This window comes from Chlamydotis macqueenii, chromosome 1, assembly GCF_036417535.1.
Source record: "Chlamydotis macqueenii isolate bChlMac1 chromosome 1, bChlMac1.mat, whole genome shotgun sequence".
In the NCBI taxonomy this organism is placed as follows: Eukaryota; Metazoa; Chordata; class Aves; order Otidiformes; family Otididae; genus Chlamydotis; species Chlamydotis macqueenii.
The window spans coordinates 101656720-101727288 of NC_141556.1; the positions used below are offsets into that span (position 1 = coordinate 101656720).

Genomic DNA, 70569 nt, shown 5'->3' on the forward strand with positions numbered 1-70569 from the left:
AGATGTATAACTGTTTTCACACAGATACAATGCTTTATGCCAGACATCATGGCACTTAACACCATTTGTCCTAAGCTTGAATGCTGGTGTTCGCTTACATGGGTCTTAAACTCTACAAGCTGCAGGGTCATAGGAAGGATACCTCTCCTACCTGAGTTTGAACTGCTCTCCTTATGAAAAAAAATGAATATAGCTACAGGGAACCAACAGGACTTTTACTGAGAAATATTAAGGAGCAGCATCATAAAATGTGTCTCAGTTATTCTTTATCATCATCTCTCTCATTCAGTTTAAAGATCAATTGTGTCAGTTCAAGCCACCATGATCAATCTGATGAAATTTGCATCACAATGAGAGAGGAGCATGACCTCTGGCAGTGAAGACACTAACAAGTATTACACTTTTTATGGAGCTCCTCTTTCCTGCCCCTTCATAACCATGACAACATGAAAATAGTTCAAGAGACTTGTTAGGTAAAAGGCTTGAACTGAGACTTAATCACACAGCAGATACAGCGTCTGTTAACTGGCTGCTTGACTTACCTTGTAGACACTACCTTTTATCATTTTTCAGAATAATGTAATATTCATTGGGGAAAAGATTACAGATGTGTTCATTACTCAGTTGTAACCAAAACATCCATTTGAAAAGGCGGTACAGATAAGAAAGGTTTAGTTTTCAAGAGTTCTTTCAATAAGGAAGGAAGCCAAGATATTATAAAAGCACTGATGAAGTATACATCCCCTCTTTTGTTCTCCCAAAGAGGCCAGGTCTTCGTTTTATTTAACGCCTCTCCTATACAAATTTTGAACTTTGATATCTAACAACTCTTCACCCTTTAAAATTGGTACAAGTATTCTTTTATGCTGAACTTGGATTAGGCTCCCATCAAGCTAAAAAAACAGAGCATACAATTATTTTGGGGGTGGGGAGGAAGGGACATTTGCATCACCTTCCCTACAAACTACAAAAGACCTTTTTACAGCAGTAGACCATTGGTTTAAAACAAACAAACAGTTGACAGGGATGGCTATTAGCAAAATGTAAACAGCCTTTGTATAGGTACCACTGAGACTATCTACAAAGGGCAAGCTTTTATCTACCAGGATCAACCGCTTTAAGATTACAATACCCTGATCATTCTTCCAAGACATAGCAGAAGCATCTGGAATAGAAGTAACACTAGGCATCTTTGTCGTCAGACAAGCAGGAATTGGATGAGCCAGATTACATGTCTGGAAAAGATGAGAAAGTTAAAAAAAATCAGAAGAGTCTACGAACCTCCAGTAAAGTCCTTCAGCTCTTTTGTCATGGACATCATGACATGGACATCTATCATATGATATCCAGTAACAGTTACAGTCAGGTAGAACAAGTCTGCAGTTTATGTGCAAGTGCTTGTGTACTGGCAGACCGGGAAGGCACGATTTTTCTTCTAAAAGAGGAGAGATAGGTACTTTAGTACCTTGGTCAACTCACTACAACTGGAAAGAACTACAGCTAAATTTAAGAAATGTAATTTAAAAAAAAAAAAAAATTAAAAAAATTGTTAGGTTCAACCACTTGCCACAGTCAAGGAAGTTTTCAAATTGGAATTTCAAAATTTATTTCCATAAACTTTTTCATAAAGTTTGGCACATGTCTTAGTTGCCTTTGACTAGGAATGGAATTGATGAAAAGCTGAAAGCCTCAAGGAAGTAATCAGATTGATCTGGCACAGAGCAAGTGAGAGGGGCATATATACCCATTAAGGACTGTAAATCCATGCATGAACAACAGGCTTTTAAGAGGACAGGAAAAGAAACCTGGCAGGTTTACAGAATTCAATCATTCAAGACTCAAATTTGGAATAACATCCACACCTAGGTACGCCAATTCCAGATGACCATCTTAGCAAGAGTTTGTTGATTATCAGCTTGAACTATTTAAAATAAAATGAATTAGTCCCATGCAATTAAGCTTAGGTCATCTCCAAAACATGATTAAGACCTTTGACTACACAAAGTAACTGTGGTTGTCTGTGTACAGGGGTGTGATTAATAAATTGAGATCACATATAATCTCATACATACACATTTCCCTATTTCCATCGATGGGCAATAAGTATGATGTTCTTTATTTTGGTAAAGCAATCATTCCTTTCCCTGAGTACAGCTTTCTAAAATGCTATTGCTTGTGGACAGAAATATAGAAGCCTCCATTTATGACTTAGTTGTCATTTTATGTAGCTCTCCATTATATATGAAAATAGAGCTTCATTAATTACATCATACCTCTAGCCTAGACATTTTAAACAGCTCTTTTCCATACAAACAGGCCCTCAAATCAGAAAACACTACCTAACATCTCCCTACTAGTCCAGATTGACTAACTTAACTAATCCAGATTTAGTAGCCACTCCAAACTATGATCATCCTGTCATCCTCTCTGGTATAATCTAAATGTTTTAAAGTCTTAAAATTTACCCTCATCAGTAATTCGTACTTCACAGGCAATATCTAGTAATGTGGGATGAAGAATGCAGTATTATCCATTTACTCAACCAGGCTCTTTGCTTTGACACACAAGTTTTCACACTGCCAACGAGACTGGAATAAAATAAGCTTTCTGACGCCTCCTGTAATTCAAAGTCCAAACCCAACTATGCTTCAGGGAACTGCTGGAACCGGGAGAGAGACAGAAGGAAAAACAAAACAAAGCAAAACAAAACAAAAAAAAAAAAAACAGGACACACAAACACCTTTCCAAGGCAGTAAATAGTAAAGGTGATCTGTTTAGTACTATTTCTGACCACAGTCACATTCAGCTTAAGGTAACTGCTTACTTCTACATTGTGGGATTTTGTCCTCCACCATAGCATTACTATTCTCTCTATAATCAAACCAATCTAAAAAATAATGGCAAGGTATAATTATTCTTTTTGTGCGTAGGGTAAAAGATCCCAAAGGAACAAGCTGTACTAGTTTAAAATGGTATACTGAAGAACAATTTTCTGTTTAACTTTCCTAATGGTACAGACTACCACAGCGGCCATAACCTCCAAAGTTTGGAGGCTACAGAGAGCAGGTGATCTTCCATAGTGTCATAGCTGACCAAACCCCAACACCACCTACCCCCTCTTATTTAGCTACATTGAAAGGCATTATTTTCTCAGCATTTACCTCTTTCACCATCTTCCGAGAGCATCTCTTTTCATTCCACTTACGAGCCTTCTCTGCATATACCATCTTTTCTTCCTTAGTCAGCAGCTTGAAGGAAAGCGAATTGTTAAAAAAAAAAAAAAAAGTTTTTACTGCTTCCCTTCTAGTAGCAACAAACTCCACGTAAGAAATAAAGTTGTGCACTTCCAAAGGACATTATCAATTCTTGGCAAGAACTGCCAACTGCTGACATTGACTCAAACATTTCCAGTAGCTTTCTCCCTAATGAAGCCATAAGCTTTGATTCAGAACACCTAGCAAGCCCGTGCTTTTGAGGCACCCTCAAATGAGGGGAAACCAGCCCTGCCCCACCACAAATCAGAGGTCTTCTGAAACTACTCTTGCCAGCCAGGGATGCCACTACCCACAGCTCACAAGCCAGAGCTGTCATGCTGCAGCTGAGGTGAGGACGGTGCAAGCTAGCTTACCCTGCAAGAGAGGCCACCCCGACATTTTGTCCCCCACTCAAACCTGCACGGGGGCACCACTCAGACCCACCCGATGGGTGCTGCTTCCCCAGCAGCAAGAGGCAACCGAGCTGCCCCAGCACACTGTGCCTGAAGCAGGACCGCACCGCCAGCCCTGCCCCCTGCCCTCCCCGCCACTAAAGCCTCGTTAACCCCAGGCCGTTCCCCTCCTATCCCTTCCCGCGGGAGGCCGGAGAGGCGAAGGGGCGGCGTGGGCAGGAAAATGGCCCTTCTCCTCACCGCCCACGCCTGAGAGCAGTAGGGGATGGCATCGACCACGGAGGTGACGGGCAGCCCCTGCCGCTGCAGCTTGGGCAGCTGCTCGCGAACGAAGACGCAATAGGCCGTGGAGGGGCCCCTGCGGTGCGCCATGGCCCCGGGGACACCGACTTCCCGCCGGCCCTCAAGCTCTCCCGCCGGACCGGGGCGGCACCGCACGCTAACGGGGGCGGCACCGCACGCTAACGGGGGCGGCACGGCGCACGCGCGCCCGCCTTCGCCTTTTGGCGGCAAAGGGGATGAAAAGCGTTACGGGTAACGGCCGCCCTCCCCCCTTCCTGGATGCCGCTGTGAGCCGCGGGCTGGGCGGTCCTCTCCCCGTCGCCGCCTCGGGTTTTAACCGTCCGTTCCTGGCGGTAGGGTTGTTTGTGAGTTTTGGCTTGGTGGTTTTTTTTTTTGTTTGGTTGTTTTTTTTTTGTAATGTTCTTTGACTGCTGAAGGATAAGAAATAATAATGTGGGAGCAGTAGCTTGCACCATGCTCTCGTAGACCTTCAAAATGCAGGCTCCCCACCCTCACTAAATGGCAATATACTTTTTTTTTTTTCCAAAAGAAAGGGGTCATATTCCTCTATATCCTCTCAGTCTGAATAATGTTATATGCTAAATTTAGTAAAATCATTGCAAAGAGTCACTACATTTATTTATGCAAATAGACAGGTTCACATGTATAAACAAACAAACAAAACAGAAGAAGAAGAAGAGACTAACTGGAATCCCATGTCTGAAATACATCTACTGGTACATATGACTTCTGAAAATATTCAGAGGTCATTATTACAGGTTGCGGCGACTTCATCTAGGCCAAAACGTCTCACTGCAGGGCTGGGCGCTGGCAGGCGAGGTGCTTTCCCTGCAGCCTGCATGGTCCCTCCTGGCTTTTCTCTCCTGGAACGGCCTGGCTCCTGCTGCTCACTGACAGCCAGCTCCCGAGGAGCTGGTACTCCCTGAGAGAACATGATCATGGTGATGTACCTGCTCCGAGCCTTCCAGTATTGCTCAAAGAGCTACCAGGAGCTGGGGTCTGAGGTAAGAATGCAGGGTGACACAGGGGTAGAGGCCCAGGAGATACGGAAGGGAGTGGGGGGGGGGGAGGTGAAGACCAGCTTCAGTTAAGAGGCCTTGGTTTGGTTTTGAGATACCTGGTAGAAAAATGGAGGAGGTGAGAGGGCATGTGGATGCTTGGAAAGGCAAACTCACTTATTAAAAATAATTTGGGGAGCCCATGTTATATAAAACTGAGGGTGCTATCCAGCACTCTTTTTGTGGTTTTGGGTTGGTTTTTTGTTTTTCTTTTTTCTTTTTCCCCTTTAATTTATCTCATTGACATAATTGACACTTCCTTCACTGAAAGTTTGCATAATGAGTCACAGTTCAGATAAGATAAAGGCTGAAAACAATCTGATCTGCATCATCTTGATAAGCAACATGAGTTGTTTACCCCCTTAAGCTTTCTGTCTCTCTCAAAACCCAAGTGATCTTCATTGGCCATAGTAAAAAAAAAAAGGATGTTAGCAGAGCAATAACCACAACTGGCTTTAAAACAAAGTTTAATCAGTTTACAGGAGGGATTGTGAAATCTGGTTGCCTGGAACAGAGGGCCCCACATTTGACCTGAGGCAGGGTTACTGAAGTGGCAGTGTTGGCATAGACCCTGATTACATTCTGGCCAGGTTTTGCTTGTCCCAGGCGTGTGATGCTTCTCACATTCCTCACTGTTCCCCTTGTCTTTTAGGGGATGTCCTTCAGCATGTGGTTGCACTTCCTGCAGAGCCTGTGTAGTGCAGTGGAAAAAGCGCTAGCATGCTGCTTCTCGTGCAGCCATCTTCAGTGGAGATACTCAGACAATCTCAATAAAAATGAACGGTGTAGCCCTGACTTAGAAGATTCTTTCCAACCCTCTATCCCAGAGTCCTCTTGAATTTACTCTAAACCTAGACATGAGGATAAAAACAGTGATAAAACACCTCCATGCTGTTTCTAAAGCACTGGAAAACTCCACCTCTTCCCCTCAGTCCAGCTGCTTTTTGCTGTCTTCTGGTTAGGTCATGTAAGTCTGTTTAGCTCCAAAGGACATAGCTATTGTTTAGGCTTAAATCTTTGCCTTAGCTGATTATGTATCTCACTGCTGGCAGGTAAGGGCAGATCAGTTTGCTCTTGCATCTCGCTGGTGGCTGGTTTCTCTGAGGGTTAAAAAATGCTGCTGCAGTTTAGTCTTGTGGATGCCATTCTGTCTTGCTCAAATCCAGTAAAACAGTTTGTTTTATGTTTGTGAACCACTTACTGAATTTGCTGTCAAACATATAGGAGGGTCAATCACACTGTTAAAAACTTATAAAATCATGATGTAAACTCAGTGAGAACAGGTGAGCATTTTTAAAGTAATTTTCACTCTTGTGGAAAATAATTTATATTCTGGTCTAGTGACTGATACATTAATGCTAAGTCTCTGAGGAGAGACTGCAAGAAATAATTTCTATCTTGTAAATACAAATTTCTGCACAGAGTCTAGTTTTTCAGGCAGAAAGGCGAGTATTTACAGTTACATTACTGTAAGAGTTGTTGCTAGGAGTGCATCTGTGCACATTTGTTTCACTTTCCTTCATACCACTTCTTTTCTTTTTTGCTTTGGGACCCACCCTTTAGCAGCCCTTCCTTTTAGAGAAATTCCGATAATGCGTGCATCAACTGTTTGAAAAACACAAGGCTCCAGTAATAGCTCTCCTAGGGCTAGAGGTGTGGTTGGAAAATAAAATTCATAAGCAGTGGAGAGAGAAAGGATTTTCCTAAGTGGGGTGGGGAGCAGAGAAAAAACAGGGAACAGATCATCTTCGGAGCACCATGTAATCAGTATTCTTCCCCAGGGCCCAGAGGGGAGCCCAGGGCCTCTGGAGGAACTTGTGTTTTAACTCTTCAATTGTCTGCTGTTTCACTTAGCTGGCAAAGGAGTTCTCTGGACCATTTACACTGATTTGTAGATAACTTTTGTAGCCCTGGGGTCATTCCAGCTGATAAAAGCAAGTGTTGTGCCAGTATTTATATATTTGTTGTTGTTGTTGTTTTAAAGCACTTAATTCAATTAAATGACTTGATAAGCCAACATCTAACTCTTAGGTATCTGGCCTTGGAAACCCAGCTCCAGAACTGAGGGCCTGTAGTTTCCCATCAATGCATGGAGTTTGTCAGATATCTCAAAATAAGGTCTATATACCCAAGTACTATGGAGAGAAAAGCTATCTAGCACTTTTCTACCACTAATGCATTTTCATTCATTCAACATTCATGGCTATAATCTTTCCAAGGTATGTCTTACAGTTATTCGTCGGGAATAAAATAGCAAAGTTATCCTTAAAAACATGGCAGTGACTACCTCTGCTGCTGCCCATTTACCTGCTGGTTTGGGGCTAGAGCACTTCCCCACAAAGTGAAATATTTGTTGTTTATGTTAGAGGAATCAGGCCAGATCCATCAGCCCAAGAGAGGCGAGGCTGACACAGCTCCCTGTTCCCAGGTCCAACTGAGGCAAGGTTGAGCGTGTATTCCCAGTCTAACATGCCAGCTCCTCCTGTAGTTTTGCCAGTAGAGACGCACCATCCGCTCCCCCCTCCCCGGCTCTCAGGACACATCAGCTTCTCACCAGCTGCTCCAGCTTGATCGTTATTAGCGCTGACGCACTCACTCGCATGCTTGCTCACCCCTGGCACCACTGATGTAAGGGCTTCTGACCCCTGGTCCACTCTAGTGGATGACCCTTGTTGTCACTCACTCAGGTCTCTCCAGCCACTGGCACTCAGGCACACTTCTGGCACCCAGACCCTCACTCACTCCAGTTGCTGGCCCCAGTAGGGACCGTTATGTAGGGACACATGGGGGTCCCTGCAACCTGCAGTCCCATTCCAGTTGCTGGCACTTAAGTCAACTCACTCCTGCCTCACCAGCCACTGTCACCTAGGCACACGGGCTCTCCAACTCATGGCTTGACTAGAGGCTGGCACTTAGACTCCCATACACACACATATACCCAAAATAGAGTTCTTCACTCAGAAAAAGAGTTATAAAGGAATTTAATAAGAACATAGGAACAAGCTGTGCTGAGCAGGTGCAGGGCACAGCAGACCAACACATCACCCAGCAAACCATTCACACAAAACTGGCCCTTTCTGTCCCCCATCCCTCTATTTTCCCACACTTGTTCCTTCCCAAATCACCTAGATTTCTCCTTTTCTTTGCCTTTGATCCCTCTCCTGAGCATCCCATAAGAAGTCCTGTGCAATCCTGAAATGCTCTTCCCCTGCATCCCATAATGTGTCCTATATTTGTAGGTTTCAATCCCCCTCAGTCCTAAAGTTGCTGTGGTGCTGATCCATCTTGATGTGCTGGGACAGCCCTGGGAGGGGCCTGGACAGGTTTTCCCTTCCTCAGAGTCCTTGATTTGGGTTCCCATCTGCTATTGTGTTCCTGTGCTCCTCTGGACTTGTGGCATGGGCCTTTCATGGGCTGATGGCTCTTGTGCTGGGCATGGGAGGAGCAATGGCAGGGTATTATTTGGGCTACCTCCATGCCATTGTCTCTCTGCATTCATTTGTGGGTGTGTAGACAAGCTTTTATCACATAATCTCACAGCTGATGTCTTTATCAGCCTGATTCTGAAGGTTTTAAACCTGCAGTTTCCCTGGAGTGATACAAAGTGGGAACTTTGCCTTTCCAGCCCAGTAATTTTTATTGTTTCATATGTAATGCATAAACATTTCAGGGATCAGAACCTGCAAGCTTCCCCTTCCCAGATGAATGATTCAACCAGTAGACTAGAGCCATCAGCTTTCTCTTCATCTCACTCCTTCTGACCTAGTGAATCTTGTGTTTCTTTCTGAATAGTGCTATGACTGCAAAAGGAGCTGAGGGTGCCTTTCGCCTTAGCTGTATGATTAAAGAAGATGTAACTTTTGAACACCTAGGAGTCAGGAGGCCTTTTAAAAAATGGTAAGCCCTATGCCCCTGCCTTGTTCCCTTGCCTGTCTTTGCAGGGCTTTGCTGAGTGTTAGATCTATTGTGAATGTCCTGCATCAGGCCTCACAAGTGATATCAGCGTCTTTCTTCCAGGTTTCTTGGGGAACTCAAGTAAGAGCTGCTATGCTTCTTTCTGCTCTTCAGAAATAGTAGCATTTGTGCTGGGAGTTGCAGTGCAGCAGGTCGTGGGATTGTGGGATGCATGGGACTCACTGGGCGAGTTCTGCAACCCTGCTGACCCTGTAACAGTACCAGCTGCCCATGTGTGGTACAGCTTCATCCCCTTTATGCCATAAATTTCAAATATCTTTAATGCCGTGGCTCTAGTGAAACCACTACATTGTTCCAATACTGTTGTCCCAAAACTTGGGTTTGTCACCTGGTGTGCAAAGAGCCAATCCGCAAACAGAGTGGAGGTATTTCCTTTTATTGCATAGATGCACACAGGTATTGGTGCCTGTCCCAAGACAGCACACCGGGTCTTCAAATCTACGGTTATTTATACACAAAGCATTAACATATTCAATTTCTAATACATAAGCATTGTAATTTCATTAAATAATCGGTCAGTCTCTTTGCCTAGCATGTAAATTAGTATGCATACCCAGTCCTGTTACTCTTCCTGCTTCTTTCGAGTCGGTGGGTCCATGGGTAAAGGGTCCATAAATCAGAGGTCGTGGTTCCCCCTGCCAGAGTTACCTTTCCCCTGGCTTCTTCGGTGTTTGGCAAACCTAAGCAGTTCTTCACAGGGTGCTAATAAAGCTAGCATTTTATCATTTTATGCTTCTTGCTTTTAGACAGGTCAGAGAAAGGCACATTGTTTAATACCTTAGTTGTTTTTAGAGACACAGATGTAAGCCTTAGCTTGGGTGCTTGTTAGACATCTATGTACTCAGGACTATCTGGGGATGCAAATAAGGAAAATTGCAAGCTTTGACAGTACATAGAACCATAGAATAGTTTGGGTTGGAAGGGACCTTTAAAGGTCATCCAGTCCAACTTCCTCGCAAGAAGCAGGGACATCTCCAACCAGGTCAGGTTGCTCAGAGCCCCCTCCAACCTGGCCTTGAATGTTTCCAGGCATGGGGCATCCACCACCTCTCTGGGCAACCTCTTCCAGTGCCTCACCATCCTCATTGTAAAAAAATTCTTCCTTATATCTAGTCTGAATCTACCTCCTTCTAGTTTAAAACCATTACTCCTTGTCCTTTCACTAAAGACTCTGCTAAAAAGTTTCTCCTTGTCTTTCCTGTAGGCCCCCTTTAAGTACTGAAAGGCCAAAACAAGGTCTCCCTGGAGCTCCCTCTTCTCCAGGCTGAACAACCCCAACTCTTTCAGCCTGTCCTCATAGGAGAGGTGCTCCAGCCCTCTGATCATCTTCGTGGTCCTCCTCTGGACTCACTCCAACAAGTCCATGTTCTTCTTATGTTGGGGGCTCCAGAGCTGTATGCAGTACTGCAGGTGGGGTCTCACCAGAGCAGACAGGGAGAATCCCCTCCCTTGACCTGCTGGCCACGCTTGCTTTGGTGCAACCCAGGATGCTGCTGGCTTTCTGGGCTGCAAGCGCACGTTGCCAGCTCATGTCCAGATTTTAATCCACCAGCACCCCCAAGTCCTTCTCCTCAGGGCTGCTCTCAATCCATTCTTGGCCCAGCCTGTATTTGTGCTTGGGATTGCCCTGACCCAGGTGCAGGACCTTGCACTTGGCCTTGTTGAACTTCCTTAAATTTGCACATGCCTACCTCTCCAGCCTGTCAAGGTCCCTCTCTCTAGCTGGCATCCCTTCCCTCCAGCATGTCAACCGCACCACACAGCTTGGTGTCTTCAGCGAACTTGCTGAAGGTGCACTCATGTCCTTTCAGTCTCAAGCTGCTGCTGAATGAGCAGTTTTTAGATTGCAGTTCTACATGTTAAGTACCAAAAATTTTCCAAAGTCTTCTTTTGAATCTGGCCCTAAGTAGGATGACCTGGGTAATTATAGACCTGTCAGACTGACAGAGATCCCAGGCAAAAGAACAGAATCACTGATACAGGAGTTGCTTCAATAATGAATTAAAGAAAAGTAACGTAATTAATGCCAATCAACATGGGTTTGCAGAAAATAGATTCTGTCACATCGGCTTGTAATTACATCAAAAAGATATTAAGTGTGGTTACTAAAGGTAATGCATTCAGACACGTGAGGCATGTGACTTGACCACACAACGCTAAATCAAGGAAATGCAATGACAGAGAGACCATCCAGTCCCCAGTTAAAGCATTAGCTTAGCATGTCTCAAGATGTAGTTTTAAACAAGGAGTTGCAATTGCACATTTTCAGCAAGATCTTTCTTAGGTAATTTCTTGCCTGCACACTACTAAATATTTGTTAGTACATTTGAAGGAAACATACAGTCATCACAGATACTTGCAAATTATACAAATATTGAGGGAATAAGCAATGACATAGGTGATAGAGTGGGATATCCACCAAAGAGAAGCTCTCCATGTGATGCTATGTCAACAGCACTAACAGCATGATCCCTGGAAGGATAGGTAAAGAAATATTAAGGAAGAGTGATGATGCTGTCGTACTTCTGCTTTCATGCTTTTAGCAACTGTGCCTGTGATGCTCTCACCAGATTTTGTGTTAGCTCAAGAATATAGCAAAATAACAGTCTGTTGAACTTCCAAAGAGAATGTTGAAGGATGCTTTGATGATAGTCTGTTGTTACCTCTGTTCAGAAATGCTTTAAGAAGGCTTTTCCATCTAGCTTGGCAGTACTAGAAGGTGAAGTTAGATGAAATCAGGGGCAGGGTGAGGTCCCTTCCAACTCGCCGTATTCTGTGATTCTTTTTCTACCAGATACACTGTAGTTAATGTAGTGTGTCAAAGTGATGTGGCCTGTTTCATTAAGAAAGCTGGATTAGACAATCACAAAAGTTCAGTTTGTCAGCTCCAACTCCCTGAAGGTATTTGTGCTCCCACAGTTTCTCTACAGTCAAAACTGTAGAGGGTTTAACAACTGTTATCTCCTTGGTTATCTGTAGTTATGCAACAAGAGTTTGCCTCATTCCTATCCTGTGTATTTTCATATAGTAACACACAAAAGATTGTGAACTGGGATGATTCACTTATGATCATGTACCTATATAATAACTTCACAAAATGTTATTGCTGATATGCACTTAGTGTTTTACTTAAACGAAAACGTCAGGTTCCCTCTGGAAAGGTAACAAAGTTATGCTATGATCTTTATTGTCTAAAAAAGAATCGGGAGCAGCACGGGAAAGTTATACAGAGGAATGAATACTATAGAAAGATGCTGTTCTCTTTTTTTTTTTTTTTCCTGATGCTGAATTTGTATTACAGAACCCAAAGTTCATTAGAATAGGAAAGTCAAATTTCTCCATTAAATATTCTAAACATTTGTTTGTACAAACATCATGGTTAAGAACAAAAGCAGTTTATATATCAATATCACCCACTCCTGACATTAATGGGAAGTAAAAGCTCTGTTATTATTGTGCTATCAAATGTAGCCAGGCAGCTCAGAAAACACAACATATACAGACAGTGCATGTATTTCCACAATGTCTTGCTGTGAAGCTATCAACAATTAATAAGAGATTCCAGTGTAAGAAAGCAAATAAGGAAAAGTGTTAGTTAGTAGCTATTCTGAAGAGACTCAGTAAATGCTACAATTTGATGATGTGTCACCTAATAGCTTCTGTAATGTGCTAGTCTCAGTACTAAATCAAGAGAGCAGTGTCTAATGGCTGAATCTAGTATGACATCCCAGAAAGCTGTTGAAATCACTGTTTCTATGGAAATTTCTACAAGGGAAATCCAGGGGGCTGAATGGATGAGCAAAAATACACATGGAGAGAAGTATTTTCATGCAGCATAGCGGGTTTTCAGGGATGTTGCTGAGATGGGTCATTCTGAGTGAGGTGCTTGTGTAAATCATTCCAGATGCTGGAAACTCATTAAAAAGCTTATGAACAGAGGAATGACCACAAAGGACTGGAACTGGAAGATGAAAGGAGGAAGGGAGGAATGAAGTAGTTGAAAAGAAGAGAAAAGAGGCAGCAGCTGCTACAGCATAGGTAAAAAGTGAGTTTGTTTCCCTGTTGTTCAACTGAATTTGTTAAGGATCCCATTGCTTAGAGAACTGCTCCAAACAGAATCACAGTATCACTTACATCAAACAGTGTTGTAGCATGGTATTCTTCTGATTCAATCTGGGGCTAAATTATGCGGGACAGGCATGGGGAATTTGGTAATCTGGTATCAAGGTTGTCAAGTGGCTGAGGGAGATGAAGGTTGAAGTCTTCCAGTATGCTGTTTTTCAGAGGACAGAGAATCCCTGCTGGGCTGTGGCTTGAAGTGATCTGGCTAACTGCATAGGAATGTACCCACTGTTTGAAGGTGAAATGGGGCGGGCTAACGGCAGTGGCAGTCACACAGCTTTCTGTCTCCAAGAACTGGCTAAACCAAAAGACAACATCCCAACATTAACTATTAAGCCAGCTCAGATGTTGCAATACTCAGATCAAAGGTCTATAGAAGTCTGAAACATCAATTTAGGGCTCAAGCATCCATCATAGGTGCATACATACAAATGACAGCTCACATTAAAGAACTACACAGTGAGTTTGAGTGTATGAAAACTTCAAAGCAGCTATAAATCAAATGTTACATACAAAACAATGGTGCTTCCTTGCATTGAAAATCTTTCCTTCCTTTGTTTTGAGTCAAAAGTTTAGCAAGACTGACGCAGGCCAAAGTTATTTGCAAAAGCTGGATTGAAAAAAAAAAAGCCAGGAGTAGCCAGCAATAGTGACGCATAAAGGATTGTACTGCTCCCAGTGTTAAACAGATGAGATAATATCAACATCATCTCAGGAAACTCTTGATCAGACTCCCGGCCAATTAAGTTACAGAATGGCAAGGCACCAGGATTTCACTTGAAGTTCTGAGGGTCATGAGGAAAAATGGTTAAAGAGGGTGAGAAAAAATAGCTTTGTGTTCACCTTTTAGGAGTCTTAATTCAGCCCATACAAACCTTCATGGATTATATCCTATAGATACGTAGCAATGGTGAGGCAGGCCCTCAGCTGATACAAAGTACTATAGCTCAATCTGAGTTTTTTGCAGCTACATATATTTCTTGAGGCTGAAGAGGTGGCCCTAGTGGGAGTTTCTACTTTGCCTTCCACCTGCAAGTATGCTGAAAAGCAGTGGGGTGTCAGATCACTGTGTGCTGAAGGAGAACAGCACTGTGCGCTGTTGGGTATGTACATTGTTTAGCATAGCAGGGTCTTGGTTCTTAGTAATGGCTTTTAGCTAGTACTGCAAAACAGTTAAATTCATAACATATCAGGTCAGAGGAACATGAGGACACTGATGGGGGGTGTGTGTATTTTTTTTTAATGCAATGTGAATAAAAATAAACTTCTATGTGAAATGTATTTTTAAATAACATTGAATAGCTCCGAATAAAACCCTTAAAAACAGACTGGCTGCCTAGGGATTGTCTCTTGCTTAATTCCACTTTAACTATATTAACAGAGGGACTACAATTGTTCAAAAAGAACCAAATGTTTCAACACGTAATTTATTGTAGCAAACATGCTGTTTCACTCAGAAATTATTGATCTATTTTTATTCATGCTTTTAAAATAAGCTTATCTTGCCTGTAGAGAAGTTCAGTCTGAAAGGCAAAATTATGAGGAATCTACCGGCAATTGGCAAATACCTGCTGGAATGCATATAGCTTGTACAGTTTTACCACAGGCGCTCCCGTGCACCCTGCCTTTCACAGCGGGACACACCTGGTGCAGCTCCCTTCTGGGGCCCAACTTTGCATTAGAAAATCAGAATTGTTTATATTCTTTGGCAGATTCCAGATGGGAAGTTGAAGACTACTCCCATCTCCCATGTGGATCACTGATGCCTGCACAATCCAAACTTCGGTTACGAACACCAGCCAAGACCCTGAAAGAAAAACGCCTGAAGATGAACAACACGCAAAGGGAAGCTGTGGTTGCTGGATGCTGTGAACGGTGAGTGCCATGTTGGAAGGTGCTTCTCTTTGGTGCTGAGCCACCAAAGAAAGCATGCTGCTATTTGGACAGGCATGTTAATAATTCCACTGACTTATTTCGCTTTCTCAGAAAGTTTTTAAGTTTTAAGCACAGTACGTATCTATACATATGGGTCCACTGTGGCCAGGACTGTTTAATTTCAGAGCAATATCCATCTTTTAAAAAGTGATCTTCTTTAGCTGTGTTTCTAGTTGGCTGTCCCTTCCCTCAAAAAAAACTTCCATCCCCTTTCTAGTATCATGTTGGCATGAAAAGTTAACACCCCACAACTTAGCCGTCCACTGTAAACAGCCAGAACACCTCTTCCTCATCTAAAGTTACATCCCCTCTTGATTGAAAATTACAGTAATTAGTCGCAGTGTCCATGCTGGAAGTGGAAACCCCAGGGAAATTCAGAATTGGAACAGTCTACATTCGTTTCCCAAGGTATACGTTCAGTTAATTTGGGGAGGATGGATGGTGGGAGTCGACATCTTTAAGTGCTCTCTAGACAAGTTGTAAGGCGGGACGGGGCCCCGGGGGCCGCGCATCGCTCTCGGCTCCCCGTTGGAGCATCCGTAGAGAAACGTGCCGCGGTGACCTCCCAGCGGCACCTCGCCACCGAAACGCGCCTTCGCCGAAGGGAAGGAAGCAGTTTCGGGAACCCTCGTCCCCGTCATCTCCGCGCCCGTCCTCCTCTCCCCTCCCGCGGCGGCCCCCGCCCGCGCTGTCCCCGCCTGCCGCCGCGCCCGGGAGCCGGCAGCCGGGGAGGAGCGGAGCGAAGAAGCTAAGCCGCACGCCGCGGCCGCTCGCCGCCAACTCCGCCGAGCCCTGCGGGGAAGCGGCGGGCGCGCCGGGTGGGGCCGCCCCCGGGCCTCTCCCGCCGCCCCGCGGCATGGTCCCGCCCGCCCCGCGGCGCCCCCGCCTCGCTCCGCGCCTGCTCCCTGCCCGCCCGCGCCTCGCGGGCCAGCGGGAAGATGGATGGGCACGTCCTGGGATGGATCGTCCTCCTGTGGCTCGCAGGTAGGGCTGTGGGCGGCCCCGACGTGCCCCTGCCATGCCCAGCGGGCTCTACGTCTTTAGGGAGGTTTGGGGAGCTGCCCTCGCAGGTTGCGGGAGGGCAGCTGCGGAGGGAGCCGCCGTGGGGTAGGGGGGAGTCCCGCGGTGCAGTTTGCGGAGACTTCGCGGAGAGGGCTGGTCCCGCTGCGGACCGGGGGAAGCAGCCAGCGTCTCCTGCCTGCCTGGGGGGCTCTGGGGGCAGATTCCGGGGCCTCCGGCACTTCTGTCCGCGGGGGGTGCTTGGGCCACTGCTTGCCGCGGCGGGGTTGAGGGGAGAGGAGCGCAGCTGTGGTGGGGAAGGTGGGAGGCAACAGGAGTGCGGGGGAGGCAGAGTGTCCTTGGCCATGGTGCAGGAGGGATGGCGAGAGACCTCGGCTCCCCCCGCCCGCCCACGCCGGGTCGGGAACAATTGCAGGAACTTCTGCTTTCCCGGTGTTTTGGCAGCACACGCCGTCTAATGGAGGTGTTAGAGGAGGGGGCTGCCCTGCCTCTGTCTTCGCTTCCAGCGGGGCAGGATCCGGCCTTCCCGGTGAGAGTGCAGCTGTGCCCAGGCCTTTGTGAGCGCAGGACAGGGCTGCACCCCCCGCCTCCTCACGCCCGGCCGGCTCCCAAAGAGGTCGGGCAAGCCCTCCCTAAGCAAGGGGGAGGGGAGTCGGAGAGGGCTCTGCGATGAGGAGAGGGCAGGGGGAAAGAAGATGAAAAGGGGCTGGGTCTGAGCGCTGGACAGCGAGGAAAGGCGAGGGTCGGGATTCCAGCGGAATGAGAGCGGCAGGGCAGCCGGGAATCGGGGAGCGAGAGGGAGCCCTGTCAGGTCAGCGGCAGGATCTGCCTCCTCTGACCCAGTGCAGCAGCCAGGCACAAGCAGGAGCCTTTAGGAAAAGCTGCAGCGAGCTGACTTAGCCAGGCAGGCTGGTTACAGGCTGAAAGAAGAAACAGACCCACTTGGTTTAAGTGGCATATATTTCCCACTGCCACCTCAGGCTCTTCCCTCTTCCTATTCAGATTTAGGATGCACAAGCAGTAAATTCAGCTTTTAGTCATAACACCTCTCTCCCACCATCCACTCGCCCACCCCTTTCCTTGCTTTTTCACTCTGAGTCATCTTCTACACCGGTGTCTGCCTACTGCTCCCTTCCAGGGTTTCACAGCCTCATCTGGGGCTTTGGCAGCTTCCAGCTCATCCTCTCTCCCTGCCTCCCTCCCTGCCATTTGGCTGCTTCCAAACATATCCCACTTCACTGAGTTGGTCTGGAGTGCCAGCGCACCCACAACTACCACTCCTTGCCTACTAGCCGTAGTAGTATGCTGATAAATAGCATCCAGGGAGTGTTAAAGGAGTACAGGGTGCAGATAAGCATGACATTACATTCCTCCCTCTTTTTTAAGAGCTTCATTATCTGGACATGTCTGGCTGATCAGGGCTTATCCATCAAGCTAAAAGGCTGGGTTGTTGACACCTTTCTCCCTCCGTTTAAAGGTAGTTCATGATCTCTGGCAGTGACTGCCTTTTGGAGCATGCAAGGTCTATGCAGAGAGAGGTACCACTGCAGTAGGAAGACCTTCCAGTCTCCTCTAGTCCTGGGCTTTTCAGACAGGACTGCCTGCCGCTGGTGCTGTCGCCCGCGGCAGGCAAAGGCTTCCGGCAGGCAACAGGTTAGCCGTAGCTGTGTGCTACGAGGAGATGGAGGCAGCTGGTGTCAGCTTGCTCCCCACCAGCCTCCTGGCTGCTGCTGCCCAGCGATAGAGCAGGCGGTGCTGTCCTTTTTCATGGCTGAGAGAAAGCAAATAAGCTACGGGGGGGGTCTGTGTGAATGTAAGTGTGTATGTGTGTGCACAGTAAAGGGAGAGAGGCTAGCAAACATGAATTCAAGATTTTCCTCTCCCCAGTGGCTGTGCAAAGGAATGAAAGGTCTGCATCAAGGTAAGGAGCTCTAATCCAGCCAGAGTGGTACACTACACTCTGGGAAAGAGAAGTGGGGGTTGGGAAGTGGAGGGGCCAGGGTAAGAGACAGAGTGCAAGATGGGGAGGAAGCAGCAAGACAAAAGGGAGCAAGAAAGAGAGAGAGGCTCTAGCCCCCTTCTCTCCCCTCCTCCCTCCTCAAGATGGGTTGAGAAATTTCTAATCAGCACTCGCAGTTCCTTTCCTCCCAGCAATAATTCCTCTCTGTACTTTGTTTGTCTTTAATTTTTGGCTCTTGCATTTGTCTTTTGTTTGGTTTTGTGCATTGTGACTTCTTACTGCAATCTCAAAATTCCTGCGTGAGGTACAATGGATTTGGTTTGGCTTCCCTTCCTCCTGCCCTGCTCTCCCGTGTGCCTAAAGCTAGTGTTTAATAATAACAGCAAATGGATGAAGAGCAGGTCAGCTTTTATTCCTTCCTCTGAAGTGACACGGGTTAGGATATGTGTGGGACTGTGTTGTTCTCATTCTAGAAAAAGAAGGTACAATTTGTCAAGTATCCTTAAGCCTCTGTGTAAAGCTGATTCTTGTAAACGACCAAGTGCGGCTTGATTCTGGAATGAATCCTCCCCTTGTGTTTGCCATTATTCTTATTAATGCTGTAATTCCTAATGCATTTAAAACTAGAGAAAAGTGTTGCACTGGAGACTGAACTCCAATTTTACCTATAGAACATGCAGAGCAAATTTTTTTTCCACCTCATGATTCAGGCTAAGCTTGGAAAAATTAGTTAGAAGACTGTCCGCATTAAAATATGATCTTCTCTCCCTGTTAAGTAGTTTTTCATCCATAATTGAGCACTCAGTACCTGTTTACCCTCCCTCTCCAGAAGAGCCACTGCAATGCAATGGTGTAGTACAAAGGCGGGTAGGTTTACTACCTCTGCTTTCCCAACCATAGTTTAGGAGAGCAGGCAGAGGGGGCATGCTGGAGTACAGTTGTGCTTTGTTGTTTCCTGGCCAACTGAGCAGACTTCTTGGGAAGGCAGGGAAATAGATGGACTGTTTTATCTGCCTTGATTTAAAGTATTCATCCGAATTCCCTTGACTGGCTGCACACAGCGTAAGTGTAGTGTAACTGGGAAGAAATCTCACATTTTTCTTACTTTTAATTCCTGTGAGATTACCTTGAGTGAGACTGGCACCAGTGGAAATCTCGGTGCCATCCCAAGGAGAGGTGTTATGACTTGGTGTTACAAGGCTTGCAGAGCCTTCATTCTCAGGCTTCTGGTGGTAACCAGTTGCTGAGTGATAGTTCTGGGAATTATTTCTGGGATGCTGAACCAAGACTGTAAACCAGGAGCCATCTAACCATTGTAACCATTTTCAGACAGTAGTAAGACAAGGGAGGATTTGATCTGGTGGCCAAAGGTGAGATAATTCATCTGAAAACATCCAGGGTGAGTTCTGTGAATGTGTGAAGGGGGCAGGTCCTAAGAGTGTAATGAGTGCAGAGAAGCTGGTAAGAGAGGCCAATACATAGAAAAGCCCATGAAATGTCCTGAGCTCTTGAACACAGTCCTTGGCATTTCAGGGCTTTGTGCTTCCCTAGAGAAGTCGGGAGCATGGGATGCCTTGGGGACAGCATCACAGAGAATGAGGAAGAGCAAGGAAGAGGCCAATGTCTACTGCAGTCAGTTTGCAGAGTCTGGGCTGTGTCCCACCTGGAGTGTTTTTGTACCGAGGTTCTGTGCTGGGTGTGCAAGGCCATGCTTTTCTCTGACTGCTTTGGTTTTGCCCCTTTCCAGGTTGAGCAGTTAGGGAGCTGAAATTCTTGGGTTTGCTATGGACTGTAAAAAACAGTACCATGCTTTCACTTCAGCTGCAGCTGACCTATTTAGGCATTGGTTTCTTGCTGGCTAAAAAAGTTGATGATTAGTGGCCACGGAGCTAAGAACACAAGTCTGATAGGAACCAAACCAAGACATGCAATTAATTTCCCATAAGCCACTTAACACAATCTGATGGTGATGGCTTTTGCTGATAAATTGCATGGACTGGATTTAGTCCAGCATGAGTAGGCAAGAATCTGTACAACACAATCTCAGTGATCCCACTGGCTCTCCATTCACCTGTTTACACATCTGTTTATCATCTCTGACTTTTCAGTCTTGAAGCCCAGATCTTGCAGTTCCGGATTCAGGCTTGATCCGCATTCAAAAGTGTGGATGGTGTGGCTGTATTCAGCAGTGGGGAGAAAGAATACTTTTAGGTGATGCATAGTACCCAAGATGCAAAAAAGAAAGATACATCATCCTTTCACCCAGCAGTTTATTTTGTTTGGGGAAGTGATATAAACTGCCTTAGGAGGACTATCTCTTACTAAATGAATATATGCTTTTCTGGCGAAGCCCTTGGGTATAGTCTAGGAGTAGTTTTCCTGAGGTACCTGGTTCAGGCACCAAGGACTTCTGTTCTCCTGTGTGCACAACTGCCACTCTTATCAATAAACATGCATAAAGTTGGGGGGTGTGATTTTTGTAGTTTCATAGCATCAGCTGTACTGCTTCAGGCAAGTGGTACTGTGAGCCAAATCATTGCAAACAGATGTGATGAGTGCACAGATAGCGATACCCATGCTGACCTGAAGAATAATGTGTGCTGCCTTCTCTTGGACTCAGATCTTATCCTATGCGGGAGAAGGATGCAACCTGAGACTATTACACTGAACTACAGTATTTGCCTTTGCTGTTATTTACAGGGATTAGTGCTCCAGATCAACTTTTTTCCAACTAGGTGATCTTTAAGGTCCCTTCCAACCCAAACCATTCTATGCTTCTGTTCATAAAGGCTAACTTAAGGCTGTGTAGTGAAGCTAAATCTTCCTGGGATTCATCTAGCCTCAGGGAGACAAAGGCTTCTCCAGAGGGCAACTGAAAAGCAAGAGCCTAAATTATCACCTCTCAATTGCCTTCTCTCTTTTGCTTATGGAAGGCGCTTATGAAGATCAGGTTCATAAGGCTCAACTCCACTCTTACAAATATCCCCTCTATAATCACTTCCTGGAATTTTCTTTAATCGCCACTAAAATGTATTAGTGATAGCTTGTGTTGATTGCATAGTTTGAATGCATAACCTGAGGATAGTTTAGGAAAAGAATCAGAGAAGGGAGACAAATACACATTGCCAATGAGAAACAGACAAACCCCATACAATTGTATTTCTGAAGTGTGATTATTTTTAAGCTCTTTCTCTGGGAGTGTATATATACACATGCACAGACACACAAAACCATGGACTCTCTTTATTTTCTGAGATTAAGGATACCTGTGTTTTTAAGATGCACTTGTTTAGTATTTGCAGACCTTTGTCTGAGTCTGAACAAGAAAGAGGGAAAAGAAAATTGTCACATAGTCATGAGACTCCCATGAGCTAGATTTTTCTTGTGAAAGTTCAAACATTGTGAAATTCACAACGAACAGGTTGCTTCTCTGCAATGCAGGAATTAAATTTCCCTGATGATTTTAAAATAAGGGCTAATCTTGCTCTGTCTGTATTAGTCAAAACATAGCAGAGCACAATTCAGTTTCTTTTTTAGTCCTACTTGTATTAAACTAGACAAAGAACTACCATGGTGCTGTCACAAAGCTTGTCATCCTTTTTCACATCTATCACTCTTTTTTGTTCTACTCTATAAACAGCCTAGAGTTCTGTCCAGTGATACATCTGCAGCTTTTCTTATTTTGGCTAGTCTCTTGAAGATTTTTGAGGTCAGCAGTTTCTTCTTAAAGTTGAGGAAGTCCTAAGAAGATCTCTATAATTCATGTGCATGGACATAACTGGTCAGTGTAAAGCCACCATCTTCTCTTCAGGCAGTCGAACATCCTGTTGGACTTTTTGATGGATGCTCTTACAGTGACATGCTACATGGATCGATTCTGGTTGGCTTTCTTTTTTTTTTTTTGACAGAGGAAATAACAGGTCTATAATTTCCCAGTTCAGCCATATATAATTATATATAATTTGACTTAAATAGAGCTAGAGTTTCCACTGCTCCAGTCTCTCAGTCTGAGGCACTGTGTTGCTCTTAAATGCTATTTCTGGAAAGGATCTGAAAATAATACTTCAAAACTTAATAAAGAGCTTGGGATAGGATATGCCAGATAATTTACTGTACATCTCCCAAATGCATTTGGGTAGAAAAAGAATTCCTGTGTTTTCTGAAAAGCTGATTTTATTTTATTTTCTTGATATAGACATTCACATGGGGGTAGGGTGGGTAAAGTTAGTCAGATGAGAATTTGCTAAACCTCAGCTAATCATTTATTAAAGCAGTCCCTAGCTTGCCAAACTCATTAATCTCATTAACAGGGAAGGAGGACCTTGGTGCATGGTTAGCTGAAAGCACTGTGTTTACTAAGCAGCGTACTTCGTTCACAAGGGAAAGATTTAAATATTCACTGTGTCACTGTTTTGTCCCTGAAGCTGAAGTAACGTGATGAGTCACTTGATCAGCTCATGTCACATGCTGGCTTTGGCCACAGACTGCATGGGGTCAGGCACAGGGTTGCCAGATACAGGTCTGACCTGGACCCATTACTTTTTCAAGGTGTTTTGTCATGTCTCTTGCATTCAGCTGCAACTTGGGAAGCATGGGTCTCTGGAGAGGAGAGAATAAGGCAACGTGACCACTTGGTTCGCCCTTAGAAGCAAGTGGTGACATTCTCTTAGTGCCGCATGGCCCCCATGTTTCTGCCTCTCTGCTCCCTGGGAAAAGGAGGCCTGGCAGAAACATCCCGGCTGCCACTTCTTGGGTTATCTCTCTGCCTGCACCTGCGGAAAGTGGAGCAGCTGCCTCATGCCCCTGCCTCTCTTGTGGGAGCTTCTTGTTGGGACCTCAGCTGTGTTTTGTGGTACTCTGGAGAACACCCACACTTCAGTGTTTGGATTTGGGTCCAGGCACTTCTGGCGAAACTGATGACATCTTCTGTGCAGCTTCCACATGGCACAAGTACAATATGCGTAATACAGCTTTCCTGGGCAAATGCCATAGCACCCTCATGCACTGCAAGCCTTCGCATAGCAGTCCCCAGGGTTAAATCAGTAACTCTTTGTTAGTATCAGTGACTGTCTCGCCTCTCGGAAATATATTTTCCCATAGGTTCTGTCCACACTGTATTTATAGACTTTGTTGTGATTTGTAGTTTGGACATTGATAACTTGTTGATATGAATATTCAGTGTTGGTCCAGCCTCTTCACTTTCCTTTTGTTCTAACTCCTGGTCATGAGATCTCTGCTTACTTTTGCTTTTCAGGTCTGCAGGTGTCTCCAACTTGACCTTGTACTTCATGCCTGCTGTAGCCATACTGTTGATGCATTCGTTGCTCTCTGTCTGCTTTAAGCTCCACTGCTTTAGTCTGTCCCTTTTTTTCCATCCTAAAGATACCTCCTGTCATTTAATTTTCTTTTGCCAGCTTCCATCTCCTTTTCATCTCTAGTTTCTGGAGTGGGTGGTTTATTTTTGCTGACTCCGTTTCCTCTCCTCTCTACATCGTTTCTTAATCTCCTGCAACCTGGCTCCAGCTCTTTGAAATTATTTTGACCTAGGCTGAGACACCTTCTTCAGCTTCTTCCAGCTAAACGTAAGCTTCCCGGTTCCATGATTGTCATCCTGCTTGTCCTTCTGCTTCCTATACTTACCCTTATATTTTATCCTCACTCTGTCTGTTTTCTTCTTTCTTGGCATTTGTCCTTCTGTCCTGCTTCCCCACATCAGGAAGCCTTTCTTTGTCCTCAGTCTTTCATTCCTGCATAAGCTTCCCCTGAATCCATCAGTCCCTCCTGATGTTGTGTAAGCATCCTCTTCTGCTTCGTTCTCTTGCATATTTCCTTGTGGCTTGTTCTCTTTTTCACTGTGCACTGCTCTGGGCCTTGGGGTGTATGGTAACGGGGTGTAGGGAACTGCCATTGTCAACATTCCCCATACTGAAACTGATTCCCTTTTCTCATACAAATCACCACCGTCAGGCCTGGCTGCCCCTCAGCTGCAGAGAGTACCTCTGGTTACAAATTTCTCTGTTAGATGCCCCTTCCTTGCTTCTGGGCTATTTCTGTGCCTCACAGGCCAGCACATCTCTGCTTGGGAAAGTGTCAGCATGTGTTTCCAGTGTTGTGTAAGTGCTCTCAGTCATCGCTGCCTGCAGCGCAAGAAGGAGGGAAATAACGGAGGGCATGCGTGGGGAGGTTTTGGCCATTCCTCTGTGAGTAGATGGAGTACCTCACTCTCCCAAGGGCTCTCTGCTGGCATTGCTCACTGACTCTTGGCTTCTCCCTAAGCTACACAAGGATGTGGCAGCAGTCCCATGCATCTTCTCTGAGACCTTGATACATCAGCTCCATGCTGCAGCTCTCCGTTAGCTAGTAGATAAACGTTACATGTTGAGATCTGTCTCTTCCTTGGGAATGTGAAAAATTTGAGTGTTTGGGCCATTTTTCTCCACACCTCCCACATGGAGCAATTTCGCTCAGTGCTACATGCCAGGCCTGGCAGGAGCTGTTGCGATTTGGATCCACTCCTTCGTACATCTCTAGAGTTTGGCAGAGCAAGCAGCACTAACGGGGCACCAGTGCACAATGGGCTGGGCTAGGCACTGTGTGCTGCCTGACTTTAAAAAAGGAGGTGTGATGCCACCAAAATTGGGAGGGGGGATGACTTATTCTGCATTGGGATTGTTACGAACTCAGGATTTGGCCCCTTGGCTGACCTGCTCTAAAAGTGGAGTATGACCGTCCCTAAAATATCTCTTCTTTATCTGTGAACCCACCACAGAAGCTGTGAATCATCATGCCACTGTGCTGGGGTCTCTGCAGAGCATACGGATACTATATTTGAGCCTTCAGCCCCATCATGCTGTATTTTCCCTTATGGCTCTAGGCTATGAAAAAAGCAAACTTACTTCTGCTGCCAACATCCATGCTTACATACATTGCGGACTATTGCACCCTAGCACCTGAAACAGATGGACATCTTAGTTTTATGTACGTGGGGAGAATGATGCAATGATAAAATGCTCCCTCTTCAAGCAATGCCAAGGCATATAACACTCATGTTTTTTGTCTTTTAGCTGAGGTGGAAGGGTTGCAGGTCACTGTGCCTGAGAAGAAGAAGGTGGCCATGTTGTTTCAGCCTGCTCTGCTGCGCTGCCATTTCTCTACTTCTTCCACCCAACCAGCTGTGGTGCAGTGGAGGTTTAAATCTTACTGCCAGGACCGGATGGGAGAAGCTTTGGGTATGGCGACTTCTGGTTTACAAACGATGAGCAAGAGGAACTTGGACTGGGATCCCTACCTGGACTGTGTGGACAGCAGGAGGACAGTCCGTGTCGTGGCCTCCAAACAAGGATCTGCCGTCACTATAGGGGACTTCTATAAGGAAAGAGATGTCAGCATTGTCCACGGTAACTCTCCTACCCCAGTGATGCTTGGTGGGGGTTGGAATAGACCCTTAGCAGTTCGGGATACTGGAGGCCAGCAGTGATTGTTCAGTGAACTCCCTTAGAAAAGGCTGCTGGAAGGGAGCTGTTGTATGTCAGACATTTAGGATTCAACCAACCGACTCTAGACCCAAAGGCCATTTCCTTTGGTGCTTCCCTTCATCCAGCTCCATGTAGGTGTCCAGCTCTGACACAGTATTCTTTTCCCTTTTATGAAGTGCAAGGTTTTTATTCCTGGCTTCTTTATATTGCTTTGTATATAGATTTTCCTTAACAAAGAGGTGCCAGCAAGAGAGGTATGAATTCAGTCTGTGCAGGCTAGGTTTTCTTCCTTGCATACTCCACTGCTTTTTTTCCCAGTTCTGAAATACCAAAATTATCCTATACCTCATGTTTACTCAACTCTGGACTTCACCAGCTTACCCTGTCATGAACCTAAACCCACACAGCCTTGGGCAATGTGAAAGGAAGAGATTTCCACAGGGTGAAGTCAAGTTAGGTGGAAATGGGGGGGTGGCAGGGTCCTTAAAACATTTGGTCTGGAAGGCTGTGTGAGAAACCTTGTCCCTCAAAAGTACAGGGCTTCTGCTTGACTCAGGAGACCACCTGTCCAGAAGTGGAGGCTCCTTGGTGTGGAAGAGCATGTGATCAGCCTCAGCAAGGGGCAGTGTTTTCCTTTGTCTCTGTGTAACCTCTTCAGCAGATGGCTGAAGTGCTGTAGAGGAGACGGTGTCTAAGCCCTTCTTGTATGGCACGAATACTGTTGGGACCCCAGGCGTTAGGTGATAGGAAGGACAGAGAGTGAGATTAGTTACCCCTTCTGCTCTCGGGACTTGCAGAGTGAACTGCCTGTGTGGCATTACCTGTCTTCCCACTTACAGCCACAGAATCCTGAGCCTGTTGCTTTTTCCTGAATACTGTTATACTGTAGATAAGGTTAACCCCTCTTCTTAGTAAGGAAATGAAATGGATTTGGGACACGGAGACGGACCTGGTGCTTTCATGACTTCACTCTTCCTGTAGGTGTTGGAGGGAAAGCCTGATTTTTCTTTTTTGCCTTTCAGATGCAGACCTTCAAATTGGGAAGTTGATGTGGGGAGATAGCGGGCTTTATTACTGCCTTATTATCACACCGGATGATGTGGAGGGCAAGAATGAAGAATCGGTGGAGCTGCTTGTGCTTGGTAAGCCCTCTTGCCAGATTGCTTTTTAAGCAGATAGCTAATAGATCTTTCCTTCTGCCTTCTTGCTCTCTCTACGTATCTGTGCACCATATTACTATGGGTGTAAGATTTATGTAAAACAGTCCCCGCAGTACCTTCACCATTGCCTTGCACCTTGTGCAGTCATTCACACCTAGGCAAAGTGGGTGGCAAACGCTACCAAACCAGAATAGTAATGTTTACACCCACACTGCTCACACATTGCACAGGCGCAAATGACTACAGAAAGTGCAGGGCTGTGGAAAGTCAGAACCCTTGTTTTTAAGGCATAAAACAATAAACTTGCAGCAAAGTGAACACTTGAGACAGAGTCTTTTAAAAATAGACACCCAGAAGACATCAAATCGTGTACTTTTTGCAGTCTTTTAACATTCCCTTCGTCCCACTCTTCTGACCTGTGAGGATGTCAAGAAGCACTGTGTTTTTCTGTTTGAGTGTGTCAGTTTGGGAGGTTTTTCTGTCTGCCTAATTATACTTGTCCAGTTAGAGGTGCAGTTTCACAATCACCCTTATCAGGTCTAAGCTGGTGCTGCCACTGAAAGGACCTGTCCTCTCTGCAGTATGCACACTTTGCTCTGCATTTCTTTTAAACTCCTTTGAGCAGTGTGGTGAGCAGGATCAGTTTCTTTCCTTTTTACAGGGTTAGCTTTTAGCGATGGCTTCCACAGTCCATCTCACTGAGAAGGTCAAAAAGGCGGCCATCCCAGCTGCGGGAGAGTGTAATGGGCCTTTCAGGGGCATTTGTTGACGCTGCCTTGGGCCAGCTGTGGTACTTCACCCTGAGACTGCTCCAGGAGAGTAAGATGATTTTTTTCCAGCTTACCTTAAGACCTGCTGACACCAGTGTTTGTCTGGTCAGCATACTTGCATGGATCTTGGTTGTATAGATTCTGTACATCCTGTGAAGGAAATGTTAAGAAGCTTGGGTCTAGAGCACGTAGGTGATATATAGAGGCATACGGTAGAACATGTCTGTCAAGTGCCCTTGCTCTCATGGCTCAGGTCATAGTTTAATTGACATTTATATTTGGAGCTGTAGTTGTCATCACAAAGTAAACCAGATTGAATGGCTTGGGTGAGTGACTATAACAGTGCCATGACCTCCCCTCACTGCTTCAGATGTCAGTCAAGCAGTGGACAATTGGAGAATGAGTCCCTCCAGAAAACAATATACCCCTGTCTAAATCCACAGTGTGACCGTGCATCATATACTAGTTAATAACAGGCCCAAGACTGACCTGTGTTAGTTCAGGTGAGGTTACCTCTGCCAGGTGGCAGTTGTAGCTGTTACGTAGCCTTTCCAGAGTAGCTGTCTGTGGCTTCATGGTGATGGGCTGCTGAATTTTGTCCTTTCTTTGCCTTCCTGTCCAAGATTTGGCATCTTCTCTTATCGGTGTCTACAACTGTGCTCAGACACCAGTGCAGAAACAGTGCCATGGTAACAGGAAGAATCTGTTTTTCAGTGTGTACAGAAGACTATGTGGAGGTAAAACAAAGAAATCCTCACCTCTGAGGCTGGCTTGAGGATGTTCCTGGCCCCAGTTTGTTGTGGTTATATAGGGAGGAAACAGGTAGCTGCGTCACCTTGACTGTGTCTGCTTTTCTGTTCACTACAGCCAGTGGGTCTGACCTTGCACTTTGTGCAGCACTCTGCTAAGTTTGGCAGCAGCAGGAAAGCATACTTGTCGTGGGCATACTTTGTTCTGCCTCATGCTGTTTGGTGCAGCTTGTGTGTATTTCTTTTCCTGGGTACTGTGTACGGAGGCAACATTCCAGCTTTTGGAGCGGTTCCAGGTTACCTACCCATTTTCCTTCCTTCCTTCCCCTTCCCACCTTATTGTTTTCCCTCTGCCTTTGCTGATATTTTTTCTTCCTTTTCCTTTACCTTTCCCTATTAATGGCTGAAGGACGAAGCAGCCAGTGGTGGAAATACTTTTTCTTAATATTCTGGCACCTTCTTGGACACTTTTTATTCCATCCCACTGCTCTGCTAGGTATCAGTGACTTGCAGGTAGACAGTGAGTACAGATGTAGATCGGAGTGATTCCACAGTCCTAGGGGACATGTGGTAAAAGGGTTTTGTTTGCTCTTTAGCTGTTTGCTGCTCTTTAGGTGGAACCTAGGTAGCCTGTTAGAGCAGTTGGAGCAGCGGACGGATAGTGTCTGCGAGAGACACCACGATTCCCACAGCATGTTGCTGTTTCCTCCCTCCTGACACTGGTCTTTCAAATATAATTTACATTGCTTATTTTGGTGCTACTGTGTGATATAAGCATAGATTAGAATTTTGAATAGAGCAGAGGTTCTACCTGCTCTTATTATCAGTCGGAGAAGACAGAAAAATCAGAACAGAAAAGGAAATAGGAAAATAGCCCTTCTAGCGATTTCATATTAATGCCAAGATGAAAGGTGTGTTTAGGTTAGAGAAAGATACTGCTGGACAGGGCAGTTTAGTATCATGTAGAAACCTTAAAAGGTTTGAGAGGCAAAAATGGTAGAGATCTAATAGCATCAATAAATTAATGGAAATTTGCTTAGCTAAAAGTGGAGCATTGTGCTTTTATGCAGTGAACTGCATCATTAAAAATTGGTCAAAGATGCTTTATTGCAACTTGGAGCAAATCCAAAACCTGACCAAATTACAGCATTCCTTTTTTCTTAGGGAAGCAATTACAGAGACTTAAGAGTGAAGTCTAAGTAGCCAGTCAGCCTGGGTCAAGATGGGATTGCATGTTGAGTTTTGTCACCTGGATGTGTCATGTTGATACCCAGTGAGGCTGGAGAACTCTGTGTAGCATCAGCGAATCCCGTGTCCTGTCTTCATTTCAGATTTATTTCAGAAAAGCGCACAAGCATTTATTTATATCCATTTGTGCTCAGCAAAGTTGATAGGATTTATAAAGCATACCTGATGTTAAGCATGTGCTTATGTGCTTTGCTGAAAAGACCATTCAGTAGGTTTTGCTTAGTCAGGGACTTTAACCCTCTCTAACAGAATCAGTGCAGGCAAGGGAAGAGGGATAGTAACTTCTGTGCCTCAGAAACACAGGAGGAGATTGGCTGGCCATGAACCTCCTGTAGAGTAAGGAAAGAATTTAAATTAAAAAGTACTATTACATTTTTATTAAATACTTTTGGTGGCATTTGGAATCTCCAAACGGAATCTAGCATGCTGGCAACTGTATGAACTCTGCTTCTGCTGCAGCAGGACCAGACTGGTACAGCGCTTAGCAATTTCTCAACAGGAATCAAGTGATGCTATCTGCATTCTTTTGTTTCACTAGAAATGTAGAACTCTGCTGACATTACAGCTGGGCTAGTGAATCCATATGCAACTTTATACGTTTTTATTTTTTGGAACTAGTGTGATTGAATCAAAAAAGCTGAATACTAAATATAAGGAAGTCTATGTTTCTATCTTAGTAGCTAGCAGCTGAGTGTCCTGCTTCTTGAAACACAGACAGTGCTATTAATCAAATTGTTGTTTGTAGCCCCTGTGCACAGCTTTTTATATAAGAATGTCATTGGGCTTCAGCAAAGTCATTCATTGCAGCCTTTGTTGAAGGGAACTGCAAGCGTACGAGTTGAGTGGACACAGGGTGCCTGGAGTAATCTTTGAATCAGAAGTACAGGGCAGTACTGTCCCAGCTCACATCAGGAAGCAGTCTAGCTTAATTGCGTGGGATTGCATATAACCCAGGAAGCCTTTCCAAGAGCTAGAATATGAATCGGGTGCAAGGCCCTGTGAAAGCAGCTATACTCCCCCTTTCCAAAGCTGGTACAGCTACAGAGCAATGGCCATGGCTGTAGGTACAGCTAGGCACAGCTGTCTATCCTGAGTTGAGTAGGTCTGTGCCAGCTCGGCAATGTTTGCATTATGAGATATTGCATAGGTTAGACATGCTTCACAAAACAGTGGCTTCATTCCCAAGGACGTGTCAAGTTCCTGGAAGAGAAAAGGAAGTGATCCACTAATCCTAGTTGTTGGTTTAATACTTTGGTTCGTTATCCATGTGTTTTGCTAGACAGCCATTGCCTGCTTTTTTTTTTTTTTAATTCAATTCGGCAGCTAATACTACATTTTTATTAATGAAATATTATTTTATAATTAATCTTTTAGAAGCTTCATCTTCTACCATTGGTATGCTTTAAATAACAACAACTAGCACTTGAGGTTTTTGTTAATTTCTGGAGTCAGCTAGCACTTAACGTTGGTAAACAAACATCTTTGGTAGTTTGTTACCAGCCAATATTGATACAGGCTGAACCCCAAATTTATCAAGTCTAGCACCCATAGGTAGGAAAGAATGTAGATGATACATATACACACAGCACATTGCACAGTAATTAATGTACTAATGGAGACGTGTTGGCTTTCAGAGAGGATAAATCTCTACTGGGACGTGTGTGTATGGCATGCAACGCTAATAAGACAGTTCTTACTCAGCAAAGTGACTCAATAGCTGGTATAAATATAGCCAGGTTTGGAGTGTCTTGTGTGCCAGGAGAGGCTGTATTATAAAAGTTGATGTCATTTCGGAGACAGAAAAGTTCTTGGCAAAATTTTCCCTTAAAAGACAATGGTTTTAGGATTTTGCTCTGTTTCGCTGAACAGCTGCCAGTAGCATCCGAGCCAGTACTTGGTCACAGCGGTTGGCAGAGATGTCGGTGCTGTTGGCCATGTGTTGGGGATGAGAGAGCCAGATCTCAGCCGGGGAGGTGTCTGCGAGCAGCTTCACTGTGAGGGCTCTCCGACCTTGGGCTGTGCCTTCCTGACCGAAGGCGGGTAGTGCCAGCAGGCAAAGGAAGTGATGGGCACGGGAGTCCTCCACTTAAAAATCCAGGAAAGGCGTTGATGCCAGGAAGGCTGCTGGTGTCCTCCCACCCCCAAAGTGCTCTTCCTCTCCTCGCTAGGCGCTGCTGCCCTGCCCCGGACCGCTGTGCTGCTGTCTTTGTAACTGGGTCCAATCCCCCTTGTCCTAGCCCAGCCTACTCCTAGTTATTTATTTCACGCCATATAGAAGTGCTACTTGTTGCCAAGGTTTTTTACCCCTCTCTTCCTCCTTATTTGCCAGCGACAGCAGCACACTGCTCACAAAGGAGACTGGCGTGATTAAAGGACCTCCGTTACTAAGGTAGCCATGGCAACAGCCTCCTTGGAGGTCTTTGTTGCCTGCTAAAACTTTGATCTCCAAGAAGGGCTGCTGCTGTTTCTCCCTCCAATTGAAGAGAAGGACAGGAAGAAAGGATAAAGTTTACTCCAAGCAGAGGAAGCATGGAGGAACTCATTGCAGAGCCATACTCTCCCAATAAATCTCAGAGCAGCTTCCTTGGAAGAGTATCTGGTTTACAAGGGCCACACTTCCTCTCCTGTCCTTTCCAGCTTCTCCTTGGGGCAGTGTCCTGTGCCAGGGGTCTCTCACCGTGGCACAGCTTGGCAAATTTTTCTGCTGCTGAGGAAGAAATAGTTCCCTCTGTAGCTGCTGCCTCCCATGGTTCTGCTGCTTCAGGTAGGGCTGCAGAGGCAGCCCTCAACAGGGAAACCAATCAAGAGTTATTCCCCTAATTACCCAATATTTATCACATTTATGCAATTGCCAGTATTTACCATGTTCCTGGTTTTACCCAATTGCCATGTTCCCGACTGCACCTGCGCCTACTTTAATCATGTCATCATTTCTTTTCAGCAGCACCACTTACTCTAATTATTTTTGTCTCTCTTCTCTGCAGACTCTCTGCTAATTGTCTGGTTGACTCCAGGTCCTCCCTGATCCGCTGCTATTTGCTCTCCCGCTCAGTCACTCGCCCTCCTCCTGTCTACCAACTCCTGTCCTCGCTTGCCTCTGTATCTCTGTGCCTTCTGGAGCTGCTCTGCACCCCCTCTGCTTTTTCCTCTCCCATTCCTCCTCCTCCCCATCCTCTCCCACTGTGCTCTGCTGGTGCAGACCAGAGGCTCATGGGGCTCCCCTGCATTTTGGGGCTGGCTGGGTCCTGGGGCATGCAGGGTGCCCAGTGAGAGGCTGTGGGCAGCCCTCAGCAGTCTGGCGGGAATAGAGACAAGAACGTGTCCCAGATCCATGCTGGAACGAGGACGAAGCTCCTAGCTCCAGCACAGCCACATGGGACAACCCTGGTAAATGGGGCCGTTGTGCATTCCCATTTTCCCCCGGGGGTGTCTGCTGGGGCTGGGTGGTGAGAGCTTGCACAGAGGACACGCAGTCCTCCTTCTCAGGCGGGCAGAGCTGTCGTGCAGAGGTGGTGCAGCAGCATGGGCTCTTGGCAAGACGTTTTACAAAACTGTTCTCTCCCCACCTGTGTTTTTTTAGCCTGAGCCCTCTGCCTTCAAGTTTCCTTAAAAAGAAAAAAAAACAACGAGAGAAGTGAGGTGAGCTTAACGCCTACAGAAGGAGCAGGCTGGGCACAGAGAGCCAGGAGGTTGGTGGCCACGATCGCCGCGACCTCCTCCTGGCTGGCATTTCAGCAAGGGGAGGCCCTGTTCACCCTGCCCTCTCTGCCTGGGCTTCGGGCACCGTGCGGGCCCGGGCAAGGCAAGCGAGAGTCAGCGGCGTCCCTCCCCGCCGCCCCTGTCCCTGTGCCCGCTGGCAGGCAGGCGGACGGGCTGGGCGCTTCTGCTCCACTTGTTGCAGGCAGCGGCGGGAGGAAGGTCGCCTTCAATGAGGGCACTGCCGGGGGGGAGCCTCCCGTTGCCGTGGCAACCGCGGGGCAGCCTCGGCCTGTTGGCTTCGCCCGCCGAGGGGGGAAGGGTTATCGGTGAATTAATTTGGCCTAGGACGAGGAGGGGGGAAGAGCCGGGGTGCATTGAAAGCTGCCGGCGGCACGGCTTTGTGCTTGCTGGCTGTCGGCTGGGCTACTTATGGCGGCAGAGTTCGGGCTGAGCCGTGGTGGGGGGCGCTGCTGCCTCCGGTCCTTCCGGGGTTTGGGCATCCCCCGCCGGTGGCTGTAGGGCCCCCAGGGCTATGGGAGCCCCGCAGACAGAGCAGAGGGAACAAATTCCCCCAGCAGAATCTCAGCAGAGCCAAGTGAGGCTGCACAAGCAGGGAAATACTTGACTGCTTGCAGATAGCACAGAGGAACTGCTTTGGTTGTCTTTGTAACAAGTTACCAAGTTCTCAAGTGCTGTTATTTTTGAGGGATGCTTCTTCACCCTTGAACATGTGGTTCCTCCTTGGGATCAGGAGGCATCGTAAGAGCCATCACTAGCAGGGATCGAGGCTCTTTGGGTACATTGGAAATAAAGCAAACGTCTGTTTGGACTCATGAGATGGAGCTTCAGTTCTTTATAGGTGTCACGCCCTTACCTGTGGTATCACAAATCCCAGCCCTAAATTAGCTGTATACCTACAGCTATTTGTCCTTTGGTGTCTGCTCTCGGACTAGAGCTGCATGTGAGCTGGTGTGGAGATAATAACACACAGGAGGCAAGCTGCATGTCTGTGTCTGCCCATATGTTCTACGTGCGTGTGATTCAGGTGGACGTTATTCATATACACACACGCACACACACAGGCCTATGCAAGAATGGCATATTTTTTGTGTGTGTGCTGGTAAAATAAGGAATATATTTAATATACACGTGGAACCTAATGTAGATCTAGCATACTGTGACACAAGGCATACATTTGTTGCGTGTGTTTGGAGCCCATTTGCGGCATTCAAGACTTACGCCACATATATGTTGTATACATGCCTCTATCTTGTGAGCAGAAAGCATACATGAGCTCTTTCCCCTAACAAGCTACTTGTCAGCAGTTTGGACGCTTAATCCTTCCAGAAAATGAATGCAAAGAATGTAATGAAACTCTCTGTATGTAGATTAAAATGTTGCAATAGACTGATGGCAAGAGTCCTCCTTCAAAGTAGTAAAAAGGGGACAAAAGAAAGTCCAGGGTAAATGTAGGCCCCCTCCAGAAGGGAACTGGTGTCCTGGATACCCAGGACAGGGAGAAGGCTGAGGTTCTCAATGACTTTTTTGCCTCAGTCTTCACCGACAAGAGTTCCTGTCCCACCGCCCAAGCTGTAGAAGGTGCAAGCAGGGACTGCAAGGATGAAGAACTGCCCATTGTACTCGAAGAGCAGGTTCGGGATCATCTGAGGAACCTGAAGGTGCACAAGTCCATGGGTCCTGATGAGATCCATCCTCGGGTCCTGAGGGAACTGGCGGATGAAGTTGCCAAGCCACTGGCCATCATATTTGAGAAGTCGTGGCGGTCTGGTGAGGTCCCCGATGACTGGAAGAGGGGGAACATAACCCCCATTTTTAAAAAGGGGAATAAGGAAGACCCAGGTAACTACAGGCTGGTCAGCCTCACCTCTGTGCCTGGCAAGGTCATGGAGCAGATTCTCCTGGAAACCATGCTAAGGCACATGGAGAGCAAGGAGGTGGTTGGTGACAGCCAACATGGCTTCACCAAGGGCAGATCGTGCCTGACCAATTTGGTGGCCTTCTATGACGGGGTGACGGCATCGGTGGACAAGGGACGAGCAACTGACATCATCTACCTGGACTTGTGCAAAGCTTTTGACACTGTCCTGCACGACATCCTTCTCTCTAAACTAGAGAGACATGGGTTTGATGGACGGACCACTCGGTGGATAAGGAGTTGGCTGGATGGCCGCACTCAGAGAGTGGTGGTCAACGGCTCAATGTCCATGTGGAGACCGGTCACGAGTGGCGTCCCTCAGGGGTCCGTGCTGGGCCCGGCCCTGTTCAACATCTTTGTCGGCGACATGGACAGTGGGATAGAGTGCACCCTCAGCAAGTTCGCCGACGACACCAAGTTGTGTGGTGCCGTCGACACGCTGGAAGGGAGGGATGCCATCCAGAGGGACCTTGACAGGCTGGAGAGGAGGGCCCGTGCCAACCTCATGAAGTTCAACCAGGCCAAGTGCAAGGTCCTGCACCTGGGTCATGGCAATCCCAGGCACAAATACAGGCTGGGCAGGGAATGGATTGAGAGCAGCCCTGAGGAGAAGGACTTGGGAGTGCTGGTGGATGAGAAGCTTAACATGAGCAGGCAATGCGCCCTTGCGGCCCAGAAGGCCAACCGTATCCTGGGCTGCATCAAGAGAAGCGTGGCCAGCAGGTCGAGGGAGGTGATTCTCCCCCTCTACTCTGCCCTGGTGAGACCCCACCTGGAGTACTGTGTCCAGTTCTGGAGCCCCCAACACAAGAAGAACATGGACCAGTTGGAGAAGGTCCAGAGGAGGGCCACAAAGATGATAAAAGGGCTGGAGCACCTCTCTTATGAGGACAGGCTGAGAGAGTTGGGGCTGTTCAGCCTGGAGAAGAGGAGGCTCCGGGGAGACCTGATAGCGGTCTTCCAGTACCTCAAGGGGGCCTACAAGAAAGATGGGGAAAGGCTGTTTAGTAGGGCCTGTTGCGATAGGACGAGAGGTAATGGTTTTAAAATAGAAGGGGGTAGATTTAGATTAGAAATTAGGAAAAATTTTTTTACGATGCGGGTTATAGAACACTGGAACAGGTTGCCCAGAAAGGTGGTGGAGGCCCCATCTCTGGAAACGTTCAAGGCTAGGCTGGATGAGGCTCTGAGCAACCTGACCTAGTCAGGGATGTCCCTGCTCCTTGCAGGGGGGTTGGACTAGATGACCTTTGAAGGTCCCTTCCAACCCTAACCATTCTATGATTCTATGAAATTACCTGAAGAATCAGCATTGTATCTTTTACTAAGGCTTTAGGAGCACCTCATCATGATGGCATTACTGTGAGTACTACACAGCTTTGATGAGTTGCAACTGGTTGTAACGCACTGCCTGCATTCACACTATGTTTGTTATGGCTCTAGCAGGCATCCTTGTGGATTTTTGATCTCTACAGAACCTCTGCGGAAGCTCTGAGAAAAAAGAGACAGTGGGACTTTTATTGTAACATGCTTCAAGGACAGACTAGAGGCCAAGGGACTTGGGATCCAGTTCATTATTGTGTCTGAGTGCTGCTTAGTGCAGGACCTGAAGGGCATGTGGGGAGGTTAAAGGTAGCTTTCTACCACTTCTGCACTGGCTTACCCTTAGCTGCTCCAGTTATATCTACACTATATATCTCTCTTCAGAGTGCAGCTCTCCTACTTTACGCATGTCTTTTAAAAAACCTAGCATGATCCTGGTGCTATATAAAAGAGCACGCAGCGCAGCTGCACATAGGGCTGTTCTGCCAATGCACAGGTGTGTGTAAATTATAGCTGAACAGCATGCGGGATGTTTCCTATGTATTAGAAATATCTCAGACATTCAATGCCAAAGCAAATAGACATCAAACTGCCTTTGGGCTTAGATTTTGTTTGTATTCCTTTTTATTTTTTTTTCTTTTTTCCTTTTGCAAAGTGATTCCACAAGTTTCTACATAAGTCCTTCCTTGGTTGGTTTGCTGTGCTTGAGAGTTGGCCTTTTATAACACAATCTCACCAAGTTGCTTGTGTATCTTGAAATAAGTCACACATACTTGCTTCAAGACTCCTTTCCTGGAGCTGTCTTTGCAGTTGCAGAGCCCCACATGGAGAGCACCACCCATGGGTGTTGGATGCATGTGGCTGACTTGTCAAGGGCCTTGGGTTAAAGATGTTTCACATCCCTCCAACCTACATCAGTACATTTTTGAAGTAAACTAAATCCTTTTGTTTGAGGGCTGTCGTGCATTTCCAGGAGCTTTTTGCATGTGTAGAGTGTAACTCCAGAAAGATTTACCATGTAACCATGCTAAGGGGACCTCCCTCTTATTGTCATTTTGTGCCTGGATCAGAGAAGCTCTGTTCCAGATTCTTTCCCCCTCGGCTCTGCTGAAAAAGATAAAATGCAAGGACACAGAAATGGCAGAAGTGCAGACGCAGACACCAGGCATCAAACGGGATGACATCTATGGTTGATAGGAGTTCACTTAACAGAGTGCAAGTGGGCTGATGAGGAAGGGGACTGGAGGCTAAGGCAGGGGCTGGGGAGTATGTTTTTCTTGCAGTAACCTCTCTCCTTGTTCTCCTCCTGTCTTTTCTAGGCAGGACAGGGCTGCTTGCTGATCTCTTGCCCAGTTTTGCTGTGGAGATTATGCCAGGTATTCAGTCATTTCACCCCTCGATCACCCAGTCCTCTGTCATCTTGTCTGTTTATCCTTCTACAGCATCTTTGTGTGGTGTATGTTTCACTCTTACATATGTTTTGTCTGGGGATAAAAAGGGAAAAGCCTCTTGCTTGGTGGGAAAGGGTTGAGATGTTGCATGTTGGGTTGAGATCTGAGAGAGCTGATGCTGGGACTTGGGGAAGGAATGGCCGTGCTGGGAGCCAATGTGCAGAGATGGTTGATGTCATGCCAGAATCAGCATGAGAGCAGAAATGCCAACACTGCTCAGGGGAGGTTTTGTATCAAGCTCTCTGCACTCCCCCTGCTAGCACAAGGGTAACGCAGCTCTAGCCTGCAAGACCTCGGCAGCCTCGTGTGCCTGTATGGCTTTATGTCAGCTGCTCTTGTGCGGTAGTAACTTCTGCTCCCCAGACCCTATCCTGCGAGTACCGTTATAGCCATCACCACAGATGGTAGCACAGGAGGTGCTAGAAATAGAGCACTGGTTAGCAACCCATCAGTAGCACAGCCCCTCTTGTGCTGCATGGCCAGGGCATATCTAGGTAACACCAGGTGGTTGGACCAGACTTGAAAGGTCTCTGCCCATGATAAATCTCTCACTAGCCAAACTAATTAGAGCCACCAGTTCTGGCACTCCTTGCAGAGGAAACAAGAGGCTGTGCAACAGATTGTCCTTGAAAGGGAAAAGCTGTGAGAACATTTAGCCCTTGAGTCATCTGATCATCCCCTGACAGTGCGCAAGGAGTGTTTCTTTCACACGTTTGTGCAAAAATGCAACTCCACATAAATGTGTGAAGCTATTTTCAAGTCTGTCCTAAGGATGCAAAAGGAGAGAAGGCAGACACTCCCCCACCTCCAGTGTAACCCAGAGCTTCCTGTAAGTTAAGCATGGCAGGAGAGGGACTGATCATAGACATAAGTTGATTCTCTGTTGCCTCACACTTTTTTTTCCCCCCCACTATTTACAGTTTTATTGAATGGGTGTAAAATTCTTAAGTGCTGGCCAGGTAGCTTTCTGGTACCCTCACTGCATGGATATAAGCAACTAGAAAGTGCAAAAGGCAGCTGCAAACCACATTTCAGCTGTTAGCATTGCCTGTTACCTGAATAAACAATAGCAGATGCTTCTGCAAGCACAAAACAGTAGTTTCTAGACAGCAAGGACGCATGGCATTTCAGCTTTGTGGTAATTTGAATCTCAGGGTTACACCGTTGTATCTGGAAGGGCTGTGACAGAAGATAACAGTTGTACTGGAGGAAGTTTAGGGAATCGCAGGTAAAAGTGTTTCTGCATAATGGGGGAGCGGCATGCTCTTTTGCTGACTTCTTAACCTCATCAGGGAAGCAAAGGGTCTAAATTCTTGTGAAGTAAAATCCTTCCTGATTCATAGGTCCCTGTGACTGGGACACTGATGTCAAACATGCACTCCTGGTGCTCAGTGAGTATCTTGCTATGTGCAGTGTACATATTAACCTGACCTCCTTTTATACTCCTAGAACATTTTCAGAAAAAAACACAGATACGCTTAAAATGGACTTGCTGTTTGGTTTTTTCCTGTACCAGGCCTTTTTCCTTTATGGAGTGGTTGTGAACTGTTCACTAATAGGTCTGGAGATCTGACAATGGAGCTTCATTGCATTGCTGTGGCTGACCACTTCTGTCATGCGATACTGTTTAACTTCCTTCTCTGTATCAATGATGGTCATAGAGAATAAGATGAAAACATGACAAAAGAAAAAGCCACAGAGCTGTTGCCCTGCGCAGGTTGGCATAGATGAGGAAGTACAGGACTAGAAAGGATGGTCTGGCTTGCTATCTTTCTTGCTATCCCAAGCGCCATGTAATTTGTCCTTTCCATAAGCTTTGCAAGCTTAAGAGTGGTCTGGGTTTGGCCTCTCTCTCCCATTGGATCACTTTCTTTTATGTGCACCTTTTAGCTTCCATCTACCTTAATCATAGCCTGTTTATGCCCACTTATGTAAGACCTTTAACTATAATGCCTACTTTTCCTCCTAGCATTCATCCTCCTAGCATATTTACAGGCAGCAGCCACATCTGCTCTCGGCCTTCTTTTTAATGGACTAACGCAGCAAGCTTCAGCTCTCGTGCTGTAAGGCAGGCTGTTGAGTCCCTTTATCCCCTCAAATCTCTGCTTTGCATCCGCTCCAACTGGAATTTGTGTTTTCTTGTACAAAGATGACCAGAGGTGTATAACATCAGTAACTTCAGATGAAGTTACATGGAGGTCTTGTATGATGGCATTAATATTTCCCTAACACTACTGGAAATTCCTCCTCTATTGGGCATAGGATTACATTTGCCTTTTTTGTAGCTGTATTGAGTAAGTGGTTACAGTTGTCCTATGATAGAATAGTATGCTGGATCATTTTCTCTTTGTTTTCAGTTGTTTTCAACTAATGAAGTCCTGTTCAGAACAGAAATTGTTCTTAATCCTTGAACGTGTGACCTTGAAAGTATTGTTGCTTACCTTTAAATTCAGTATATTGCTGTATTTCATGTTTCTTGTTGTAGGACCAAAGACAACTGGCCTTTTCTATAACATATCCCAGTCTTCATATTTAGTAACAGTGCTTCTCTACCTCTTAGCCTCAAGATACACTAACACTTTCTTATTTTCTGTGTAAAGGTCATTCATGAAAATGTTAAATAAGATGCTTCCTAGAACCAGCATTTGAGAAACTGTATCAGTAATGTCCTCTCAGCTCTTATGTTTCCATTCATGAATGCTTCCCTCCAGCCATTTCCTTATTCACTAGCTGAATTTTTCTCAGCATATAGTAGCTTCACCAAATAAAATTATTCCACAAGGACCAAAATTATCTGCAAATTTAAATGAAATTGATCTGTTTCAGCCAAAAAAGAAATAAAATAATCAAAAATATAAAACATTTCACTCGACACTTCTGAAATGAAGTGTTTTGATTTGTAAATGCCAGATCTTTCACTGACTTTTTTTTAAAGGCAATTCTAAGTTCTAGATTAAAAATGACATTTAAAAAAGGGAATTGTTTGTAGAGGAGTTAAGGAAAACTCCAGCAAAGCAAAGAATTTTTCTTCTGTTCAGACAGAGTGCTGTGGATGAATAAAAAATGACACTTCTGATTTTTGCATTTTATTAAGAACTATAAAAAACTTCTATTTTGATTGTTCTAAACTCAACATTTTTCCTTGACTTTTCAGCTGAGGAACACAGGTGAGAGATGCACTATTTTTCCAGTGTGATTTTGTACTCACATTGCAATCCTTATATCAATACTTCTTCATCTTAAATAATAACGTACCAGGAGGCCCCTTAGCAAACGCTGGACTTCTGTTCGCAACCAGTGATCTGCTGCTTTTTTTCCTCTGGGGTAAGGCTAAACCCTACCCCACTGCAAAGCAGCCCCATCACTTCTTTCTTTGCTTTCTTACCATCTTTCCAAGGTGGTTCACTAACCACCTCTGTACACCTGGAATCTTTCTCCACAGGTTTTTCCTCAGCAGCAGTTTGACTTCTAGATAGATTGGTCCATCTCTCCGACATAAAACAAATTCCAATCCTTCTATCCATTCAAAGTCTTGAAATTTCTTGGTCTGGATGTGTTCAGTGACCATTCCCTTAGTCCAGGGAATTGCCACGTGGTGGTAGGTGCAGCCCTGTGCGCGCAGTCCCCTGCAAAGCACAGGGTGGCCAGGTGGTGAGCTGAGTACTTCCCTGGTACAGGCTGGACAGCTGCTCCCACCACGGCTGCTGCCGCTGCAGATCTCCCAGCAGTGAAGTCTGAGAAACCTTTTTTCACTCTTTTTCCCGTTCAAACCCCATCCTTTTTTTTTGTGGACCAGCTCTTCTGTGCTCTCCCTTGTAAGGTGTTTTTCAGCCGTTCCCTTTCGAGGCCCAGCAGACATCATCTGAGGCTTCAGTGGGGAAAAAAAATGTGGTTGTTAGGTTTCCTGGCTGGCTGCAACGCCTGAATAGGATGTTCGTTCGGCATATTCAAAAGAATAATTGCATGCGTGGGCCTAGTTGCGAAGGGGCAGGCCTGGCTCATTTACTGGGCTATTTATAGCATTCTTTTTACCATCATTTGTCCCATTAAAACCGGAATGTGGGTAGGGAACAAACACACAAGCAGGGCATGAACATGGCTGGGAAGAATGAGTCTTTGATGAGATCCAAATGCTAACGAAGCACGTCCTGCGGCATTCATACAGGTCTGCCATGAGGCGAAGGGTTTTGTGGTGGGGAACCAGAGTTCCTGCCTATGTGCTGCTCGCCTTTCAGTCAGCCAGAGATGTTGCAGGAAGGAACCGCATTTCTGTAGCTCCATTTCTCACTGTCTTGTGCCATTTCTACACTGACACAGAGGGTGACATAGTCCTAGACCAGCAGGGAGTCCCATTTCTATTCACCTATCTGTTTTGCCCCTATGCTCTCCCCTGGGATGATGATGTTGATGTTTCCTTCCACAGTGAGGTGCAATCCTGTAAGTATCTCCCTTTCTTCCCTTGTTTTCCAGAGTGGGTTTTTGTGGGCCTGGTGATCCTGGGGGCGTTCCTGTTCTTCCTGCTGGTGGGGATCTGCTGGTGCCAGTGCTGCCCACACAGCTGCTGCTGTTACGTCCGCTGCCCCTGCTGTCCTGAGTCCTGCTGCTGTCCCCGGGCATGTGAGTGACCCTGTCGAAGCCTGGTGCAAATCTCCAGCGCTGCTTCTGCTCCCTGGCAGAACAGCAGGAGAATCTGCTGATATTGCTTCCTTTGCCCTGAGTACTTTGCTTAACTAAAGAACAAGTTTTTAGGGAGTGAAGCGTCTGACATATTGGTCAATGGTTGAGCGCTCAAAGTTAATTACAAATGTAATTTCCCAAGCCCTCCCTGCTTTGGCAGCTGTGCCTGCTTCTACAAAGTGTCATGCTCCCCTTTGAAAGTTGTTTTCATGTCAGTGAATGTTGCAGGTCAGAGGTAAGAGCTTTCTGGGAGATTTCTTCCCAGCAATGCAAAGCAGCTGCCCTCTACAACAGTGCAAAGTTCTTGCAACCCAGCAAGGTTCCTGATCAGGCTCAGGCAGATCTGTCAAGTTTCATGAGCCTCATCCCTGCTGCTTGAGTCATCAGTCATTTTTAAAGCTGGACTGCCACTAAATGATGGCAGCGGTAATGCCAGCTATAACACTCTGAATGTCTTTCAGTTGCTGGGCATCTTGCAGTGCTCATCTGACCTGCCATGTGAATTTTTTAAACTCCGCTCAGTGCCCTTTGAGGCTTAGAGAAATTCAGATTGGTCCTTGTCATTTCATTTGTCCATGAAATTTATGATTGGTCCTTGTCCATTTCATTTGATGGGTGGTCACCAGTGTTGGTGATGTGCGAGTTTCAGCGACGTGCTGTGTGGGTCTGTGGGAGTCTGGTGTGATGCTGACTGCTGTTCTTTTTTCTTTTTCAGTGTATGTAGCAGGCAAGGCAGCAAAAGCTGGGTACCCTCCTGCAGTTTCCTCCATGCCAGGCCCATACTACATCCCCAGTGTTCCTGTAGCTGGTGTCCCGTCTCCTGCTGTGCTGATGGATAAGTCGCACCCCCCTCCCTTAGCCCCAAGTGACTCCAGCGGAGGAAGCCAAAATGGTAATTTACAGTGCCAGGCACAGCATTCAGTCCTCCTACTGGGAGCAGGGCTGGGAAAGGGAGGAATGATTGTCACTGACAGAGTGGTATGAACAGAAGAAACATGGACAAACCGCATTTTAATCCTGGCTTTGACAAAGACATTTGCGCCACATGGTCCAACTTTTCTAGTGCCATCAGCACTGTGTCAGTTTGTGGGTGTCTAATTAGGTCAGCAGGCAATGGAAGGCCAAGGTCGTGGCCTGGGTCCCTCTCATTACTGCTGCAAACCTTTACTTGCAGGGGAGAAAAGATGATTTCAGGGGAGCAGAGGCAGTGGCCATTTTCCCCTTAGAGATGTGATGCCTTGCAAGCAGCTCTCTCTTCATAAACTGTTCTTTCTGCCCTCTGTAGGGCACTGCTTGCCCTCTGGCAGCAGTTTTTGCTGTAGCATGTTTTACTGTACCCATGGCATTTTGGGCATGGGGACATGCTCCCTCAGCGTTTCTGCCCAAGAGCATTTAGGGCTGGACGCCCTTCCCTACTGTACAGAAGGCAGTAGGTCACTTATTTTGTTCAGCCTTTGCATTTGTGAAATGTGAGTGATAAGAGGCTTTTAACTAGGAGAAAGTTGTGGATCAGTGTCAGACAGAGTATCAGTATGATGAGTGTTTTGGTGAGGGTCACTTCTCCTGCTGCAAAGGAAGCTGCCATCAAGGAAGAAGAGGGTAGCTATTTAACCACATGCTAGCATTTCAGAATCAGAATGGCTATCTAAATTCAAACATGCTGCAGCAGAAGTGACTCTCACCAATGTAGAGTCACCATCCTGACACAATATGTTTGCCATTGATCTGGCCACGTGTCTGATTTCAAAGCACCGCACTAATTACCAATTGTTAAATTTTCTCATGGCAGTGTGTTGATAAGACACTTCCAACAAGACGAGATCAAGTAGTATAATCAAACACTTAAGCTTTTGGAACAACCCTACATGTCCTTCCGCTGCCCCAGTCAGTATATCAACCTTTCTGGAATTACAATAAGTCTTTTCCTTCAACAATCATACTTTTTCCCCTGCTGAAATGAAAATAGAGCTCTGGAATGGACAGTTTTGAAATAGGAAATAAATCAATCCCTGACCCAAACCAGAACGTATCCAATTCAAAAGCCTTTGTCAGAAAATGATGAACAGCCCAGTGCTTTTTTTTTCTCCTGTGAAAAATGTCACGGCATGTAGAGCATATTGTTGGCCATGGAAACTCCAGGGATTTTTTTAAGAGTCAGATCACAGTCCCAGTCTGCTGTATGTTACTAGCAGAGCACAAATGCAGAATGGAAAACTGTGAATGTGTGTGGCAACCAAATGGAACGGCTCTTAGCATCCCATGTTCATTACACAGAAAGATGTGTTTATTATAGCATCCAAATCAGCTGACTGGACTTAATCCCTCAACTCAGGACTTGACAGGAAATACTACATATTGCAAATAAAACCATTTTTACAGAGTTTTAACTATTGTGGCAAGACAACAGAGGTTCTTAAGCTTTTTTAAATTTTTAATTAATATTTTTTGCAATAACCCGTTAGTCTGGATCATGCACCTGTTGTTCAGGGTGTTCCTTGAACTGTGGAGCTAAGGAAGGGTGATACCCTGCACCCTGTTCCTTTTCTCTTAAGGTCCTCCACAATGCCAGAATATCCCCTAATTACAGGCTGCAGAAGAGAAAACATGATGTGGCTGTTCCAATGTACTTATTTGCTGGTTGGCCAGACAGCAAGCTAAACAAAACAGGTAACGGTTGAGTTTATAATAAAGGCCTTTTCTCAGAAGGAGCACTGATTATGGTCTCTGTGTCCTCCATGCAGCCAGCATAGGTCTGATCTGAAACTTGGTATCTTTGAGACTTAAACCTTTCTGTCAAGTTTGTTTAAAAAATGGGATCCGAAGCGCTGGGGGACAGAGACTAGAGGATTCTGTAATCCTGCCTGCCAGGCTAAAAAGACAGCCTTTGCCCTAGATAGTTTCTGTGCTTGTAAATGACCCCTGTGAGGTGATCTAGTGAGCAAACTCAGGCATGAGGATATTTAGAAAATTTGTCTAGGGTTACAGAAAAGCCATGTGACAAAGCTCCAGTGAAGCCTAGGAACTCCCATCTTAGACTTAGGGCTGAACAGGAAAAAACAAAAAAGGTGTCAGCTCTCTTACGTAGAAGAGTGTTGGCAATACATAAGTTAGGATGTGTGCTCTATTTTAAATGCAGTGGTTGTCTGGAGACTCTTGCATAGATTCCTTAAACCATGTACACGGGAAGCTTTTGATCTGAGAGCTGGACTCCATGTCTTTAATATGGGAAGTGTATAAGGATAGGAAATAATTTACTTCCTAACTACACTTGTCTGAAAAAAATAGTAGTGCTGTTCTTTCTAGGAAGGGAAAGAGCTTGCAGTTTTGGCTGACTTGGTTCCACCCACAGAAGAATTAAAAAAGTATCCACAGTTAAACACAAATTAAACATCAGAAATTTATGAACTGTTCGGGAGAAGAAAATACAGTCTAATGGGGAAGAATGTTCCATTCCCTTTGACTTCAGTGAATGGTTCTGGACAAGTGGTTAACATCTCTGCATCTTCATTCACTGATAATTAAGATGGGCCTAAAAATATTCAGACCTTGTTAAAGGGTTATGGTGATTTACAGATGAAGAAGAGTGTGAGGAGGCAGCAATAATATCTCTGGTTCTCACATGAAGGAATAATGGAGATTTAATAAGTTGAACATCCAGTATCATTGTGAGAAGTATTTAATAAATAAACATACAGACACAACGTGCTTTATCTATAATGGAAAACAATTTTTATGAGCTCTTCACGGTCATCTTTGCAGATTTAATTACAAAGTTAATTTCTAGATGCTTACAGAATTAACCAAGAAATTCATTTTGTTTTTGATAAATAGCTGCAATAGCAAGTCAAGCATGAAGCTAGCATGAAGCCTAGCTAATTCTCCAGCAGTTCCAGGAGCTAGAGATGTTGCCCAACTAGATATTTGGCATGGCCTCAGCATGCATAGTGGCTCTAGGGAGGCAGAGTCTGGAAGCTGTCTGTTCAGGTTCCCCAGAGGTCAGAGTAATTTCAGCTGCTGGTTGTTTGCTGGCCTGTGTATAAATGAGGTGCTGAGCTCCTACTAGACACATTAGAAGAAAGAATAGCAAGAGGCCTCTTTCCTGGCAAGGTACTAGGCAGAGGTCAGCCACAGTGGTGAAGTGGAGAACTCGCTTTGCTGTTGTTCATGCAGCGCAGCCGGAGTCATCGCTTCTGAGGCCAGTTGGTCCAGCCCCTCTTTATAGCAGCAGCCTCACTTCAAGAGATGTGATGGTCTTCCACTTTGGAAGGCAGAGGCAGGTTTCCTTGTGTTTGATAAATCACTATGTGCATTTGCAGACATTCGTGGGGATAATAAAACACAGCAGAACTCCAGAATGCTGTCAGCTGAGCTATCTGGACACATGTTGAAAGCAGGACTCCGATAGACACAAACCATGTTTTAACATCTAATACCGTTTCCCATGTACAGATAACAAAAGGGAATATTTCAAGATGTAGTTACTTAACTTACATGTGCACAGTCAAAACCCACAGTACAGCACTTTCTCCTGAAGCGATCTGCAGGATTATTACAGGAATCATTCTACCCATTTCTATGGCACAGCCGTTTCTGAAGCAGAGCATGGTTATTTAATAGTGCACAGACACACGCACAGCAGTTTAGGACAGAAAGTGCCTAAGAATACCTCTGCCAAGTCCTTGTTCAGCCCACACAGTGCCTACTATGCAGCGTACTACTGAACCCATATGTTAGTAGCTTGATATATCGGGGTGTGGGATAAAACAGAACAGGTTGGCTCAAAACCACTATCCAAGTATTTAAATTGTGCAGCAAGAGGAGTGCTCATGCAACACTGCAGTGTTCACACAAGGGAACATATTAACCCCGTGCGAGGCAGAGAGGTTCTGTTTTTGTAGTGCTACGTGAATTGTCCTCACAACAGTTCTCTAATGAGGCTGAATTTAAGGGTTGTAGTCCTTTTTTGTACTTAGCCCTGTGTTTCTGTCAATCTTGAAATGGCCCCAGGCTGAGACCTTTCTTAAATAACCTACTATAAAATCCTTATTTTCTTCAAAGTGCTGATAGGTGGAGTTCTCTGCTTGCTGACTGTAGACCTGCCTTGAGGTAGTCAGGCTGTTCATAGGTTTAGCAGGTTAACTGCCAGTTAGAGCTGCTGTGGCTCCAGGTGTGTAGGGGCTTCTTTTCTACACACAGAAATGTGGAAAAGCCAAAAAAGCTGTCCAGACTTCCCCTGCAAATGGAGTAATCCCAGCAGTGAAGCACTTAATGTATGTGTGAGACCTGTCTTTTCTGTAAAATACAGCATGTAAAGAATGCCAGAGTTTCACAGTCACTTAGTGACCTGACTGGCCCCATCACTGGATTCAGTATAAATCTCAAAGCAGTGTGATGTGCTTTCTGGGACTTGCAGTGTTTCCTTCTGTATTCTCTGGAGCTTCTCCTACCACATGCTCTTCAACCTGTGTGAGCAGAATTCACAGGGATGGGAGGGTGGAGTGGTCCTGCAGAGTGACAGCTTCCAAATGCTCAGCCACCTGCTTCCCCTGCAGACTGAGCGCTTACGGCCCCTGCTGTATAGAGGAAGCCTGATTTTCTGGGTCTGCTCTCATACCATGACGAATCCTTTCTGTAGTGCTGAGGAAGGGGAAATGAGTGCTGCTTTTCTCTCTGCCGTCCTCTGTGGGAGGTGGAATCACTCTGTGGCAATGACACCACTTGATGCATTTTGTGGTACAGATTGGGCATTTCCAAACCATTTTTGCTGTTACTGCAACCTTTATAAACGATGCAGCCACTCACAACTTCACATCCCACATTGTAGACACATTTCTTCTGAAGCAAGAACTGACTCACTCTGTTTTAGAAGATGCAGCCTACCTGCCTGCAGACGTGAGCTCAACTATAGAAGAAATATTGTCAGAGAGTCTCCTTGGACTTAAATGTGTTTTCCTTTCATGCTTTTCTTTCTTCCCTAGCAGTGCGCAAAGGGTACAGGATCCAGACTGACAAGGAAAGGGACTCCATGAAGGTGCTGTACTATGTCGAGAAAGAACTGGCTCAGTTTGACCCAGCTAGGAGGATGCGAGAACGATGTAAGGAACAAGCATGGTTTGATTGTTTTTTTTCACTGACCTGAATAAGACTCTGAAAATTCATAGTTAAAAGTTCACTGGCTTTGCTTTTGAGCCAGCCTCTAGGATATGATGTCCAGGATATGGTACTTGGGGCAGATAAAGTCTAGATTTTAGGCATCTTCAGGTATGTTCTGATTTTAAAGATCTGCTGCTTACCTAATAATCCGTAATTAGAACAAAGTGTGGTAGATGCAAATGCTCAAAAATTGTCCACTTGGATAATTGAACTTTTGGATCATCAGCATTTGAAAAGCCAAGTCCATGTTCATGCCTTCTGCAGACTGTGATGTGATAATAGCTGGGATGTTGTCCTCATAATTTCTATATGTCTCACAGTGTGGTGCCTGTAAATTCCCAGCATGGCAAAATAGCGGAGGGATGATTTTACTGAAGGCATGTTTTGTGGGCTGCAATGATCACAGTGCGGTTTGAGGGATGCAGAAAGGTAGTTTGGAGTGGCTGTTGCCCTGAAGAAGGAGCAGGGACTATAAGAAGAATTCACAAAAACAAGGGATTGTCAGGTTTTGTGATGCTGGTCAACATAAGATCAGAGCTGGTACGTGCATCAGTATGGACAGCTTGTCAGTCAGAAAACTGCAGATGAAGGGGAGGAACATGGTGAATAAGGACATGATGCAAACTCAGAACTGAGCTTCTGTGTGGAACTCCTCACTGTCTTCCAATAGCCTCTTGCGAGCTGTATTTCCCCGAATAAAGGCTGAGGCTGCACTTGATGGGTGTCAGAAGACAAACCCAAGTGAGGATCTGTCCACATTTGGAGGCAGAGGTGCAGTTACGGGACAAGATGTGTCCCTGGGGGGGGCTTGCAGTGCTGCTCTTTGTCCTTTAGCTGTTCTGTGTGGAGGACAGCAGCAGGCTAGAGGCTCAGTTCCTCTGGGTGACATCTGACTCAAGCAGAGCTAACCCACATTAGGCACTGGTAGAGGCTTACTTAAAACAGATGCGTGAGATCCTGCAAATCAATGAAGGTAAGGGCTTTAGGGAATGACAGTACATCAAAGCTCTGTACAGATTAGGCATAACTAACAAATTATATGTACTCCTAAAACAGTCATTGCTGAGCACACTTTCTTCTCCACCCACAAGATTTACTATAAAAAGACCTCTCCAGATTGGTATGTCAGGACTCCAGATGTCAATGTGCTTGACGGGGTAGAGACTGACAGTGATTCAGACAGTCTCTTACATTTTCCTTAATCTTTTTTTGAGGGGGTTGTTTTTGTTTTAGCTGGGCAAGTCAGGCCAAATCCAGAACCAGCCTGTCTCACACCAAGAAAAGGGGAGGTGGCACAACTGCTGTGATGATGTTCCACCAAGTGCAGTGCCCACTTTGCGAGGGCGGAGAGCTCACATGTATTACTGAAGCAGGGCTGAGGGGGGATTTCTGCATGAAGGCTGAACTCAGTTATCTGAACACAGGCATCTGATGCCAGTTGCGGTACCCTTAGAATATCACACCTGGCTGCCCCCTACCAGTTCAGAAGACCTGTAGGTCTAACAGCAGCTTGATGTCCAAACTGAGTCCCAGGGGTCTTGGGCACAATCAGTCAAAGGTTTGGAGAAGGGCCCTGGATTCCATTTTGATTTTTTCCTAATGGAGAGCAGCTCAGCTTCTTTCTGAAAAAGCTGCAGCTGGGCTCACCACAGCCTTCATGTCCTCTCCTCCCCTCTCATATATGCTATCAAGTGATGCCTGTCTCATTTCTTTTCTGCAACCTCCCCTGCAGATAACAACACCATCTCTGAACTCAGCTCTTTGCACGAGGATGACTTGAACTTCCGGCAGCCCTACCGTCAGGTGCGAAGGAAACCTCTGCCTCCTGCGGGGGACCTGGATGGCGATGCAGAATACTGGGCAGGAGTGATTGGCGGGGGCAGCACGTCAAGATCACAGGCTGTCTCTGACTACAGAGATGAGCGGGACAGTTTCCGGCACAGGTGAGGAATGCTGTGTTGGGAGGCAGCTATCTCTGGCAGATTAGTAAAGAAAGGAGAAGGGACAGATAGACTGCTAGCTTTTCTCCATTTCTTGCTGCTCTGGTTCTGCTTAGCAGGACAGTAGGGTTAGAAAGAAACATGAAATTTGGCAATGTCATTAGAAGAGGTCAGGAATCAATCTAATTCCCACAAGTCTGCTCAAGACTACCCAGCTGGGCAAAGCCAGATACCAGCCCTATTCCAGGTGGGATGTAAAAATGAGATCAATAGGAAACCAAACCACCCTTCCCAAAGTGCTCTTGGGAGATTTGTACCTGAGCTCGCACTTCCCAGTGCTGGTGTGCATATCAGGAATCACACCTTGGTGTTTTAGTGCAGCAAGAGCTGTACTCCAGGCGTAGAGGACTGGCACTCTGGTGCCTAGAAGAGAGACATCACATCCTTCCCTCACATATCAGCAGCCCAGTCTCCCAAAAGCAACGGCAGGGATTTCTTTCCCTCAGTAGAGGGCTGTTGTGCCAGTTCACTCCCTTTAAACCTGCTTCAGAATTGCCCTCCTGTGAGTTCTGTAGCCAGGTTCTTGGGTTTTCCCAGCAAGACATAAACCTTGGAGAAGCAAGTCCAACCCTGCATGCTGGAGGACAAGAGAGGTGCACTGTGGAGTTAAAATTAGACATGTAGAGTCCAAGCGATCCACACTAAGGTGCCTTTACAGTCAGCAGAGAGAAGCAGGGATATGTAGGATATGATACATCTCTTCCTGCAGCAGATGATGAAAACAGATCAGATAATTCATGTCCCAGGAATGCCTGTGTAGCTCCATTGCCTGTGAAGGCAGCTGAGGGGATGAGTGCAGCTGAATTGTGCCCTCTAACACTATCTCTTCCCTCCTCCAGCCAGCAGAGATCCAAGTCTGAGATGTTGTCCCGTAAGAGTTTCTCTGTGGGAGTGCCAGCTGTCTCTATGGACGAGCTGGCAGCCTTTGCGGAGTCCTACAGCCAGCGGACCCGGCGAGCAGACAGCCAGGAAACTCGGCGTTTTGAGCGGTCAGAGTCGCACGGTGGCCGCAGCGGAGGGCTGCACCACCAGGATAGCTCCATGGAGGAGTACTACACCAAGCGTAGCAGAGGGAACCGAGAGCCGTTGACAGACTCGGATCGGGGCTGGTCATATAGCCCACCCCGGAGACGGGCCCACGAGGAGAAGCACTTGCCCAGGCTGGTGAGCAGGACGCCCGGAGGAAGCCAGAAATACGATCACTCCTACCTCAGCAGCGTCTTGGAGAGGAAATCTCGGAGCTATGATGAGAGCGGTGACCATAGTGAAACCCCCTCAAAGCTGAGCTCGCAGGCCAGCCAGAGAGGAGGGGGAACATATTATGCTTGGTCACCACCCTCTACCTACAAAGCTGAGAAGTCACAGCAGCAGCCGCAGCAGCCGCCACCACCACCTGAGCAGGAGGAAGGGGAGGACACCCTGCCCCCATACAGTGAGAGGGAGCTGAGCCGAGGCCCTTCGTACAGGGCCAGGGAGCAGGCCTACCTCAACGCCTCTGACAAGAAGAGGAAAAAGGACTCCAAGAAAACAGTGAGGCCATGTCTGATATTCCTGATCCAAATAAGCTGAGCGGGGAGCCACCAGGCTGGCTGGGGTTACTAACCAGAGGTTAGGGGCAGGGGGTTCTCCAGGAGGATTTAGGGTTTAGGAGGATCGTGGCAGGGAAGGGAACTTATCCAGGGCTTACAGAAATTACAGGGCATTGCTTTGGCCTTGATCCTTGTTAAGGAAGGGTTGAGAAGTTCTGTTCTTCTGAACTGGGACAGGGCTAGTAGCAAGGCACGGTGTAAGAGACCTCAGGTCTTTCTGAAAGGGGTGATATGACGGACTTCTGGAGGGGGGCCATGGATGCCGAGGGCATTCCTCACACATCTTGCCTTAGTGAGGACTGGTGAGTTAGGTCGTTAGGGAAGGGGAGTTGGCTGAAGTCAGTTCTGTGGGGGAGACCTTGTCGTTAGAGGAGCTTGGCTGTTGGGCCTGAGCTTAAGTGGCATGTGTGAGAGAGGAAAGAGGTATGAGCGGGCAAGGCTCTTGCTGTTTGGTTGTGTCTCTGTCAAAGCTACATCTATCTCTTTGTCCATTCCATGGGTACTTTCCTGTTGACATTTCTCTTCTCTCTGTCCTCACAGAACGATTTCCCAACGAGGATGTCCCTTGTCGTTTGAAGCTGTTGTGGACATGTCATGTTGGTGGGCTGGATACCATGAGGTGACTGCGGTTGAAAAGATGGAAGGGCCACAAGCAAGAGGTCTCTGTGAACCTTCGCAGCCACCAGCCATGGACTCTTGGTTTCAATTGTTTGTTTCATCAGGGGAGCAGAGGCTTTCATAAGAGACAGACTCCCATGAACAGCACTCAATCTCAGAGGCTCTGGGAGTCTGCCAGGAAAATGAGGCCAGGGCTGTCTTTGGCACCCTGCTTTCCAATGCCCTTCATTCTGCGCTGGAAGGCAGCCACGTCCCTACTGCCCCTGCAGCCCTGAACTACAAGGAAGGCTGCCTTCGTGCCTCTTGCCCTGTCTGATGTTCAGAGAGAGGCCTGCGTGCATACCTCTTGCTCTCTCTGTCTCCTGAGTTCTCTGTTTGGATTAAATATTGTCTCCATACTTAACTCAGAGCCTTTTCTGTGTCATCCCCATGCTGGGAGGAAGCCTTGTTCTTACAGCTGCAGACTGCCACCAGCTGATGGGGCCCTAAATGGTGAAACAAAGTCTACATCCTTTCAGACACTGTAGAAAAGGACTGATGAGGTGTTACTTTGGCAAGGGCTGAACCAAGAGAGAGAGACGATTATGGGCTGGTTTGTTCAAGATATTTAGTTTTGTTAATTGTGTGATGAGAGTTGCAGGTGAGATTGATGTATTGTTTTGAAAGTGGATCAAAGTAGCTTTTATTGTGATGAGAGCATGATGTGTTTTTTCCCCCATCCCTAACTGTGATTTGTTTTGATACAGTTGCATTTTCTTGCAGCTGAGCTATGACCCTGTAGAGTTTCAAGCTAGAATATCTAGTCCACCATATCGTAAGCAGTGCTCTAGCCTTGCTGGTGCTCTGCTTCCAGCGCCACCAGTCATCTGCCTAGTGAGTGGCCTTTTTGTTTTAAAGAAGCAAAAAGGGGAAGATCTCTGAGGGCAGCCACAGATCTTCATTCTGTGCTGCTGGTATTACTCCTTTCTGGTCATTGTTCCCAGACACTGAAGAGAGCAGTAACAGCAATGGAAAAATAGCCCTGTGGATGAACACAAGCTTTGATAGTCACCTTTTTCACTTACAACCATTTCATTCACTTCAGTTGTGACATGGTTTTAGTGGCTGCTGTCTCAGGAACATCTGAATTTAGAACTGAGTGCTTCACACCATCTGGAAGGCTGACATTCTGGTTTTCTTAGGGTTTAGTGCAGTCATTTCTGTAATTTTTAGTTGCTAAAATCATAATGTGAAGGAAGGTGATGGGAACATTTTAAGGTCCAGTATCTTGATCCCTATTATGCCTAGAAACAATTTAGTCCCCTATTGTGCTGTGGACATTGTCAGCCTCTGAAATGCCATCTCTGTTGTTACTCTTGAAATTTGGGGATCTTTCTGGCCTCAGGTGCTCACCCTGGCAATACTGTTTTGAACATGAGATTTATTATCATCACTGCAGTTCTCCATAAAAATGATAGATTCATTTCTGTATTACTCCTGTGCCAGATCAGTTCACCAGGAATGATCAAGGGAGAGGAAGAATAATCTCCATAGATTTGATGACAGTGCAGTTTTCATGCTAGAAGGTGAGTTGATGAAAGGATGGCTTTCTTCTCCCGCGATCCTCTACCGATGGCTAGTAGTTTTAGAAATTCCAGTCCTTGGTCTTCCTTGCCAGAGAAGGATTAGCCTGCAGGGGCATACAATCATGGAATCACAGAATAGTTTGTACAGGAAGGGACCTTTAGAGATCTTCTACTTACAGCTCCCTGCCATGAGCAGGGCCATCTTCCACTAGATCAGGTTGCTCAAAACCCCATCCAACCTGACCTTGAACATTTCCAATGATGGGACATCCATGACTACTTGGGAACCTCTGCCAGTGTCTCATCACCCTCATAGTAAATAACTTCTTCCTTATATCTAATATAAATCTACATACTTTTAGTTTAAAACCATTGCCCATGCTAAAAAGTCTCTCTCCATCTTTCTTATAAACCCCCTCTACGTATTGGAAAGTCTTAATAAGGTCTCCCTGGAGCCTTCTCTCCTCCGGGCTGAACAGCCCCAACTCTCTCAGCCTGTCCTCATAGGAGAGGTGCTCCAGCCCTCTGATGGTCTTTGTGGCCCTCCTCTGGACCTGTTCTAATAGGTCCATGTCCTTCTTATGTTGGGGGCCCCAGAGCTGAATACAGTACTACACGTGGCGTCTCACGAGAGCGGAGCAGAGGGGGAAAATCACTTCCCTCAACCTGCTGGCCACGCTTCCTTTGGTGCAGCCCAGGATACAATTGGCTTTCTGGGCTGCAAGCACTCATTGCCAACTCCTGTCCAGTTTTCATCTACCACTATCCCCAAGTCCTCCGCAGGGCTGCCCCAAATCCTTTCATCCCTCAGCCTGTGTGGATACTGGGGGTTGCCTCGACTTGGGTGCAGGATCTCTCCAATTTAGAGACAAGGATGTTGTGTGGGACTGTGACAAAGGCCTTACAGAAGTCAAGGTAGATGATGTCAGTTGCTCTTCCCCTTATCCACCAACGCAGTCACTCTGTCATAGAAGGCCTCCATTCAGTCAGGCGCAATTTGTCCTTTGTGAAGCCATGCTGGCTGTCTCTAATCAACTCCCTGCCATCCATAGCCATGACATAGCTTCCAGGAGAATCTTTTCCATGATCTTACTGGGCACGGAGGTGAGGGTGACTGATCAGTAGTTCCCAGGGTCCTCCTTTTTACCCTCTTTAAAAATGGGTGTGATGTTTCCCTTTTTCCAGTCACTGGGGGCCTGACTGCCTGAGTGCCATGACTTCAAATAGGGAGAGCGGCTTAGCAACTACATTTGCCAACTACATGCCAACTACATCTACTTGTATTATGGCTGGAGAGACTAAACTTTAAGTATTTTCATCTTTTCTCATCTTTAATGCATGATCCTGGGAAAATCACAGCACAGTTTACAAGAGGTAGCAGGTGGTTGCCATCTGAGGTCTCCATGGCCTTGAGAAGTCTACAGAGCTACACTACACGTTACTTTAAATTAAACATGTCATCCCTGACATATGATGATACCAGCAGCAAGAAACGTTGATGTTTTGTTACTCTGAAAACCTTGGGAACCCCTATGCTGCAAATTTCAAGGGAGTTTAGCCTGCTGTCTTTTCCATCAGACATCCAGCAGACCCAGAAATTTGAAAGTGCATAGAAATTTAGAAATACATAGAAATTTGAAAGTGCATCTGCAACAATGACTATGTCAGAAAGGGGCCAAACCAGCGATTTAATAGTCTCTGAATACCTGTATCTTTTAAATCGTATGAAAGCCAGACCGTCACAATCTCCTTTCGGTTACATCTGTCCCTTATCTCGGTCACTGTAGTTTATTTGAACAAACACTCAGGAATGAAGTGTGTGTATTAAAAACACAAGCCTTCCCCTCATTTTGTTTGCTTGATGCTGCTACTTTAGAGCATTTGTACACTATGTGTAAGAAGTTGCCATTTAAGTATCTAGCTTATAAATAATACAATTAGCTTGCAACTACTTAAGACAACTATTTTAATTGTAGAAACAACTGTTCGTAAGGACTGTCCAACATTTCTTTTGAATCCAAGTACCTGGAAAAGTATTGAAGATTTTATGACTAGTGATTCTAAGAGTTTTACCAGATGATAAAAATTTCAGCCTAAAACAAAAAAGAGCAGGTCTTAATTCCCTGAAGTCAGATCTGGCCAGTAGCCATCAGTTGGCTCTGCCTTTACTCTAAAATTTTAGATTTCATATCTCCCTATACAAATCTGAAGGCATTTTCAGTTACCTATAGTGTCTGTCCTCAGGCCGTCTTTATTTTTCCCATTAGAAATGCGTCTGCAGCAGCACCAACCGGACCAAATCAGAAAGTGAGGGGTGACGTAGAGCAGGGCTTCCATCTCTATAGCTACACAACCCTAATGACCCGTGACTTTTGCAACAGAGAGGAGCAGGGAGCCAGAGGCTGATGGAGAGGCTGAGAGGAGCCTTTTATTTCAGAAAAGAAGTTATGGTTTGTGTCTGCGCCATCTTGCAGAACACCTGCAGAATACTGACGCTGGAAGATAATGAGCCTGATTATTATGGGGTCTCAAATTATAAAATTTCCAGTGATCAATTTTTATTGCTGGCATAAAATTAAAATGCTTTTCATATAGGATGTGCATGTCTGGGTCATGTCAAGGACACATATGGTTGTGTGGCCTTAAGATGAAGCATCACAGCAGTGATGTGCTAAGAAGAAAACCAAGATGATGAGTGAATCTTGTAAAAAAAAAAAAAAAAAGAAAAAGAAAAAAAGCCCTTAGTGCAACTGCAGGATCAAGCATCAGTGGTGAATTTGGCAGTGCTGTCAAAAATGTGATCTGGGCTACTGAAAAAAGTTTTGACATAATGGAAAAAATAAAGACTATAAGGAAAATTTTTTTTACAATAAGGGTGGTAGAACATTGGAACAGGTTGCCCAGAGAGGTGGTAGGTGCCCCATCCCTGGAAATATTCAAGGCCAGGTTGGACGGGGCTCTGAGCAACCTGATCGAGTTGCAGATGTCCCTGCTTCTTGCAAGGGGGTTGGACTAGATGACCTTTAAAGGTCCCTCCAACCCAAACCATTCTATGAATGATAAAATAAACACCAATGGTAATGACTTCTCAACAATCCCATTATTCCTTTACACTGTAAAAGTTCCAGGGAGTGACTTCAGTGTGATATCCTCAGACCACTCCATTTCCACTGAAATGGTAAATTCACAAAACTAGCACTTTGAATACTTAGAAATATTGAGAAACATGTATCACCTGAGCCAGGCAGCCAGAATTATTCAGGTCTTTGTGCTGGCATATAATACAGGGGACTGGAACTGTAAGCATCCTAGCCTTTGTTGCTGTTACTAGGTCAGAGATGTTCATTAGCAGCGTGTCGCAGGCCCACCTCACCTTCCCTGCAGCCGGCTTTAGCAGCTGCGTGTGCCGAGTTTCCCCGAGATGTCCCAGCTCAGCTCCTGCTGTGACGTCTGGGTCCCTCTAGCTCAGTGCATTGTGGTTTTCATTCTAGCCTGGGACTCCGGGTACCTGCTGCCCGTGGATCAGCAGTTACGCTGCTTTTCTGACCTTTTCCAGCAAGCCTGCTCTAGGTGGGCAATACTCGTTCACCTGTAACAGAAATAAAATAAATGGTTTTGTGATTACCAAAGACACTTTTACATGCCAGTCCTCTCCAGAGAGTTACCTAAAACTGGCCAGAGAAATTTGTGGGAGGGAGTAGCAAAGGAAGTATTGGGCATTGCAGGATGGAACTGGCCTTTTGCGGGGAGGAGAGAAAGGGCATTCTCAGAGCAATTTTTTCAGGGAGTTTCAGGAGAGTTAACCACATAGGGATGTCACCACTGGGGTGTGACCAGCTTCCTCCAGTAAGAGTGATCTGACATTGTGCAGAAGAGCTTTGCCTGGTCAAGTTGCCAGCCCACTCCTACAGCTCCAGGTTGTCTTGAGCAAAGTAACTGCTAACTCTCCATATACTCAAAGAGGACGGTGTCTCTTTTGACCCAAGGTCCCTCCCAAAGCTTCTCTGAAGAGATGCAGGACAGCCCCTGGGCTGGACAAATATGGATCCCTGAGAAGGGGCAATCACAAAACATTTAGAAGTCAAACCTTACCACAGGCCGTTACAGGTACATAAACACACCACCAGTCACAGTTGTTTATCATGCCTGGGCTATTCTGAAAATAAATTTAATGTCATGGAGATTGTTTTGCTGAGAAACCGCTTGGAGCTATCTTCCGTTTTCTCCAGGGAGCTTTCACACAGGGTTGTGGGTGGGGATCTGTTCCCTGTCCCCAAGTACAGGGTTTGGGACACGTGGAAACAGATGCTAAAGGGGCTTTTAGCTCATTTCTTGACTGGGTCCAGGAGCAGAGACCTTTGGCGTAAACCAGATGTTGCAGATCTGACTCTGACTCTGGAAATCTGGGGTACAGCATCTCCATTGGGCTGTACTGCCCATATGTGTATGTGCTTTCTACAACAGCTGTGACATTGAAACCACCCTCGTCGTCATTTGGGGCTCCTAAAGCCCCTTTTCCATTGCCTGGGAGATCAGAAGAGAGATCCATTATGTAATACGACAGGATGGCTATCATTTTGTTACGATCTGAAAAACGCTAGCTGGATTACCAGCATTAGAAACAGAAAAATCTTAAGAATAAAGTTAGCTACTACTAAAGGAAAGAATCTGCCGGGATTCCCACATGAATTCTCTTGTGAACTTTATAATTGCTTTTTGACATTCACCCCTGCCCGCATGGGGGCCTTTGCCAGGAGCGACCTTCACCTCCTCTCCCTTTCTGCCTGTCATTTTCTGTCATGCTTGTACTCCCTCTCTGACCCCTCTGCTGTCCTTGGCCATTTCCAGTTAACCTTCAGCGCTGTGCCTAGGGGTTCCAGTCAATTTAGGTGTAGAGTGAGTGGCATTTTGTAAAAAGACATTTTTACCCCCTATAAAAGCAAAAATTACAGAATACAAAAAACAAAACCCCAAGCCCTCCAGATATTCTCTCAAGCCCAAACAGGGATGTTACTGGAAACATTTTAAAAATTAAAGCTGAATGTAATTTCACAATGAGTACGTATTGGTTTCAACCCCAGGGCAGCTGTAGTCAGAGCTCTGAAGGGTAAACAACAGAAGCAAAGGCATTCAGTTTGCATTGCGCTTGGTGAGAGCGGTGGCAGAGAGAAGCAGCATTTCAGGAGTCGCAGAAAGCAAATGGGATTCCAAGATGCTATGAGTTACCTCTGAGTTTTAAAGTATGAATTAGAAGTTGACAGGCTCATTTTAAAGCAAAACTCAATTCAAGGAAATGGCAAGGTTTCAGTCTCTGATGCCTGGTGGTGGCTCTCCACCACACCTGCTCATTTTATATAGAAATTTTTCTTTTGTTGTTCTGCCAAGCCTCTACTAGTGCTCTGAGAACAACATGCCCTCTCTGCCCCAAGCACCAAAATAAACTTGGAGGTGAAAGGGGCCTCTTGTGCATCCTTGTCCCAGGCAGACAGTACGCAGGGAACCAACACCGTCCCCATCGTGCATCCCAAGAGCATCACCTTCAGTTCTGTTTGTACAAGCTACACAGCCCGGAGACTCAGGGCTGAGAGCTAGGTGCCCGCTGTTGCTGACTGTCAAAAGCCCCAGCCCAGGGGAATAGTGCTCTTGCTGTTTATCAGTGAGCTGGGTTTTTTTTCTGCTGCTGTTGCTCACCCCCAACAGCCATTTTCCCCACATTGTGCAGTGAGTGAGTGGCTTTCTTTGCTGTACTCGGCTGTGGTTATTTTACTTAAATTGCCCTTCCCTCCTGTAATGAATTTATTTTCAAAATGGGGAGGGGAAAGGACATAACAATACTCTGTATAATGACAATACAACACTTTTATAGCTTTTTGGGACACATCCTCATCCCCAATTACCAAGCATTATACATTTGCCATGCTTGCAGTTTCGAAGTTGTTGCTTTTGAGTTGTCACCATGGAGAATAAAAGCAGGAAAAGCTACTGCCAATCTGCCTTTTTATTATCCTGCAGGCAAACAGTTTGCCCACATATTGCTAAGAAATAAGCAGTTCACTCAAGCCATTTTCAGCTCTTTTTTGATTAATGGACAATAAACCAAATGTTTTCCAGTGAAGCAGCAGAAGCCTTCATAAATTTCACACCTAGCTCACAGGAGAACATATACAAGCACATACTGCCCAGCCTCCTTTCATGCAAGAAATCCTAGAAGTACCCCATGGAGCCACACAACTTCACAGACAGGAAAAACTCTCCCATAGTTTTGCAGACTTAAAAATTTTTCCCTGTGGATTTTATTGAGATACTTTATCTTTTTTTTTCTAGAGATGCGTTCTATGCTTTTGGCAGTTTGACCCCTTTGTGCTTATGTCTGCAGTACTCTGAATTGTTTTGCCTCTCTCCTAAACAAGTAACTTCATTCAGATCCTGTCTCTATGTTATAAATAATGAATATGGATTCTCTCACTGCTTGCAGATGTAATCCGAACAGCATTTACACGTTCTGATCTGCATCTGCTAGGCATCCTCAGCAGTCATAGAATCATAGAATAGTTTGGGTTGGAAGGGACCTTTAAAGGTCATCCAGTCCAACCCCCCTGCAAGAAGCAGGGACATCTCCAACCAGATCAGGTTGCTCAGAGCCCCGTCCAACCTGGCCCTGAATGTTTCCAGGGATGGGGCACCTACCACCTCTCTGGGCAACCTGTTCCACCACACTCATTGTAAAAAAAAAAAAGTCTTCCTTTTATCTAGTCTGAATCTACCTCCTTCTATTTTAAAACAATTACCCCTTGTCCTGTTGCAACAGGCTCTACTGAAGAGTTTCTCCCCGTTTTTCTTGTAGGCCTCCTTTAGGTACCGGAAGGCTGCTATCAGGTCTCCTTGGAGCCTCCTCTTCTCCAGGCTGAACAGCCCCAACTCTCTCAGCCTGTTCTCGTAGGAGAGGTGCTCCAGCCCTCTGATCATCTTCGTGGTCCTCCTCTGGACTCACTCCAACAGGTCCACATCCTTCTTATGTTGGGGGCTCCAGAGCTGGATGCAGTACTCCAGGTCTCACCAGGGCAGAGTAGAGGGGGAGAATCACCTCCCTCGACCTGCTGGCCACGCTTCTTTTGATGCAGCCCAGGATGTGGTTGGCCTTCTGGGCTCCAAGTGCACATTGCCTGCTCATGTTGAGCTTTTAATCCACCAGTACCCCCAAGTCCTTCTCAGCAGGGCTGTCCTCAATCCATTCATGCCCCAGCCTGTATGGATACTGGGGGTTGCCCCGACCCATAGGCAGGACCTTGCGCTTGATCTTATTATTGTGTCATTGATTAAGATGTTAAACAGTAGTGATCCCAGTATGGAGCCTTGAGGGACACCACTTGTCACTGACCTCCATCTGAACATTGAGCCGTTGACCACTACCCTCTGGATGCAACCATCCAACCAATTCCTCATCCACCAAACAGTCCACCCATCGAATCCATATCTCTCCAATTTAGAGAGAAGGATGCTGTGGGGCACCGTGTCAAAGGCCTTACAGAAGTTCAGGTAGATGACATCCGTGGCTCTTCCCTTGTCCACTGATGTAGCCACTACACTATAAAAGGCCACTATATTAGTCAGGCAGGACTTGCCCTTGGTGAAACCACACTGGCTGTCTTGAATCACCTCCCTGTCCTCCATGTGTAGTCAGGTGGAGCTGCACACAGCTCCCAGCTCTGGTCTGTGTTTTCCTGTGCAAGATGTGCCATCCCTTGGCTTTCAGTTCGCTCCCTGTGGAAAGGGAAGCAGCACAGGGCCAGCTGTTTCCTAGGGCAATGCTGGCCAAGGCCCAGTGAGCCCAGCCCCACTCCGGACGCCTCTCCCAAATGCCAGGCCGTGTCACATCTCCACTAGGATTTTCTGGCTCTGCCCTGAACTAACGCCCCAGCTTTACACCCTTGGCAAATATGGATCCAGATGCAAGCGTTACAACGCAGGCGCAATCCTCACATTCACACCCTTACTGAGTCAACAGCCATGGCCCTTGGGCCAAAAACACCCTGCAAGCAACCTGCCTCCTTGGGGACCCACCGGCCCCCTCACCTTGGAGCACAGCACTGGGGGCAGATCTCCCCCAGGTAACTCGAAACAGCATCCCTCCCCTCCCACCTACCCTTCTGTGCTGAGGGGAGTCCACTCGGCTACCCCTTCGCCCAAAGAAACCCACTGGCCCCCGACCCCGACCCGTGTGGGTTTTAACCGCCTCCTCACAGGGCGGCCCAGGGGTGCGAGGTGTTGGGGGGGGGCGGGGGGGGGCGGCCCGGGCACCGCTTCCTCGCCAGCGCCGCCTGTGGATGGGGCGCCCCCTGGCGGTGAAGTAACGGCCGCCGCGCGGTGAAGTAACGGCCGCCGCGCGGTGAAGTAACGGCCGCCGCGCGGTGAAGTAACGGCCGCCGCGCGGAACGGGGGTGCTGTTACGAGGCCGAGGCCTTGTGAAGGGCTGATTGATAGGCTGGAGTGTGTAGCGTTAAAGATCTCCATCTCTTCACTTGCCTTTGAAAAGCGTCATTAATCCGCACCCACCCCCCTCACCCCTCCACTGTGTGAAGGTGCTCAGTCTTTCTTTGGGCCTCTCTATTCCTCCTCCTTCCCTCAAAGCACACCCCCCCCGCCCCGAAGAAATCTCCACACCTACAAGAAGGAGGAAACGTGCCCATATCTTGGAAACAAATGGGGCTGACGAAGACGTGATCACAGGCATACAAAGCACTCGCTCAGCTCAGCGGGAAGTCTCTCCTGGCTGGGGAAATGTTCATGGCAGCAAGGTAGAAGGCAGAGGTGCCCCTGCAGCTCCCACAGTAACTTCTGGTTACCCCTCATACAGGTAAGGCCCTTCCACATCCAGACGTCTTAGCTGTAGATGCAGGTTTGTGATTCAGAGCCATTTCTGAATTAGAGAAATGAGCCTGAAAAAAAATGCCTAAAGTAGCACAGGACTGCTCATTACAAGAAGTGTAGCCTTTTCAGTCAGTCCTCACTGTGGGGTAGAAATCCTTTCTGCAGCTATCTCAAGTTTCTTTCCGTTGCCCCCTCTAGAACAAATGTTGGTGATTTTCAGGCCCCAGTTACCACATCTTCTCTTTGAGCAACAGATTAATCAGCACACTTGTCTCTGAATAGGTGCTCCAGGGTAGGGAGAGTTTGAGCTCCAGCTGGGTGTGTTTTACACTCAAGAGCCTGCTAAGTGATTAATTTCTTTAGTTTCTTGAAGTGCCCTGCTACCTGGCAAAGCCAGAATGTGTGTTTCTGCAGGCCTCAGTCCTGCTCTACTTTGGAACTGCAAGATTTGGCAAGGACTTTAACACCTAGTAAGGTGGAGATCAGGTAAAACTGTAGCATAAAAAGCTAAAAGTTTTACCTCTTGTAGATATGCTGCTGTGTCCTACCTAAGGACCATTGTGTCTATTTGTCATCACTAAATCTATGTACAGTCACAGAAAAGACACTTGTGGCCCATGCAAATGGGCCTGTGACTGGAGGATGTCGGAGTGAGTATGGGTTAAAGCAAGTCAGCCAAATGAGAACTGCCCAGGGGCCTCTCTCACTGTGGGACTGTGTGCTGTTGGGGACAGGGCATAGCCCAGCAGTGGCTTGCTGCTACTGGCTATAGGCTCCCCTTAGGGAGTAGCCCTGCTGCTGGCAGCAGCCCCCTGTCAGCATCCCTGACAAGAGGAATTGGAACCCCTCTTTCATCTTTATATCTGTAAGATTCTGAAAGAAGGATGAGGTTACTAATACACTTTGGCTATATAAGCTCTTCCTGGATTTCTCTTTCAAGTTTTTGGCAATCTTAGGCTTTGAAGAGTAGGCCTACCTGGTTAAAATTTGAGGACCTGCCTAAAATGCAGATCCTACAAATTTTTATGCGTGGACTTGGCTACTGCTACTGCATGCATGCAGAAAGGATGTGTGTGCCTGGTACCTGAAATGTTTTTCTTTAGGACTCAGAGCCCCAGCACCTTGGGCTGAAACCATCAGCAGTTAAGCACTCAGGATTTCTGAGAAAGCAAAACTACTCAAATTAGGAAGAAGCACAGTCTGCACACATCTCGGTGCAGCTGATCTGCAGAGATTGCATTGGGCACCCCCAGCAGCCAGAACTCACAGAAGCAACTCGAAACCCATGTCTTTGCTGAACTGAGCTGCCAAGACTGAGAGGAGAGTCCCACACACAAATAGGCATTCACCTGACAACCAGAGCGACAGAACTTGCGTGGGTAGCAGATTTGGAGCCTAAGGTATGTTTTAAGTAGCACCGGGGGAGTGACATGTGGTTTGTTTGTTTCTTGGTTGGTTTGTTTTTATTATTTTTTTTTTTTACGAGAAATGTATATTTATATATAGTAATTTTTGTCTTCACTTCTGAGAAGAGAGATCTGAGGCTGCCTTCTGTTCAGGTCAGTATGGTGCCTGAGTGGAAAATTTCACTCCTCAGTTTCAGTAAGATGCAAGTTATGCTGGTTCTTGTGGATAGTTGCAAAAGGAAAGTTACTGCAGCAGAGCTTTGTAATCAAGAGGTCTCAATGGACAGCCTGTCATCCTGATTAGAGGTACTTCTTAACTAAGCAAAGATGTGGCATTGTAGCTGAAACAATTCCTAGGTGTCCCAAGTTCTCTCATCATATCAATGAATCTGGAGTTACAGAGCTCCCAACAAGGGATTTTAGAGGATTTCAAATGAATTTTATGTGTAAAAGTAACACTCCAGCATGTGCAGCATGCAGAGAACACTTTTCAAAATGTGTTTGAAGAGCACTAACACAGTTTTCTGCTACTGCAAAGATCTTTGAAAGTAAGAGTGTGGGTAGCATCTGAAGTATTGTTGGGGAGAACCAAGCTCCACGCACTTCTGTGAAAAGCTCAACTTCACTTGCAGGCAAATCAGTTAAGAAGCAGCCCATGCAGCTAAGCTTAACTGATTTCCTGTTTGAGCACCTCAATTACACTGATTTAATGATTAAACTTGTTCTGATTAGTGGGAAAACCAGAAAGAATCCATGGTCAAAATATTGGACAAATTGTTTAAGCTAATTAGGGAGGACACTGGTGTTTGTGAAGCAGCTGGTAGTGAGGGCCTGGAGCAGAAAAGGAAAACAGCTGCTTGCAGATAAGCACTAAATTCAAACACAGGAGCTGGTACGCTTCAACACATCCAGTGGCAACACATGCAGCTGAGAGATGCTGCATGAATATCGATCATCTTGCTCAGCTGATGAGTACCCTTGGGTTATGTCTACGGAAGTGTGTAATATGGCCTGTGGGAGTGAACCTGGGTGCTCAGTCCCTGATCATTGGCTCTGCATAATGTATTAGTGTACTACATTCTGTACTGTATTCTGGTGTAAAATTGTTCATAGTAGTCCACGTTCAGTAACTGTACTTGCTCCTGAAGGACCATCGGTTGAGCAAGGCTCTCCACTGGGCCACCCTGCAGGAGCAACATGTCTAGGAGACTAGGGCACAGGCGCACCAAAACCAACACATGGTCTGCACCATGTCTAGTTAGATAGCAACCTGGCCTTTTTGGAACATGAAAGCCAGATCTCCAAGAAATCAAGCTGCAGTTACAGACAAGTCCTCACAGCATTTTTGGTTGCCTTTCCTGGAAAGAGGCTGGTCCCTAAGTGGCCCACTGCCCATTCTTCCTGGGCCTCTATGCATGACAGAGAGAGAATACGAAAAGCGTAGGACAGAAAATATCCTCGGATGTTGTTTCTTAGCTCCCCGCTGTCCCTAGGTAAGGGAACCATATATTAAGCTGAGTTGTATGCTGTGGGCTTTGAACTAGGGAGTTTGTAACAACCAAAGAGAGCCAGCATGAAGTGTCCTGGCTTGACATGGCAAGAGTGAATAGTGTGTGGACAGAGGAGCGTGCGCTGCCTATAAGCAGTGTCTGAATGAAGACTCATTGGGTGCAGATAATGCCCATCAGCAGGTTCTCCATGTGCCTAGTTTGAAAAACAAACAGAAGCAGTGTCAGAGCAAGGAAGTGCCAAGGAGTTCACCTGGGCTAACACTACTTGGCATCTGTGCTCCTGGCACCTTTTTCTGTGTAGATGTAACCATCCTGTCCATTGCCTTGCTTCGCGCCTTCCATGGACATATGTGATAGGCTAATATTCCAGCTCTGAGGCAAGAGACGTGTTTTCAGCTGGTTCATGGGGGAGAAGTACCATTCAGAATAAATACAGAAAAAAAAAAGAAAAAGAGAAAAGTAACAAACATCTTAAGTGATGTGTTTCTTGGGAACTAACAACGCTGGCCATGTTATTTATTTCCTTTTTGGCCTTTCTATTTTCTTCTGACGCCAAGGCTCTCAGTAATGTGTAGCCTGCTGCTTGTGAGGCCATGGTCTAGACGAGACTAACGCTGATTAAAATTAACTCTCCAAAGTCTGTCATTTAAAAAATGTGGATTGTCTCATGGATCTGACGTAGTGCGTAGCCATGTGAACAGTTAATCAGCACAGCTGTATTAATTCAGGCTCTAGGGGGGAAGGTGGGAGTAGAGTGAGACCAAATGACTTAAATCAGATCTACTGCCAATGGAGCGTGAAGCTGTGCCCTCTGCGATGGCAGCTGGTGGCTAAGGGAGGTATAGATGTATCCGCATTACTCAGCCAGTAATTCCAGTCACACTGCTACTGTTCACAGCTTGCTTGTTTCCTTGGGATCCTGTGCTCTTCAAGCTGCACGTTCTCTTTGCCCTTAGTGATATCTCGCATTTGGGAGCTCATCTCCGTGTGGAAGCTCATCGTTAGCATTAGGCCTATATGCAGTGCTGAAAATAAAAATTCTACAGCACAACAGATTTGATCACTTCATTTCCTTGCCTAAAGCACAATGTGATTTCTTCCCCTGTTTGGCTCTGTGGGTGGAACAGGCATTTCAGTACACACTGCCACCTTCATTACAGGCAGTTCTTCCGCGCTAGAGATATTAACATCTTTGTTATTACTGCCAGTTCTCTCCTCCCCCGTATCAAGCCGTCGCCTGAGCTAGAATTCCTTTTAAGAACAGACTCCCAGTAGTAGTATTCTCCTCCTCAAAGTGAAGAAGATCTCTTCAGAGGTCAGTTCTTTCTGCTTTCTCAGAATCCTGTCTCCTCCATATTCCTTAAGAAGTCATTATTAAAGATGTCGCACTGGAACAGGCTGCCCAGAGAAGCTGTGGATGCCCCATCCCTGGAAATGTTTAAGGCCAGGCTGGATGGGGCTTTGAGCGACCTGGTTTAGTGGAAGGTGCCCCTGCCCAGGGCAGAGGGGTTGGAATGAGATGATCTTTAAGGTCCCTTTCAACCCACACCATTCTATGATTCTACGTCAAAACCACTCACCAAAATATTACAGAAATTCTAGAAATCAGTGTCATAACTACCTTTTCATAATCATTAACCACTCAAAATCATAGCAGTTGAGTTAAAAAGTTTTATGCATGAAAAAATGTTTAACATTTAATATAAAATCAAAGTTTGACATAGCTTATTTTTCAAACATCATCCTCTTTCTGTGCATCAACTGACAATTAGAAGATCACAATTTAAAAAGTCATCCTAAATACTTTAAAAAGTCTTATAAAAACATTCATAAAGTGCCACCCACAAAAGCACCTAAACAAGAATCTGAGAGAAATACCTATTAGGATGTTAATTTACTTAATTGCTGCTGAGGACTAAGCTGTCAAACAGCATCAAAATTTGCGGAACTGCCAATTTAACAATCCTACAACCCAGCAAAAATACCGTTCCACAGGCACGGCTCCAGCAGAGCATCAGCTGGGCCCACAACATGTACGTAGAGGCACCCAGCACGGTGTTGTGGGGTTTTAAAATAAATAGATACTAAAGCCACTACAAACTGACATTACTGGCAAGTGGGAGACGTGGATTCTAAGGGGAGTGATCATCCCAGGCTTATGGCCTTACTGCGAGGGCAAAACTCAGGAACCTTGTACAGAAAACAGGTACAGATTTTAGCTATTTTTCACTAGGATAAAAATGACTCCCCACTAGAAATAACAGAAAAAGGCACTGATCCTTGGAACGACTCTATGTTCTCCTCTCTGGCCTTGAACGTACCATACTGTAAGCACCTCTCTTTTCCTCAACCCCAAAAGAGGGGCTCAGAAAAACCACTACACCGCAGTGAATGGGCGCTAGTTTGTTCAGCAGTGGCCTCCCTCTTTGCTCGAGTGTCTGGGCAGTGCTCAGAAACAGATTTACCCAGAAGCAAAGGGGACAGGCTCTGAGGGCTCCCTCCCCCAAAATCCACGACCTGTATGAGGTGTCCAGGGAGCAGCTGTGCGTCTTCCCAGCACCAGGTAGCTGCCTACGGTCCACATGGCCTTCTCCTCTCCACCACCTAATCTGTATGGTGCTTCTGGTGGCGCACCAGCTGGGGCTGGAACCGAAAGCTTTCCCCACACTGGGTGCAGCGGTACGGCTGCTCCCCAGTGTGGATGCGGGTATGCTTGATGAGGTTGGAATTGCCGCTGAAGCCCCGGCCGCACTGGCTGCATTTGTAAGGCTTCTCGCCAGTGTGGGTACGAGCGTGGTTAATGAGGTCAGAGCTCTGCCCAAAACGTTTGCCGCACTGCCCGCAGGCGTAAGGCCGGATGCCGTCGTGGGCTCGCTGGTGCTGAAGGAGGTGGGAGTGTTGGCTGAAGCTTTTCCCACAGGCTGGGCACTTGTAGGGCCGCTCGCCCGTGTGCATACGCTGGTGTTTGATGCAAGTGGAGCTGTCGCTGAAGATCTTCCCGCACTCACTGCACACGTAGGGTTTGAGGCCAGTGTGGATGCGCTGGTGCTTGAGGAGGTTGGAGCTCTGGCTGAAGCTCTTCCCACACTCGGCACAGGTGTAGGGTTTCTGGCCCGTGTGGACCCGCTGGTGCTGGATGAGATGGGAGCTCTGGCTGAAGCCCTTGCCACACTCCCCGCACAGGAACGGGCGCTCCCCAGTGTGCATTCGCTGGTGCTGGATGAGGTGGATGCTCCGACTGAAGCCCTTGCCACACTCGGAGCAGATGGTGGGCCGCTCTGCACGAGGGGCTTGCCGCGAGGCTGCTGCCGTCCTCTCCTGTCTTTTCACCAGGCCGCTATCAGAGCAAGAGAGCTTAGCCTCCTCTTCCTCCTCAGAGTCACCTTGCTGAGCCTCTGAGGAACTATGATGACTTCCATGGCTGTCCCCAAACCGTTCCTCTCCCACTCTGGACCCCACTGCCAACACGTCCTGCAGATCTGTGCTTGCAAGGTGATCCGGAAGGGGACCTAGCTCACCACCTGGAAAAAAAGCATGACTGTAACTGTGATTCTTGCTGGGAAGCAGCATAGCAGATAATGGGCAAGCTGTTCTCCTAGGGAGCCTGGTCTGCACCGTGTAGGAGAAGCAGTAAAGGGAAGACTGGAGCAAACGGAAAACAGCTGCAGGACAGGCTGTATGGCCTTGTCATGCAACCCAGAGCAGACACGCCATGAACAGCAGAGCCAAGGGCAATGCTACACGTGTTTCCTTGCCCCCAGGAAATCTTCACATTTTGTCTTCTTATACATCCTCTTAACAGCAGGCTAACAAAGGTAGGCTGTCTGCCTGCCCTGAGGGAGAAAGAACAGGTCTCAATATGAGCTGCATGAAATAAAGTGGCTTAAATAACACTGAGGCAGTGTCCTGTGTTTCGCTTGTCCTGTGTTTATAAAGTTGTCTAACTTATTCCTCACCCGTGTGTGTATCCTCCAGCGCCTCATAATCTTCTGCTCCTTGGTCCATCCGGGCAGTTACATCAGGTTCAGCAATCAGGAATCCTTCTTAAAAAGCAAACAGAAGTAATCTTAGTTGAACATTCAGTAAAAGCTTACCATATAATATATCTTAAAATCTACTGCCCCTGCTGAATGTGAGGAACAAGCAGAACGGTTGCATAAAAGAAGGGAATCAAGTGAGCAACAAACATTTATGGACATCCTGTGCACTGCTGAGGTATCTGGAGTCAGATACTTCCTCTTTCCTTAAAGGACATTCAAGGTTGCGCCTCTTCTGATAAGTGATACACATTAGGACGTACACCAGATGTGCTGGACTCAGAACTGGTTGAC

The 70569-nt window shown here is 46.3% G+C and overlaps 3 protein-coding genes across 8 annotated transcripts in view; 1 reads left to right on the top strand and 2 right to left on the bottom strand.

Annotated features, from left to right (window-relative positions):
• MAEL (maelstrom spermatogenic transposon silencer) overlaps positions 1–4039 on the bottom strand; it is a 12417-nt gene extending 8378 nt beyond the window's left edge. Inside the window, exons 1-3 of the mRNA XM_086752638.1 lie at positions 3908–4039; positions 3162–3248; positions 1133–1235 (exon numbers count right to left, since the gene is read on the bottom strand). Of these exons, the coding sequence (XP_086608764.1) occupies positions 1133–1235; positions 3162–3248; positions 3908–4039 (322 nt within the window). The remainder of the gene's footprint in view (positions 1–1132; positions 1236–3161; positions 3249–3907) is intronic.
• An 11759-nt stretch (positions 4040–15798) lies between these two features.
• Positions 15799–60435, top strand: ILDR2 (immunoglobulin like domain containing receptor 2). Of its 5 annotated transcripts, none has more exons than XM_086763397.1 (10): positions 15800–16044; positions 25105–25437; positions 26538–26657; positions 37720–37776; positions 42322–42468; positions 43244–43420; positions 48510–48623; positions 50414–50624; positions 51521–52211; positions 52811–60435. In XM_086763397.1, exons 1-10 carry the CDS (start codon positions 15999–16001, stop codon positions 52844–52846), a joined length of 1932 nt encoding a protein of 643 aa, XP_086619523.1. In that variant the 5' UTR covers positions 15800–15998; the 3' UTR covers positions 52847–60435. The 5 variants fall into 5 exon arrangements, with proteins under 5 accessions (XP_086619549.1, XP_086619523.1, XP_086619514.1 ...); XM_086763388.1 differs by having other exon boundaries at positions 15801–16044; positions 48507–48623; XM_086763423.1 differs by lacking the exon at positions 48510–48623 and having other exon boundaries at positions 15799–16044.
• A 7460-nt stretch (positions 60436–67895) lies between these two features.
• Positions 67896–70569, bottom strand: part of LOC104475780 (uncharacterized) — a 6131-nt gene continuing 3457 nt past the window's right edge. Inside the window, exons 3-4 of one of the 2 annotated variants that reach the window (XM_086763443.1) lie at positions 70195–70278; positions 67896–69759 (exon numbers count right to left, since the gene is read on the bottom strand). In XM_086763443.1, the coding sequence (XP_086619569.1) occupies positions 68843–69759; positions 70195–70243 (966 nt within the window). In that variant the 5' untranslated portion in view covers positions 70244–70278 and the 3' untranslated portion in view covers positions 67896–68842. Of the gene's footprint in view, positions 69760–70194; positions 70282–70569 lie in introns of both variants that reach the window. The other variant, XM_086763435.1, reaches the window with a different exon arrangement.

Excerpts from the sequence above, each read along its gene's own strand:
- ILDR2 (XM_086763388.1), top strand. The coding sequence starts at position 15,999 with ATGGATGGGCACGTCCTGGGATGGATCGTCCTCCTGTGGCTCGCAG. Across the intron at positions 25,438-26,537 it reads AGATGTCAGCATTGTCCACG|ATGCAGACCTTCAAATTGGG; the intron begins GTAACTCTCCTA and ends TTTGCCTTTCAG. Across the intron at positions 26,658-37,719 it reads GGTGGAGCTGCTTGTGCTTG|GCAGGACAGGGCTGCTTGCT; the intron begins GTAAGCCCTCTT and ends TGTCTTTTCTAG.